General features: G+C 36.1%; 8 protein-coding genes and 1 long non-coding RNA gene across 12 annotated transcripts in view; 5 read left to right on the top strand and 4 right to left on the bottom strand.

The window, feature by feature from the left end:
* The window catches only part of LOC107774187 (uncharacterized), a 1526-nt gene extending 865 nt beyond the window's left edge, over positions 1 to 661 (top strand). Inside the window, exon 2 of the mRNA XM_016593663.1 lies at positions 1 to 661. This exon is cut by the window's left edge and continues 91 nt beyond it. Within this exon, the coding sequence (XP_016449149.1) occupies positions 1 to 661 (661 nt within the window).
* Positions 662 to 14956: 14295 nt separating this feature from the next.
* LOC142164767 (uncharacterized) lies at positions 14957 to 17566 on the bottom strand. Its single transcript, XR_012695736.1, has 2 exons — positions 16665 to 17566; positions 14957 to 15179 (listed from the first exon to the last, which is right to left on the bottom strand). It is a non-coding gene; the product is annotated as an uncharacterized LOC142164767 (long non-coding RNA).
* Positions 17567 to 20711: 3145 nt separating this feature from the next.
* Positions 20712 to 21380, top strand: LOC107785729 (uncharacterized). Its single transcript, XM_016607100.1, has one exon. It carries the CDS (start codon positions 20712 to 20714, stop codon positions 21378 to 21380), a length of 669 nt encoding a protein of 222 aa, XP_016462586.1.
* A 3019-nt stretch (positions 21381 to 24399) lies between these two features.
* On the bottom strand, positions 24400 to 30689 carry LOC107785752 (uncharacterized). The gene is made up of 9 exons (XM_016607128.2): positions 30336 to 30689; positions 29665 to 29793; positions 29462 to 29591; positions 28887 to 29007; positions 27872 to 27953; positions 26945 to 26998; positions 25486 to 25524; positions 24827 to 24926; positions 24400 to 24750 (listed from the first exon to the last, which is right to left on the bottom strand). The coding sequence occupies exons 1-9, from the start codon at positions 30567 to 30569 to the stop codon at positions 24623 to 24625; spliced, it is 1017 nt and encodes a 338-aa protein (XP_016462614.1). The 5' UTR covers positions 30570 to 30689; the 3' UTR covers positions 24400 to 24622.
* Positions 30690 to 34258: 3569 nt separating this feature from the next.
* Positions 34259 to 35574, top strand: LOC107785761 (uncharacterized). Its single transcript, XM_016607136.2, has 3 exons — positions 34259 to 34634; positions 34732 to 34833; positions 35230 to 35574. The coding sequence occupies exons 1-3, from the start codon at positions 34374 to 34376 to the stop codon at positions 35308 to 35310; spliced, it is 444 nt and encodes a 147-aa protein (XP_016462622.1). The 5' UTR covers positions 34259 to 34373; the 3' UTR covers positions 35311 to 35574.
* Positions 35575 to 40124: 4550 nt separating this feature from the next.
* LOC107785771 (large ribosomal subunit protein uL5z) lies at positions 40125 to 42191 on the bottom strand. The gene is made up of 5 exons (XM_016607147.2): positions 42054 to 42191; positions 41851 to 41958; positions 41711 to 41753; positions 40791 to 40986; positions 40125 to 40561 (listed from the first exon to the last, which is right to left on the bottom strand). Exons 1-5 carry the CDS (start codon positions 42054 to 42056, stop codon positions 40366 to 40368), a joined length of 546 nt encoding a protein of 181 aa, XP_016462633.1. The 5' UTR covers positions 42057 to 42191; the 3' UTR covers positions 40125 to 40365.
* A 1878-nt stretch (positions 42192 to 44069) lies between these two features.
* LOC107785781 (uncharacterized) lies at positions 44070 to 52746 on the top strand. 3 transcript variants are annotated; one of them, XM_016607175.2, is made up of 6 exons: positions 44071 to 44280; positions 44794 to 46525; positions 46644 to 46709; positions 48207 to 48274; positions 48366 to 48446; positions 52550 to 52746. In XM_016607175.2, the coding sequence occupies exon 2, from the start codon at positions 44820 to 44822 to the stop codon at positions 46200 to 46202; it is 1383 nt and encodes a 460-aa protein (XP_016462661.2). In that variant the 5' UTR covers positions 44071 to 44280; positions 44794 to 44819; the 3' UTR covers positions 46203 to 46525; positions 46644 to 46709; positions 48207 to 48274; positions 48366 to 48446; positions 52550 to 52746. The 3 variants fall into 3 exon arrangements, with proteins under 3 accessions (XP_016462648.2, XP_016462661.2, XP_016462653.2); XM_016607167.2 differs by lacking the exon at positions 52550 to 52746 and adding an exon at positions 48573 to 48791; XM_016607162.2 differs by lacking the exon at positions 52550 to 52746 and having other exon boundaries at positions 44070 to 44332; positions 48366 to 48791.
* Positions 49565 to 52446, bottom strand: LOC107785807 (uncharacterized). 2 transcript variants are annotated; one of them, XM_016607189.2, is made up of 2 exons: positions 51778 to 52446; positions 49565 to 51328 (listed from the first exon to the last, which is right to left on the bottom strand). In XM_016607189.2, the coding sequence occupies exons 1-2, from the start codon at positions 52106 to 52108 to the stop codon at positions 51264 to 51266; spliced, it is 396 nt and encodes a 131-aa protein (XP_016462675.1). In that variant the 5' UTR covers positions 52109 to 52446; the 3' UTR covers positions 49565 to 51263. The 2 variants fall into 2 exon arrangements, with proteins under 2 accessions (XP_016462675.1, XP_016462668.1); XM_016607182.2 differs by having other exon boundaries at positions 51771 to 52437.
* Positions 52747 to 58155: 5409 nt separating the features above from the next.
* LOC142165381 (uncharacterized) lies at positions 58156 to 59215 on the top strand. The gene is made up of 2 exons (XM_075223947.1): positions 58156 to 58842; positions 58958 to 59215. The coding sequence occupies exons 1-2, from the start codon at positions 58156 to 58158 to the stop codon at positions 59213 to 59215; spliced, it is 945 nt and encodes a 314-aa protein (XP_075080048.1).
* Positions 59216 to 70506: the final 11291 nt, after the last annotated feature.

Below are 70506 nucleotides of genomic sequence, written 5' to 3'. Positions count from 1 at the left end.
CTTTCAATTATGTAATGTGTGGACACAACATCCACAATTCATGAGTATAGTCAAAGAGGGTTGGAACTATAATGTGAAAGGATGCAAAATGTTTACAGCTGTTAAAAGACTGAAGATGTTAAAGAGGGGATTGAAAACTCTAAACACACAGGCTTTTCATAACATAGTGACTGAAGCAAATGAGGATAGGAACACATTGAAACCGATCCAAGTTCAGCTGCAGAGATGTCCTACTAATGTGGAATATCAACAAGCTGAAATTAGTGTTTACCAAAAGTTCAGGCAGTCATCTTATCTAGCTGAAGTGTACTTACAACAAAGAAGTAAAGCAACACGGATAAGATTGGGAGATGATAATAATAAATACTTCCATTCAATAATCAAGCACAGAAAACTGAAGCAGGCAATTACTCAGCTCAAGGACAACTCTGGTCTTTGGCAAACAGATCCTGATACAATAGATGGTATATTTGTTGATTATTATAAAAATTTACTAGGGAGGAAAGAAATAGAAAGGGTGAGGGATTTTAATAGTATAATCAGAAATGGGAACAGGCTATCAGAAGCTCAACAACTAGAAATAATGCAATTTTTTTTGGAAAGAGAAGTGAAGCCGACTATGTTTCAGATTGATAATAATAAGAGTCCTGGTCCTGATTGATTTGGGAGTGGATTTTACAAAGCAGCATGGTGTCACACCTCCTTTTTCCGTACCCGCGAGGGGACAAGGAGTTTTTTCCAATTAAAGGACAATCGAAACGGGATTTATTTATTTATTTATTTCAGAGTCGCCACTTGGGAGATTTAGGGTGTCCCAAGTCACCAATTTTAATCCCGAATCGAGGAAAAGAATGACTCCATATTACAGTCTGCGCGCCAGAAATCCGGATAAGGAATTCTGTTAACCTGGGAGAAGGTGTTAGGCATTCCCGAGTTCTGTGGTTCTAGCATGGTCGCTCAACTGTTATATTTGGCTTGATTATCTGATTTTATACAATATGAACTTATGTGCAAATTTTAACTCTTGACCGCTTTTATTATTATATTTTACGAGAATTGCAACGTCTTGAAAACATATCTCGAACCACGTTACATCAATGCACCCGTGGTTATTGACATATCTCGACTCGGTTGAGATTTGGATTTGGATCACATAAATGTGCACCCGAGTTAAGAAAAATAAATTATTAAAGACGCGCCTAAAGCAACTAGCGTATTGTTATTTTGGGGAAGGCCGTGGAATTTTGCTAAACGGTCTATCCCGAAGTCTAAGCAATTTTAAAGCAAATATTTACTGAGGGCCCCGCGATTTTTGTATTTTTCGGCGAGGCTCATCTCATTTTTATTTTTTTAGGATAAACCTACAGTGACTACATTTTTTCTATTAAGTTTGTCTCTAAAAACAAAAGAAAATACCTCAATTAATTACATGCTGAAAAGATGTAACTTATTAGTTATTAGTTTACGGTTGATACAAATGGAAAATTGCAACGGAGTTTGTACAAAGAGAGATTGCTTTAGTTCTATATTCTATTATTTAATAACACTGAAACATGAGATTGACGCACAATAATATCAAAACAGAATAACTATTCTTCGATTAATTTAAACTAACATTATTAGATGAAGAAGTTAACATATGCAACCTCATTACTCATTAATCAATCGACTACATTTTTATACAAAGAAAGGAAAATTGTATTCAAACACAAATCCAAACAGGAGGAATTCAACAGGAACAAAGCCTGATTAATATTTCATTTCGCTTCAAGCCGAAAGTATACAAATGTGTACCTGGAAATGGCAGTACAAGAACAAAAGAATGAGAGGTCAGCAGCAATAATAACACAGCAACAACAGGTTCAGCAACACCGCAAACCAGTAGAATAACCCAGCAACGGATTGAAAAATCAGCAATACCAAAGTGCAATCGCAGTTAAAGCAGAAGAGAGACAGATCCAAGATGCAGTAGTTTACTGATTTTGAATAACACTCGAGAAAAGACAAACGGAATTTATTCAAGTAGAAGTTCAAGTTGTCTTTCTCTTTTACTCTCTAACACTCTTGAAATTCTCCAGAATGTATTACTCTCAAAAATATTCTCCCAATAATTATCTCTAAGTCTTCTCTTAATGTTCAAAGTCAGTTTCTCAAGTATTAAAACTTTCTCCCGAAAATCTTCTTCTCATTTCCGTCCCTTTTCTATGTCAAGAATAACTCTTATTTATAGCAAGACCTTGTCTTGAATTCCCAACCCCAAATTATTCCCCCAAGGCATGCTTTGTACCCACTATTTAATGTCTTCTTTATTTTAAACCTTGTCCCTCATGCCTACATTAAATAAATACCACATCCCGAACCCATTATAATTTGTCCCCCATGCTTAACATAAACAAATGCAATATTCCCTCCCATTATATTTTGTCTTGTCCCCCATTATGTTAAACAATTATATCAAAAAACCCACCCCATTATATTTTGTCCCCCATGCTTAATAAATAATTATAATAATGTTCAATTACCAAACTACCCCTCCGACCTTATTGCAATTACCATTTTACCCCGAATGCAATGCAATTTACCAAACTACCCCCATCAGCTCTAAACAATCAATTAATCATAACTTAACCAAAATATAGCCAAGATGACCAATTTCTCAACAATCTACAACAACAAATCACATGAACACGATGAACAACACAACTCAAAATTAATGGAATGAATTAACCATATCGGGAACCAATCCTGGTTAATTTAGACCATCAATGGATGAGCAAAGAGACAACAATACAAACAACAAAATACATGATTCAAACTAAATCAACAAATCAAAAACCAAGATATAAACTCACATTAAATCACTGGTTTTAAAATGAACTTCAAACAAAGATGAACATGAATTAAATCTATTTTTAAGCAACAAACATGACAGATTCAAATGATTCAAACAACATTAATAATTTCTGGAAAATACATAACAACACATGAAACAAATTGAAGAGATAATTAATTAAATTTCAATTTGAATCTAACAAACATTAAACTAACAAATATTTATCTAAACAATAATACAAACATGAAATAAACATGAAAAACAACTAATTAAACTTCTATTTGAAATCTGAAAATTAATTTAACAAAGCACATGAACAAACTAAAAAATTAATTCAAACGATAGACATGAACAAAACAAACATTTGCCGATTTTAGATTCGAGAAATATCAAAACAAAATACGGACAAAATAAAACTCAAAAACTACTAACCGGATCGAAATGAAATATGTACGGACTGTTTTGACGAACCTCGAATGGGAATGAATCTGTCTGGACTCAACGACGAACTCAATACGACGCTCGACGACCTCGACTAAAACTCGACCAAACGAAATGGATGAATCTCGTTTTGGGACTGAAGGCAACGAGGATAAAGAAGAAGATGACGGAGATGGCATAAGCAGTTGGGTCCGTTTGGACGACGAGGCAGCAACTGAGCAACCAGTAGCCTTCTCCTTCATCGAAACGGAGCATCAGCTTCTGCGGAACTGAGGTCCATGGCGGAGCATCAGCATCAGCTCCTGCTGGGTCCATGGAGGAACTGAGGTTGCAGCAGCGAAACGGAGGAGCTGGAGAAGATGAAGCAACAGTTGGTTGACGCAGCATCAACGGAGGAAAAGGAGCAGTGGACTGGTCGACGAGGGCAGTGACAGCAGCCAAGGCGGACTGCTTGTGGTCATTCATGGTGAAGCAGCAACGACTGGCGTGGTTGCTCGTTAATGGCGGATGTCAAGATGGCGATGGCTGGAACTTGATGTGGTTGACGAAGCAGAAGCAGTCGCGGGGGTTAAGAAGAAAACGCAGCAACGATGGTTGCTCGTTAATGGCGGACGTGAGGAGGGGTCGTTTGAGATGGTGATGTGCGTGTGTGTGTGTGTGTTGTCGATGGGGAGCTTGGAGGTGGAGGGTTGAGGGCAGCCATGGCTGTGTAAAATGGAGATGGAGAAGAAGAAGAAGCAAAGGTTGGGGGGGCGGACCATTTTGTGTTTTTTAGGGTTTTGGTCTTTTTTTTATTTTTGTTTTGTTTTGTGCTGGACAAAAATGAAGAAGGGATGTTGGGTTTTTGGGTTAATGGGGCAGACCGGGTCGACCCGATTTGAAGTGGACCGGGTCATGGGAAGGTTGGGCAATTATTTGGGCCTGTGGTTTGAAAATTGAAGAAGTGGCCCAATCCGATTTTTCTTTGTATTTTGCTCTCTTTTCTTCTTTTATTTTTCTAAAACTAAATCATAAAAGTACTTAAATTATTATTAAGAACTAAATTAAGTTATAAAAGCGCAAATTAACTCTCAATAACAATTAACGCACAATTAAGTAATAATTAGGCATAAAATTGTATATTTGGACATTAAATGCTAAAAATGCAAAAGATGCCTATTTTTGTAATTTTTATTTTTTGTAAACAAACTTAATTACTAAAAAATTGTAGAATTAAATCCTACATGCAAAATGCGACATATTTTGTATTTTTTTATTAATTTAACAAATAAACATGCACAGACAAATACAAATAATTATCCAAAAATGTCACAAAATCTCACAAAATTGCACACCAAGGAATCAGGTTAATGTAGTTCGGGAAGTTTTGGTAAACCTGATTCACAAAATGAATTTCCTATATATCCCTGGCTAAAGGGGAATCAGGTTAATGTAGTTCGGGAAGTTTTGGTAGTTGGGACTACCGTGGGACTGCAATGTTACTGCTGTTGCATGCTGTTATCACTGCTTACCAATCTCCTTGTTACACCGTGCTTAAAAGAAAATAAGAAGCTAGGCTAGACTGAAATTTGTTCTTGTTGCCTTGCTTTCTTATCGGCTTGTGTTTCATCCGGTGCTTTTCTTCCTTGAATTTGGGAATGATACTGGCCCTTTGCTCTTCTGAATACCAGTTTTCATCATTTTGCTCGGTCCGCTGGGGACATGGCTTTCTTCATTAAGCTTTTTGGCGGTTCCTCTGGGGGGCACGACTCTCTTAATCAGATTTGTTATGCTGGGCATGATTTAATGTTCATAAGCCGCTTCTTTCAAGACGCGTCTTTTCTTCCTTTTGACTCATGCGCCTGAATTTGTGCTGGGACCTCCTGTTGCAACCTTCTGTTTCCCGGTGCTGGGGATTCCTGTTGTAACCCTCTGTTTTATTGTCTTCTGACTTGATCTTGAAATGTATGCCTCTGTTATATGGGCGGGCTCCCAACTTCAATACTTGAAATGAAAAGACTGAAATGTATGCCTCTGTTTTATGGGCGGGCTCCCAACTTCAACTCTTGAAATGTAAAGACTGAATGTATTCCTCTGTTATTATGGGCGGGCTCCCAACTTCAATGCTTGAAATGAAAAGACTGAAATGTATGCCTCTGTTATTATGGGCGGGCTCCCAACTTCAACGCTTGAAAGTAAAGACTAAAATGTATTCCTCTGTTATTATGGGCAGGCTCCCAACTTCAACGCTTGAAATGAAAAGACTGAATGTATTTCTCTGTTATTATGGGCGGGCTCCCAACTTCAACACTTGAAATGTAATACTGAAATGTATGCCTCTGTTCTATGGGCGGGCTCCCAACTTCAATACTTGAAATGAAAAGACTAAATGTATTCCTCTCGTTATGTAGGTGGGCGCCTGACAAGAAATTTAAAGACTGAAAAGTATTCCTCTCGTTATGTAGGTGGGCGCCTGACATGAAATTTAAAGACTGAAAAGTATTCCTCTCGTTATGTAGGTGGGCGCCTGACATGAAATTTAAAGACTGAAATGTATTCCTCTCGTTATGTAGGTGGGCGCCTGACATGAAATTTAAAGACTGAAAAGTATTCCTCTCGTTATGTAGGTGGGCGCCTGACATGAAATGTAAAGACTGAAAAGTATTCCTCTCGTTATGTAGGTGGGCGCCTGACATGAAATGTAAAGACTGAAATGTATTCCTCTCGTTATGTAGGTGGGCGCCTGACATGAAATGTAAAGACTGAAATGTATTCCTCTCGTTATGTAGGTGGGCGCCTGACATGAAATTTAAAGACTGAAAAGTATTCCTCTCGTTATGTAGGTGGGCGCCTAACATGAAATTTAAAGACTGAAATGTATTCCTCTCGTTATTACAGGTGGGCGCCTAACATGAAATTTAAAGACTGAAATGTATTCCTCTCGTTATTACAGGTGGGCGCCTAACATGAAATTTAAAGACTGAAATGTATTTCTCTCGTTATTACAGGTGGGCGCCTAACATGAAATTTAAAGACTGAAATGTATTCCTCTCGTTATTACAAGTGGGCGCCTAACATGAAATTTAAAGACTGAAATGTATTCCTCTCGTTATTACAGGTGGGCGCCTAACATGAAATTTAAAGACTGAAATGTATTCCTCTCATTATTACAGGTGGGCACCTAACATGAAATTTAAAGGCTGAAATGTATTCCTCTCATTATTACAGGTGGGAGCCTATTTCAACAACAACTTTTTAAAAATAAACGTCATTCCTCTCTTCAGGCGGGCTCCTGATTTTAACAACAACTTAGGAGGAAATGCCTCTCCTATAGGTAAAACTAAACTCAGGAGAAAATGCCTCTCCTATGGGTGAAACTAAACTTAGGAGGAAATGCCTCTCCTATGGGTAAAAACAAACTTAGGAGGAAATGCATCTCCTATGGGTGAAACTAAAACAAACTTAGGAGGAAATGCATCTCCTATGGGTAAAACTAAACTTAGGAGGAAATGCGTCTCTTATGGGTAAAAACAAACTTAGGAGGAAATGCATCTCCTATGGGTGAAACTAAAACAAACGTAGGAGGAAATGCATCTCCTATGGGTAAAGCCAAACTTAGGAGGAAATGCGTCTCATATGGGTAAAAACAAACTTAGGAGGAAATGCATCTCCTATGGGTAGAACTAACGTAGGAAGTGCGTCTCCTATTGGCAAAACTAGACTTTAGGAAGTGCGTCTCCTATTGGTAAAACTAGACTTAGGAAGTGTGTCTCCTATTGGTAAAACTAGACTTAGGAAGTGCGTCTCCTATTGGAAAAGACGTGGAATGTATTCCCTTGTTATACAGGTAGGCGCCTAATGGTAAAGACACAAAATGTATTCCCTTGTTATACAGGTGGACGCCTAAAAATATGAAATGAACAGACAACAAGTATTCCTCTCGTTATTCAGGTGGGTGCCTGTCTTTAACAACAACCCAACATATCCTATTTGAGGGCGGATGAACCCAACATATCCTGTTTGAGGGCGGATGAACCCGACATATCCTATTCGAGGGCGGATGAACCCGACATATCCTATTCGAGGGCGGATGAACCCGACATATCCTATTCGAGGGCGGATGAACCCGACATATCCTATTTGAGGGCGGATGAACCCGACATATCCTATTCGAGGGCGGATGAACCCGACATATCCTATTCGAGGGCGGATGAACCCGACATATCCTATTCGAGGGCGGATGAACCCGACATATCCTATTCGAGGGCGGATGAACCCGACATATCCTATTCGAGGGCGGATGAACCCGACATATCCTATTCGAGGGCGGATGAACCCGACATATCCCATTCGAGGGCGGATGAACCCGACATATCCTATTCGAGGGCGGATGAACCCAAAAAAAACTTGAAAATGTCTTACCTCGAAAATTTACTGGGGATTATTTTACTGGGGATGAATTTTCCCTATCTTCCTTCCCCATTATGACCCTCTTGAAACTTGGTCGAAAATCTGTCGAAGATGCTTCTACATCTTGATGATCCGCTGGGGATAACACTGATGAAGATAACTCTGCTGAGTAAATATATTATCTTACTCCTTCCAGAACTACTTTCTTTTGAGTAGGATGTTTCATTCCTCTGCAAACTACTTCCCTTTTTTTTAATTATTATTTTTATTTATTTATTTTATTTATTTTATTCTTTTTTTTTTTTGCATAGCTTCTTCCTTCGAAGACTAGGTCCCTTAAGACTCGTTTTGCCTTTCCCCGAAAGGAACCGCTGAAGATACCGATTTTCACCAAACTTGTGTTGGACTCCTCGAAACTGCTGGGGATAACACTGTTGGGGAATTATTTACTTACCTATTGGGGGGTAAAATGTTATCAGTTGGGGATAACGTTGTCGAGGATAACACTGCTGGGGGATTCTGATTCCTTCAGAACTAGTTCTTCACTCTTCGGAAGGCTGTTGGGAATGATGCTGGCCTCTTGCTTTTTCTGAGCTCAAGTTTCATCCCTTTGCTGAGGAACAACTTCCTCCATTGAAACTTATTATGTTGGGGGCAACACTGGTTCTAAGACCACTTCCCTTGAGACTGGCGTTATCTTTATTCTTCCCCGATGGGGTACCTGACTTCCAGAAAATTTTCTAAATGGAAGGAAAATTTTCTGACCCAGTTTGATAATATCCGTTGTGCATGCATTTCTGGCATCAATGCCATTTCCTTTACCTGTTTCAAATCAAACAAAATTTGTTAGTTTAAAACATGATGGTTGGTTGTGATACTCCTACTGGGATGGTTTTCCCTTTCTCCTTCCTTGCTCTGCGCTCCACTACTTGTTGGGGATGATATTATTTGCTGGGGATAATCCCTTTCTGCTGGGGATATCCCTCTTCTTTTGTGGCATAGCTCGGAAACTGGCATTTCCCCGACTTTTAGTCTTGTATGAATTTCCCACAAATCATGCTCACTGCTTTCCTTGCTTTGTTCACGGGCCTTGGCCTTGAGGTTTATAACCTTGGTTTTGGCAAGGATATCCCTCTTGACACTCGTCAATCCTTTTGTCAATTCCCTTTTGCTGGGGATATTTTTCTTGACACTGGCCTCGCGCTTGTTCCTTGCTGACTATACCATTTGGATGTACTAGTCAGATCTCATTTTGTATAATTGGAAAGCTGATGGCATATTTTGAAGTCAATTCTCACTTGTTCTGACCAAACAGACTCTATTGGGGAATTTTTCTATGAAAGGAAAAATATAAAAGGGAACAGAATAAAAAGACACGGGAAAAAGATGACTTTTTAACAAAAGAAACTATAAATAAAAACCTATCAAACGCAGATACCGACTCTAATGGTCATGACATGCATATGTGGCCTATCCTCTACCGTCAATCATCTTTCAAGATCTTCATTTTGCAATTCCCCATCTGATTCTCAATCTTATTCGACTGGTAGTGCCCAAAGGGTTTTCACTATCAAGCCTCTCTCATTTCGTTTTTTCTCTCAGCTTTCATCGCCTTATGGTGTCCGTAAAGATTTTCACCGATAAGACTCTCTCATTTGTATCACTTTCCAGCTGGGGATTTGGAGTGTTGCCGGTATGATTCTCTCTGCTGGAGATTAGAGTCTTTTCTACTGTGGAACAGAATGTTATGTTCGCCAGTAAGACTTTCATTTGTCTGACTTGGCATCTTTTGAAGACTGATCAGAAGGTCTTTCTTTGGACCGTAATGTGGGTTTTGGATAGGGCTAGAAATAAAGGGTATTAAAAGCTCAAAAATGCATCGATTTTGGGTTATTAATTACAACCTTCAGAACTAGATTTGTTTACAACAAACGCAACATTTGCCCCAGTTTCTTGCTTGGGGATATTTTATTTGATTTTTTTTTTCATTTTTCAAAGCTATGACCGAGCCGTGAAGTGCCTACGTATCCTCTTTGAGGAATCAGGTCAAACGTAGTTCCTAATTCCTCTATTTCATTTGACTCTTTTTTTTCTTTGTTATCATTTTTCTTTTCTTTTCTCTTTTTCTCTTTTTTTTTCTTTTTTCTTCGTTTTGTTTACCTGCCGCGCTTGCGTTTTCTATTCGCTGCTACTAATTCCGAACGAGGGGTATGAAAGAAAATAAATAAGGCTCAAAAGGGGTAACAAAGGGTAAAGTGTTTAGGTAGCAGAACAAAATGCCTTCGTCATTCCAGTCTTCAAGACATGCCAAGTGCAAACAACACAATTGAACATAGATTTATAGTCTCTTCCGATGGTGTTGGTCTTGACAATCATATTCCTATTCGCTTTTTCATTTGTCAATTCTAAAGCACCATTGGGCGACACTCTCATTATCATGAATGACCCTCATGCCAATTTGGCGAATCTTGCTTTTAACGGTTTTATTTGTGCTTTACTTGCCCTAGTTCCACATGACTCGGGCTCCAAATAATCTCAAACCGTTCTTATTTCCTTTAAATGCTTTGATCACCTTCCTAGGGTTTTATGATTAACTTTTAAGATTAGGCCCAAACTGTGTGCGCATGTCATGTCACTAGAAACGGCGTTGAATAAAAATGATAAAAGGACTAAACAAAAAGATGACTGGAAATAATAAAAGACCGGATTTTGCATTAGACTGCCGGTGAAATGGTTTGAATAACAAAACAAACAAAACAAACCGGAATAAAATCCTAAAACAAACTGGACAAAATTTAAACAAATGCTATGACAAAACGGAAAGTTAAGACAGTCTGACACAAGACAATGTCCGAATTATAACCCTAAAAGTCCGAACAACAGAATGACCACAAAATAAGCCACCACAAGCTTCTCTCTTGCTGACCAAGGAACGAAGCGTCCTCCCACTTTATCAAAAACTGGCATCTTAGCCACTGAGATTTGCATCAATACTGCCAAGACTATTGCCCGCTTCAACATCATCAACCTCCGTCAACAAGCTCTCGATAGGGTTCGAGTGCTCCATGTCACTGTTATTGATCACAATCCGCCCTTCTTGGATCATTTTCTCCACTTCCCTTTTCAAAGTACGACAGCTCTCAATGTTGTGCCCTACGACATTGGAGTGGTATGCGCATCGCGCTGCCGGATCAAAGTTCCTTGCAAGTGGATCTGGAGTACATGCGGGGAGTGGCTCAATCAAGCCAGCATGCCTTAGCCTTCCAAACAGACTGGCATAAGATACTCCGATAGGGGTGAGAGTCTTTCCTCGTTTCAATAACCTCTTCATTCTTGCATGTTGACAGGGCCGAAAACCTGATCCAGGTGACTTTTGGTAGGCTTGTGTGGGTGCGTAAGCATTTTGTGGAGCCGGGTACCTGGAAAGTAAAGTATGGCTTTTAAGGTCACAGGGAAAGAAGTGGTGTTGGGGAGCGGATAAGCATTGAGGAGTGATGGAGCTACTCGGGTAGCTGGGAAAGCTGCCATAAGTGGGTTGGGATGGAGAGTATGGGGGATCTTTCATTATGGCGTTGGGTGCTTGGGAAATGACAGAGCTCAAGAGGCTTGGCGGTGGAGGGGGTGGTGCTTTTCCAGTTATCCATGCCTGATACATGTCTGCCACATGCTGTCTCAGCATTTTCACTTCTTCTACCAACCCGTTGTTCCGTTCGACCAATTGTTGTCGGTCATCAGTACCGATCCACTCGGTTCTGCGGTTCAGAGCCATTGTCCTTTGACTTTGCTTTGCAGGGAGGAGTTACCACAACCAACCACATTTCTATATATGAACATAGCAAAGGAAAGCCATCACGTTAGTGTTAGGGCATTTGACAGATAATCGTATATCGGAGATGGAATGCATCTAAGCAGTTAGACCGTTCTATCAGAGATACGATGCACTCACGCTTTCCTTTATTTATTATTATTTTTTTTAGTGGTGGTCGAATCTTATGGAGATTGCCTACGTATCATGACCCCGCATGAATCAGACCTCGCGTAGTTCGAACCAAAAAATAAACAATAATAAATATTTTTTCAATTTTCATATTAGAACAAACTGGGTTTCAAAGGTTTGAAGATGACCTACAAACTCGAAAATCAAACAACCCACACATTCTAATCAAAAGCTTTACAAACTCAAAAATAAAAGGCCAACTCCCTTTCTCTGTTTGACAAATGCAACCAAACGGTTATTTTTGCAAATGTGGCCCCTTCCAAATCTCACATGAATTTTGAGGCCGGGGAGGATTATTTTGACACTTTACAAACTTGTCCGTTCTTTTACGAAAATAGCCTTTCGACAACTGAAAGATACTCTAAGGCTATTTCGGCAAGAACAGTTTAAGACGCGGCCGAAGCTGGCTCGGCTTATTTTGACCAAAAATCCAAACGGTATTCACCTGACCGCTGACTCTTTGTTTTTTTTTCCAAATTACAATAAAAAACCTGGTGTTGCAAACACAGCCCTTCAACGTCTCAGGGACGAAGATTTTCAAGGCTGTGGGGGTCAACTGGACCAAATCTTAAAAAATGACCCAAAGGTGGCTGTTTACGCAAAGTCAGCCTTCCGACGTTCCTTTCGGGAACATTCGGCTATTTATGACAAAACAACACCACCTGACTTATTCATGGCTCTTTTTATCGTTTTTCAAATTAGAAAAGTCAATATTGCAAACACGACCTTTCAACATCTCGGGGACGAAGATTTTTAAGGTTGTGCGGGTCAACTGGACCAAATCTCAAACATGACCCAAAGATGACTGTTTATGCAAGGTCAGCCTTCCGGCGTCCCTTTCGGGAACATTCGGCTATTTATGACAAGACAGCATCACCCGACTTATTTATGACAGAATTAAAATTTTGACATGTTTTTTTTTCTTTTATTATTATTTATTTGTTTTGGCTATTTTAGCAAAAAGGTGGGGTTGGACCCGATGAGGGTTGCCTACGTATCTCACATCCTGTGAGAATCAAACCCGCGTAGTTCGGGCAATCAAGAATAAGTAGATGAACTAACTTCTTCTTCTTTTTTTTATTATTTTTTTTGAATTTGTGAAAGAACTACTTTAAAAGAAGAAAGGAAGTATTTTTTTTTGGATTTTTGATTGATTTTCTTTTTAAAAGAAAGACTTCTAAGATATTTTTTTTTTTTGAATTTTCATTTGTTTTTTTTTTCTAAAGAAAAAGAAAATATTTTTCGGAATTTTACCTTTAATAAAAGAAATGCTTCCAAAAATGTTTTTTGAATTTTGAATTTTCTTTTCAATTTTGAAAGAAGAGTCAAAACATTTTCGGATTTTTATATTTTTTTAAAAGAAAAATATTTTTATTTTTATTTATATTTTATTTATTTATTTATTTTAACCAAAAACCATTAAAAAGACTTTCTAAAGAAATCAATAATGGAAAATAAAGATATATATTTTTTTTTGGAAATAAAGAAAAACTTTTTGGATTTATATATATATATATATATATATATATATATATATATAGATATATTTGCAACAAATAATAAAACCACTTTCAACGCCCGACTCTTTTTATTTTTATTTTTATTGGCATTTTCATAAAAAAAAACTCTTTTAAAAATAAGACTCTTTTTCATTTTCATTTTCATGGCAAGACAAACTATTTTTTCTATTTTTTTTCTAATAGGACAGTTTTTTTTTTCTCAAAATTTCGGTAGAGTTTAGACAGTATTTGGGTATTGGTTTTTTTTTTAAAAAAAAATAAATAATCAATTCCGTAACCGCTATTTCTTTTTTTTTCAATTTTAAAATATTATTCCCGATATTCACAAGTCAGTCAACACACAAGTCCGAATCAAATAAATGCGCAAGTAGTAGCAAGTAAGATGCATCAGGATGATCATTTTCATTTTTTGGTACATCTGTCCTAGACAGACCCAACCCCTGTGTTGAGCCTCCAAAGTCAAATGCACGTGATGCAAACAAACGTTCCTACTAGGGATCCGGCATAAAGCTGAGTTATTCTAGGTTCATAACCTGGGTATTTGTTCTAGACTGTGTACCCGAGCGGACAACTCGAGTCGAGGAGGGGGCTACGTACCGGGGACCCGCGGGGTCGTTCGGCTTTGTAACTTATCCGACCTCTTTCTTATTTCAGGTATTGACACTAACAGAATAGGGAGTCTCGACCAGCGAGCTTCTCCCCGGAGGTAAGAAGAGAAGGGTTTCGGCACAGTTTATATGTACAGTTCAAATAATATCAAAGCGGTAAAAGCAACATTTAGCACATTAGGCTCAAACATGTAAAAATCAGATAAAACTAAATATAACAATTTATCTAAGCTCGAATTTCTAACCCTGAACCAGTGGTTCTGGGTTAAGTCCCCAGCAGAGTCGCCAGAGCTGTCACACCTCCTTTTTCCGCACCCGCGAGGGGACAAGAAATTTTTTCCAATTAAAGGACAATCGAAACGGGATTTATTTATTTATTTCAGAGTCGCCACTTGGGAGATTTAGGGTGTCCCAAGTCACCAATTTTAATCCCGAATCGAGGAAAAGAATGACTCCATAACAGTCTGCGCACCAGAAATTCGGATAAGGAATTCTGTTAACCCGGGAGAAGGTGTTAAGCATTCCCGAGTTCCGTGGTTCTAGCACGGTTGCTCAACTGTTATATTTGGCTTGATTATCTGACTTTATACAATATGAACTTATGTGCAAATTTTAACTCTTGACCGCTTTTATTATTATATTTTACGAGAATTGCAACGTCGTGAAAACATATCTCGAACCACGTTACATCAATGCACCCGTGGTTATTGACATATCTCGACTCGGTTGAGATTTGGATTTGGGTCACATAAATGTGCACCCGAGTTAAGGAAAATAAATTATTAAAGACGCACCTAAAGCAACTAGCGTATTGTTATTTTGGGGAAGGCCGTTAAATTTTGCTAAACGGTCCATCCCGAAGTCTAAGCAATTTTAAAGCAAATATTTACTGAGGGCCCCGAGATTTTTGTATTTTTCGGCGAGGCTCATCTCATTTTTATTTTTTTAGGATAAACCTACAATGACTACATTTTTTCTATTAAGTTTGTCTCTAAAAACAAAAGAAAATACCTCAATTAATTACATGCTGAAAAGATGTAACTTATTAGTTATTAGTTTATGGTTGATACAAATGGAAAATTGCAACGGAGTTTGTACAAAGAGAGACTGCTTTAGTTCTATATTCTATTATTTAATAACACTGAAACATGAGATTGACGCACAATAATATCAAAACAGATTAACTATTCTTCGATTAATTTAAACTAACATTATTAGATGAAGAAGTTAACATATGCAACCTCATTATACTCATTAATCAATCGACTACATTTTTATACAAAGAAAGGAAAATTATATTCAAACACAAATCCAAACAGGAGGAATTCAACAGGAACAAAGCCTGATTAATATTTCATTTCGCTTCAAGCCGAAAGTGTACAAATGTGTACCTGGAAATGGCAGTACAAGAACAAAAGAAGGAGAAGTCAGCAGCAATAATAACACAGCAACAGCAGGTTCAGCAACACCGCAAACCAGTAACAACCAGTAGAATAACCCAGCAACGGATTGAAAAATCAGCAATACCAAAGTGCAATCGCAGTTAAAGTAGAAGAGAGAAAGATCCAAGATGCAGTAGTTTACTGATTTTGAATAACACTCGAGAAAAGACAAACGGAATTTATTCAAGTAGAAGTTCAAGTTGTCTTTCTCTTTTACTCTCTAACACTCTTGAAATTCTCCAGAATGTATTACTCTCAAAAATATTCTCTCAATAATAATCTCTAAGTCTTCTCTTAATGTTCAAAGTCTGTTTCTCAAGTATTAAAACTTTCTCCCGAAAATCTTCTTCTCATTTCCGTCCCCTTTCTATGTCAAGAATAACTCTTATTTATAGCAAGACCTTGTCTTGAATTCCCAACCCCAAATTATTCCCCCAAGGTATGCTTTGTACCCACTATTTAATGTCTTCTTTATTTTAAACCTTGTCCCCCATGCCTACATTAAATAAATACCACATCCCCAACCCATTATAATTTGTCCCCCATGCTTAACATAAACAAATGCAATATTCCCTCCCATTATATTTTGTCTTGTCCCCCATTATGTTAAACAATTATATCAAAAAACTCACCCCATTATATTTTGTCCCCCATGCTTACATAAATAATTATAATAATGTTCAATTATCAAACTACCCCTCCGACCTTATTGCAATTACCATTTTACCCCCCCGAATGCAATGCAATTTACCAAACTACCCCCATCAGCTCTAAACAATCAATTAATCATAACTTAACCAAAATATAGCCAAGGTGACCAATTTCTCAACAATCTTCAACAACAAATCACATGAACACGATGAACAACACAACTCAAAATTAATGGAATGAATTAACCATATCGGGAACCAATCCTGGTTAATTTAGACCATCAATGGATGAGCAAAGAGACAACAATACAAATAACAAAATACATGATTTAAACTAAATCAACAAATCAAAAACCAAGATATAAACTCACATTAAATCACTGGTTTTAAAATGAACTTCAAACAAAGATGAACATGAATTAAATCTATTTTTAAGCAACAAACATGACGGATTCAAACAATTCAAACAACATTAATAATTTCTGGAAAATACATAACAACACATGAAACAAATTGAAGAGATAATTAATTAAATTTCAATTTGAATCTAACAAACATTAAACTAACAAATATTTATCTAAACAATAATACAAACATGAAATAAACATGAAAAACAACTAATTAAACTTCTATCTGAAATCTGAAAATTAATTTAACAAAGCACATGAACAAACTAAAAAATTAATTCAAACGATAGACATGAACAAAACAAACATTTGCCGATTTTAGATTCGAGAAATATCAAAACAAAATACGGACAAAATAAAACTCAAAAACTACTAACCGGGTCGAAATGAAATATGTACGGACTGTTTTGACGAACCTCGAATGGGAATGAATCTGTCTGGACTCAACGACGAACTCAATACGACGCTCGACGACCTCGACTAAAACTCGACCAAACGAAATAGTTGAATCTCGTTTTGGGACTGAAGGCGACGAGAATAAAGAAGAAGATGACGGAGATGGCATAAGCAGCTGGGTCCGTTTGGACGATGAGGCTGCAGCTGAGCAACCAGTAGCCTTCTCCTTCATCGAAACGGAGCATCAGCTTCTGCGGAACTGAGGTCCATGGCGGAGCATCAGCATCAGCTCCTGCTGGGTCCATGGAGGAACTGAGGTTGCAGCAGCGAAACGGAAGAGCTGGAGAAGATGAAGCAACAGTTGGTTGACGCAGCATCAACGGAGGAAAAGGAGCAGTGGACTGGTCGACGAGGGCAGTGACAGCAGCCATGGCGGACTGCTTGTGGTCGTTCATGGTGAAGCAGCAACGACTGGCATGGTTGCTCGTTAATGGCGGACGTCAAGATGGCGATGGCTGGAACTTGATGTGGTTGACGAAGCAGAAGCAGTCGCGGGGGTTAAGAAGAAAACGCAGCAACGATGGTTGCTCGTTAATGGCGGACGTGATGAGGGGTCGTTTGAGAGGGTGATGTGCGTGTGTGTGTGTGTGTGTTGTCGACGGGGAGCTTGGAGGTGAAGGGTTGAGGGCAGCCATGGCTGTGTAAAATGGAGATGGAGAAGAAGAAGCAAAGGTTGGGGGGGCGGACCATTTGTGTTTTTTAGGGTTTTGGTCTTTTTTTTATTTTTGTTTTGTTTTGTGCTGGACAAAAATGAAGAAGGGATGTTGGGTTTTTGGGTTAATGGGGCGGACCGGGTCGACCCGGTTTGAAGTGGACCGGCTCATGGGAAGGTTGGGCAATTATTTGGGCCTGTGGTTTGAAAATTGAAGAAGTGGCCCAATCCGATTTTTCTTTGTATTTTGCTCTTTTTTCTTCTTTTATTTTTCTAAAACTAAATCATAAAAGTACTTAAATTATTATTAAAAACTAAATTAAGTTATAAAAGCGCAAATTAACTCTCAATAACAATTTACGCACAATTAAGTAATAATTAGGCATAAAATTGTATATTTGGACATTAAATGCTAAAAATGCAAAAGATGCCTATTTTTGTAATTTTTATTTTTTGTAAACAAACTTAATTACTAACAAATTGTAAAATTAAATCCTACATGCAAAATGCTACATATTTTGTATTTTTTTTATTAATTTAACAAATAAACATGCACAGACAAATACAAATAATTATCCAAAAATGTCACAAAATCTCACAAAATTGCACACCAAGGAAAATCATTTTATTTTGAATTTTTTGGGAGTAATTCTCATATAGGGTAAAAATCGCGTGCTTACACATGGCCAATAGTGGGAAGAGATATCAGTGCAGCAGTCCTGAAGTTTTTTCAGAATGGCAACATGCTCAGGCAAATAAATATCACTAACATTGCCTTGATACCTAAAGTAGAAATTTTAGAAAATGCAGGCCAATATAGGCCTATCTCCTGTTGCTATGTCCTATACAAGTGTATATAAAAAATGATCTGTTCCGGGCTAAAGCCAGCAATCAATCATATAGTAGCAGATAATCAGTCAGCTTTTGTACAAGAAAGGTCCATGATGCATAATTTGTTAATATGCCATGACTTACTAAGGCACTACAATAGGAAGACAACTCCTAAATGTTTAATGAAAATAGACCTTAGAAAGGCATATGATATGGTGAGTTGGGAGTTTTTGGAGGAAGTTCTAAGAGGGTATGGATTTTCAGATAAGTTCATACACTGTATCATAGTATGTGTTTCTACTGTAATGTTCACAGTTAAAATTAATGGTGAAAGACATAGTTACTTTGCTGGAAAGAGAGGGTTGAGGCAAGGAGATCCAATCCCTCCATTGCTATTTGTTCTTGTAATGGAATACCTGTCTAGAACTTTAAGGACAATCAGTAGTCTACTTGATTTCAGGTTCCATTCAATGTGTAAAGGGATCAAGCTGACACATCTCATATTTACTGATGATTTGATGATATTCTGCAAGGAAAATACTAGCTCAGTAAACAGAGTAATGGAAGCCCTTGATCACTTCAGTAAGGTATCTGGTTTGATAGAAAATATGCAAAAATCAAGCATTTTTGTAGCTAGGGTTGGAGATGATATCAAATACCAACTGTTGAAAAGAACAGGCTTCACTGCTGGGACATTTCCTATCAAGTACTTGGGGCTGCCTCTATCCCCTAGGAAATGGAACAAGATGGATTGTCAAATGTTGACTGGGAAGATCACTCACAGAATTAATGTTACATATTCTAAGAAATTGTCATATGGTGGAAGGCTTCAAATAGTTAATGTTGTACTCTTCTCTATATATAGCTTTTGGGGGAATGTTTTCATTTTACCACAAAGTGTGGTGGAAGGAGTTGATAAGATGTGTAGGGAGTATCTATGGGGGAAAAAGGAGGGACAGAAGAAAGTGGCTCTGTTTGCATGTGATAAGGTGTGTTGTCCAAAGAACTTGGGGGGTCTAAATATCAAAGGTTGCAAGGAATGGAATATAGCTTCAGTAGGTAAACTAATATGACAGCTGGTTGTGAATAAGGAATCCCTATGAGTAAGGTGGGTTCATGGGGGTATATATGAAAACTGATCATGACATATGGGCTCATACACCTCCAATAGATAGTAGTTGGTATTGGAGAAAGCTAAACTCAACTAAAGAACTGATGAAGGAATGGTACTCCCAGGGCAGATATACATTAACTTCAGAAGGGAGTTACTCAATTACTCAAAGCTATCTTGCAATACTTGGTCAACAACAAAAGATGAAGATTGCAGATTTAATATGGACAGCTGTAGCACAACCCAAACACAGGTTTATTGGTTGGCTTGCAACACTTGGGAGGCTGCTAACTAAGGACAGGATGATTGGAATGCAATTACAGGTTGAAGACATTAACTGTAATTTGTGTAATGAGGACACACTGGAATCACAGGACCATCTGTTTGTTAAATGTAGCTGGATCAATGCAGTAAGACAAGAGTTAAATTTGTGGCTTGGGCAGACAGTGCAAACTACAGGAATCAAGCAAATGCTAGAAGAGGTCAAAAGGAAGCATTGGAAGCAATTCAAAAAGGAAGTGATAGTTGCAGTGAACATAGCAGCAGTGATATACCATATATGGAGAGTTAGGAACGTTAAAATTTTTCAAGGAAGAACTGTAAATAAAGCAGAGGTAGTTACACAAATTAAGAGAGAAGTGATAGAAATGATAGATTTACTTAAGCAATCAAAGAAAGCTCAGAAATATAGAAATTTAGTTAGACAAATTACTTGTAATTAGTTATTTTTTCTGTTTATTGGAGGCCTAAAAGTTTGTGGACAGATAATTAGGTGCTCTATAAATGTAATTGTTTGATGATCAATGGTAATATTCACATTGTTACAAAAAAAAAAAGATAATTAATCGCTTTAAAAGGAAATTTGTGATAAATTCCGGAAAAAAAAACGTGTTAGTGGTGAAAAAAAATGTTTATTTTACTAAAAAGATATACTCGATTAGGAACATTGTTAAAAATAAATTTGGTTTCTTTTACCTTTTCTTTTTAGGTACAACTGTATAAGAAAAAGTATCTTTTACACCCAAATTTAGTGACGAAAAAATTGAGTTAATAGTGGAACTCCTCCGCTCCTCCGACGCCTCATCACTCATCAGTCCTCTTTCCCTCTAAAGAATTTGAAAATAATGAATAAAAATATAAAAGAAAAAGAGTTTTTTTTTTTCCTTTATTTTGGTGAGAGGAGCTTTTCAAAAGAACAGTTTGAAATATAAACGTGTAAGTATTACTTTAATAAAGTAAACATAATTGCTAATGTTTGAATAATGCCTATATATTGCTCTCCCACCCACTAATAATTACCATTTCAGTATCTCCCTACACTTTTAAAACCTATCCTTAAACCCCTCATCCCTTTTCTTGTTTTTGCCGACATTAATGGACGTTGAACAATTGCTTAACCTCTTCAATTCTTACTGGTTTGAATCTGAAATACTCAAACCCAAACAACCCTTTTCAGCAATTTCAAATCTTGAACAGCCAAAACTTTCAAAGACTCCAACTTTTATTGTCAGATCTCAAAGTGACCAATGTTTGAGCTCTAAAGATACTACTTTTCATTCAGAAAACTCACCAAAATCTGTTCTTGTTGAGCCTAAACTTGAGCCAATTCTTTCTGGTAAAGAATATAATGAGTTGCAATTTTCTTCTAAGCCAGCTGAAGGAGGTGATAAGAGTAAAGAGAGTTATAGAAGGAGAAAAAAGAAGAGTAATAATAGTAGTAAAAGTTTGTCAGAGTTAGAGTTTGAGGAGCTAAAAGGGTTTATGGATCTTGGTTTTGAGTTTTCAGATAAAGATAAAGATTCAAGTTTGGTGTCAATACTTCCTGGATTGAGGAGATTGGGAAGGGAAAATGAAGAGAATATGAGATTTGAGGAACTAGAAGAAGCTGCAGTTTCAAGGCCTCATCTTTCAGAAGCATGGGCTGTTTGGGAAGAAAAGAAAAAAATAAGTTGGAAGATTAATCCAGTTTTGAGAAATGAAATGGAAATTAAAGATCAACTTAGGTTTTGGGCTCATACTGTTGCTTCTACTGTCAGATACTAGTAGTTTTTTTTACCCCTCAACAACTTCAAAAAGATCAAAGTGGTTGGAGGGGTAGTTGCAAGTAGAGTTGCTTCTTCTTCTTTCTTTTTCTAACTGTATTATATTTGTATTCCTAAATTCTTCAACTGAATCATTTTCAATTTGATTACCATCTCAGAAATTTTTGTATCTAAAAGTAATATCTTTAGATTTCATTACCATCCAACCAGGGAATTTATCTCTAGGACCGGTGTAGTCATAGATTTTGCCAAAATATATATATATATTTTTTTTTGGCAAATACATGTTTGGCAATAAATTTTATCTACATTTTGGCAAATTCCTAAAACCCAAAATATCACTATTACGTTTTTTAATAATCGCCCAAACTTTTGTATTTTATAAAAGAGCCCAACATTTATTATTTTATAAAAATGTTGTTTCGTCTTCTCAGTCATCTGATAGTGTATTATGTAGTTCATTATAAAAATAATAATTTTGTACCAAATTTATTTATGTTCAGGACTATGGTTTGCGATAATATAATGAATGTTATTTAATAAGGTTTTGTTGGGTATTTGTGATAGTTTTTAAAAATTATGGATATAAGTCATGTTTTATGTTTTTTTTTAAAAAAAAGTGGAATATGTTTTGAAAACTTATGTCAAAACACATTTTCATCTTCAAACCAAGCTTCATCCAGATCAGATTTTTCAAAACAAATTTAGGAATTTATGGTCAAACGCTAGCTTTTAACTATTCCATAATGCCAATTAGACATCGAGTAATTTTGGAGAAAAGGCACAAACAGCCATTCTTAGGGCTGCTATTTAGGAATTAGCCGGTACTTTTTTGTTCTAAATATTAGAACTAAAAATATTAATTTAAGGACAATTCAGTGACTATCTAGTGTCATTTCCAAGAAATTGAATTGGTCCATCTTCAAAACATTGTGTAGACCAACCAATACTGACTTTTCTACGTGTACTTTGTATGTTCATCTAGTAATATTCATATCAAAGTTATACCCTTCATGCCAAGAACTTTCTAGATAGATCTAAATGATACTATTTCTTGGAATATCCTCCCTATATTCCTAGTCTATTTCCTCCATTTAGTTGAACACAAAACTTAAAAATACTGTAATTTAACGTGTTTATTAAGTATATTAGTAATTGTGGACGAATTAATAGTAAATGTAGTATTCTATTTGTTCTGTGATAGATATAGATAAATGCTTTGGTAAAAATAAAGAGTTGAATATATAAAAGGACTGCATTTGCTAGGAAAATTCATGTTCCCTAAACTCCGTAAAATTTACTATAGTTTATTTTTTTTTTATTTGGTAAAAAATAATAATACCATCTTTAACTAACCTGATACTAGTTTATTATATTAGGTTAGTTACCATCTTTTTCCAGTATCTATTAATGTTGATTATTATAGAAAATTACCTTATAGAAGACCTAAGTGTGTAAAATATTTTACTCATAATTTTTTTTATTCTTCTAGACCAACGTGTACTAAACAACCCCTAATTAATGAGATTCGAATAATATATGCTGAGTGATATACATGGATGTGCGTGTACAACGTATATACAACAAACTTTACAAGATTTCCTTTAGGAAAAAATGTCTCTTTTCCAAGGGCGCATATATGGCAGCTATTTAGAAGGCAAAACAAAAAAATCTGAAGCTATTTGATACTTTCTGGTTTTACAAGGATTGGCCATGATTTTGAAATGAAATTCAAGACTCAAAAGAAAAGGATAAAAATTAAAGAGCTAAAATGGTTAACCGACATACAGCTTCTCAGCTAGAATAATTGATTATGAAAATTTGTTGTAAGCTCTACAAAATCAGTATTTTCTCAAAGATGTCAAAAACACGAGCTTCTTTATTATTTTACAATTCCATCAGTTATTAGTTGGAGTCCTTACTTTTCCATTTAAGTTGTACCCATGTTATCATCATTATTTGACAATGTACCAAAAGCTTTTATTTCAGTTGACATGAAATTCCAAGTACTTAACCTAAAGCTCAAAACACTATGAGCTTCACCCTCCCTTCCTACCCACTTCCCAATAATGTGAAAGTGAAAGTGATATACCAAGTTACAAGTAATACCACCAAGAAAAAGATAAGAATTATGATGACAAATATTATATCAATATTAAAACATCAACCAGGGATAGTGAACTCTGACTAGTTTGACATAACACATTGCAACAAGAAGCCCGAGTAAGGTTTGGGAAGATTAATGTATACACTTCAAGATAGAGAGGTAACAAATTATAACATCAACATCACTCTCCAACAAGTCCAAGTACTGAAGATAATCTCACACTTTCATAAAGTTCCCAACATCTTATTTTGCAAATTTTTATTTTTATTTTTTCTTGTCCTTCTTTGATAGGCGGAACTGTGCATTTATTTGAAGCAGTATATCATGATAATACTTACAGTATCATCTACAGGCTACAGCTGAGAGATAATTAAGGTTTATGAAACTAAATGTGTATATCTTAAAACATGGTCAACTATAAAAGAAAGGCCCCATAAAGAGGGGGGGGGTAGGTAAACAATATGCTTTAACAACCTTTGATTAAAATAATAGTCATGTTAAAATTATGGAGGATTTTATTTGTTAAATATACTTACCAAAGTCAACATACAAAATAGTAGTGAAAAGAAATTAGATTTGAAAAACTGCTCTTTATAAAACAACTCCAATTTGAGTCATGCTTCACCCTTTCAACTGGGAGTATTAAAGGATATTCTGGCTCTTCCATCTGTATTTGCATGATGGATAAGATATAGCACAAAGAAGTATCATTTAAAAATACCAACCACATATTAATACTTGGCAATTGGACAAGGTCCACCTGGATTCCAACCTTATGAGTTCTGGATTTTGGGACCACGACTTCAAGTGTTAATGACTGAGTCCGGCTTGTGTCTCTGCCACTGCCTGGGTTTTGGCTTGTGTACCCTCCCTTCCTACCCACCATCCCAATAACATGCATAGAGAACACAGGTTGAATAATTGTTTTCTCCATTTACTCCTTATATAATTTTTATTGAATTATGACTAATCTTACATACAGATAAATGTAGGGAGCTTAATTTTGGGTATATAATTACATTGAGGTGGATGCACCGCGACTATCATGAATAGACTATATCTAAATGCATCAATCATATGCTACAAAGGTGAGATGCATGTACCATATGCTAGAGAATCGGTTAGGAAGTAGTATGTCAATTGTCATTGGAGATGGCCTCCGGAAGTTTAAAGGTAGGAGGTTTATCAGCGCCTCTCCTTGAGTACTCTCTCCATCTTCGAGCAGCTGCTGCAGCTCGTTTTGTTCTTTCTTCCACTTCTTCCTCTGCAGCAACCAAATCAAATTTGGTTATTTGGAGATAATGTACATTAGCAAATTCCTATAGGTTTGTTTTCCGTACCTGTATTTGCATAGTCTTTAGCATTGCCCCATAGATTGTCCCAGTATGATTCAGGTTTCTCAGAATCTTTCTTCTTCATCATTCTGATTTTAGCTTGTTCCTGCAATAACTTACATGTTATACCAGTTTTCCGTCTAATCACGATGCTACAGCTATCAATAGGAGCAGAAAATCAAGTATGAAATCCGCGTAGAAACAACTTCATATGCCCCCTGCTAAACATACTAACAAGCACACCTTTTGCAATCTTGCTAGCAATATTCACATGAAAGTAACTCTCCCATTAACTAATAGAATTCAAAGCAATATATATAACCACGGAAATTGCACTGCTCAAAAGGAGAGAAAGATGAACAAAATAATAGAGGAAATTGCAGCATCACGCCTACTTTACTAAAAATTAATACTACTTCCTAATGCATGAATAACCAAAAAAATTCTGGAATATGCATAAAAGTAAACCATTTACAACACAGACCATGTGCACAGCATGACTATAACATATCACTATCCGAAATATAGGTAAACGAACGATTCGAGAGTTTTGAATATAAGCAAAGCAAAAAAAAACTGAATTATGCATATTACAAGGTAGTTAGACATATACTTTTTAACAAGTAGTTAGACATGTACTTTAAACTTGGGCCAGGAGTTCTTACCAAGACTTTAGATTGTCGTTTTTCCCACCGGATGCTCGCCTGCATCATAAAGCATTTTGACATGATACAAATGTGTAAAGCGAGTTGGAGAAGAGCAAATAATTAGCTGAACTTTAACTGATAGATTCATAATCAGAACAGGTTCCTAATAAAACTAATTCAGCCGATGATACAACTGATTTCTAGAGTGTTTACAAATCATAGTTTCACTGGCTAAGACTCTTTCTCATTTCCAACAAGTCCAAACAATAAAACAGAACTAATGGTGGTTTTCCATAAATGGACGAACAGACCAGTTGTAGTCATCATGTGACAATAATATATAAATTTTCACAAAGAGGAAACTTAAAAGAAAAAACAACTTATACCATGCATGCAAACCAGAGCAAGCTATCCTTTTGTAGATGTACTGGAACAATATCCTATACATTGTAGAGTTAGACAGTGACTAATTCCCTCTAAACCCCAATTGAAACAGCAAGTTCTTGAAATTGATGCGTCATGATAGTTTCTGATAATAGAATTCTTCGAATTGAGTCTGGTATGAGAATATATATTCATGGATAACTATCTTGACGAATTAGCTTTCCTTCACAATATGAGGACTGAGGACGAATTAATGTTTGCTCAGATAAAATCTTCCAGACATATATTTAGCAATTGATTAAGCATCTAATCAGAAACTTCACATGTAGATATCTTATAGGTGTATCTTTCAAGCTTTCCATCTTGAGTAATTCTATTTGATTACAACCTAGTTGGTTCTTGCTAAACTCAGTGTTGGGGAAAGCGAGGGCTTCAGCATTAACATATTCTATTAACAAATAGAATAATATATCTGTAGCTTAGATTATCAAACACCAAAGAGCATTAATCTCCTTTCTTCAAGTATCATTACAACTGAAGCATTAAATATTTCTAGCATAGAGCTCCCGTTTGGCCATAGATTTTGGCTTCATTTTTCAAAAAAAATAAAATTGAAAACATTGTTTGTTTATGAAATATGATCATGTTTTGGGGAAAAAAATTCAAAGATTTTCAAGTTCCCAAAAACCGGTTTAGGGCAGTTTTTGGGTGAAATTTTTTATTCCACTCACAAAACAACCACTTTTCTTCAAATAAAATGCTGTCCAAACACAACTTCAACTTTCAAAAATTATTTTTCAACAAAACTTCAAAAATTCTTTTTTCAAGTTCAATCAAATCTATGAACAAATGCTAGCTAAGTTCCAACTGCAACTCTTCCCAAGATTCTTCAGATGTGAATTCCGAAAAAAATACTAAATTAGAAGATAGATTCATTCAAAGCCATTATACAAAAACTTGGAACGTTGTACAGGTGCAACTAGACCATGGACATTTCAAAGGCCAAAACTTTCATGATATTCTTAATTAGTGATTAAACTAATAATGACAACATGAACTGACAAAAGAGACATAAAACAGAATTATGGAATACCATTCTGAAAACATCCACTGATCCACCGCCCATTCCTGAAAGCATGAAGGCAACCTATTGACATACAAAATACGCATGTTACACTCAATACCAAGCTAAAAGGAAGATCAAACAAGATCAAGGAATTTGAGAAGTCTAGAATCGTATTTATTTAGCTGATAGAGTCATTAAAATCTTTAATGCAGAAACTTAAGCAAATATTTGGATAATCAGTAATATAGACAGATCAGCGAATGCTGTCTCCAAACATGACAGGAAGGAAGTTGCACATTATTTCTATCTATAAATGAGTGCAATACATCAAAAGCATTCCTCTGCGACTAGTCTGAATAACCTTCTGTTACTTCCATATAGTCCTTTATATCGACAATTACGTCCACATAATCCTTTTATACCTTATCAAAACCTACAGACCTGCTAAAACATTCACCTTCAACATCACCAAATCATATTCAGCTTCAAGCAATTCAAAAGGATCCCAAGCCAAGAGAGAGTGTTATCTCTGCAAGAGATGAAAATATAGTCCATTTATCAGGCCGCCAACTTAGCTAACTTGGCAAATTAGAGTAGACTGCCCGTGGTCATCTAGTTCTCCGTTTGCCTGATTAGTGAAAGCCACTATACTAGCTTTCAAGGTGAATCCAAGGTATTTTGATTACTACAACTTCCGTTGTTGCCTAGAGTTAAATGACATGATTAAAGCAGTATTTGATTATTTCACCTTTATGAATTTTGGTGACTAGGCAAGTTCAGTCAACAAAAATCATAATTTTAGGTTATTGCCATCTACGGTATTACCGAGTAGAATTCATCAGGGCAACAACTTATGAAGTTATCAAGCATTTTAGTGCAGCTGAATCATAAAGGAATATAAACTGATGTGCTTTGGAGATAAAATTGCCAAACTAAATGTGAAATGTAGCTCACATTTACTCTTTCTACTCTTCGCATTTCATCCTCAAGCAAAGATAGCTGTGCAGCGGAAGTCCAATGGATACAATCAACTGGGCTGCAAAGAGAAAGAACTAGTAATTTGACTAGAAATATCATTCACTCCTACAAATTCGTTAGATGGATATAGCAGAAGTACAAAACTTAAGGAACAAAACAGTAACTTCCAAGACAACAGAAAGAAGTACTCCTATGCTTTAGAGAAGGATTAGTTAGATCTACCATATTCAGGAAGCGTCAACATTGTTGATTTTACAGCCCTTGAACAAGTTCAATTTTGTATGTATCAATTTTTTTTTCCAACAGATAAACTCCAAAGTCATCTGACACAGATACATAAATCAAGTTTCCTTGCCTTTCCTTTTGAAAAAGTAGCCTAATGTAGCATAAGAATCTTTGTCAAATCTAACAACGCAGATATGCCCAGAATTTGAAGCAAACTTATTCACAATAGTCTATCTTCCGAGCAGACACTCTTCCTGTGTATTTATCAATAGCTTAAACTGCTAAAGTACAAGCTCATATGCTGAGCTTATAACTACTTAAGGGAGACGAAATAGATAGTATAATCATTGCAGTCTAAAGGAGATACATATTTTGAATTAATACTCTATTGACTCAAGTCTCAAGTTATGTATAACAACACTTAGTATGTGTCATAAGCCTTCTACAGAAAAAGAATATGACATTTGAAACATCTCATAGCGGCAAAACAAAATAAATGAACGAAACAAGATGGCATAGGAGATGCATCACATGCACATATATAAGCCAGATTTACACTTTAAATTTGCGAATCTGCAGTATCTTTTTTGCAACTTTACTAGCTTTGCATTAGGATCATACCACATTGAGAGACCATAAAGGAAATAATAACTGTATATGTCTATTTTTTACTTGAATCTTGACTGAACAAAATTACATTAGGCCTTTAGCAGAATGGATATAGAAGTTCAAAACAACCAGCTACATCCGCGAAGCAAGAACCTACCAGCTATCTATGGCTTGTTGAATTAAATCAGTGTTTCCAGATTGATCGTAAACTCTAGCTCTTCCATAGTCTTCCTCAATGCCAAACACTTTTGGGCAAACATTGGCACAATTTTTGCAGCCTGTGAAGGAGAGAGATGTGTTTTAAATCATACTTTTTCAAGAAGGTGCTGCATATTTTCTCTTTGTATTTCAATGAATTGACAAAACTTCCTTAACAGAGGTTAACAAATTTAGAAACAAATCAGAACTGATAGTATAAAGCTTTGCACTTAAAACTATACAGAATCTATGCAGTTTTTTCTAATTACTTTCAGCATTCCAGACTCATTGAGACGTCAAACATTCTCGCTTTTCTAGCCTTGTAAAAGAGCACGCTTTGCAAATCGTGGTTAACATATTAGATGAACGATAACCAGCTTTGTTCATTAGTACAGACATGACTTTTAGAATTCAGTAGGGACTAACAAAACTAAAAGCATGGAGATGAACTAACTACAAAAAAATTAGCTACCTGAAAGAGATATGAAGTGAAATTTAAAAAATAAATAAACAAATAAAGTTGAGGCATCATACCTATGCAGCTAAACTCATCAACAAATACATGATCTTTCGGCGATGAATCACTCAGGAAAGGATTGATTGCTGTGGCAGTGTACCCGTGGATCTCATCATAAACTCTCCTTTGCACAGGATCGCTAAGAATCTAAAGTGCTACTATGATTAGCAATTGAAGTGCAACACAAAGTACGTGCATTATCAAATATTCAAATACCCACCTCATAGACCTCATTGATAAACATGCAAAAATTCGTGGTCTCGGGATCATCACCACTCAAGTCTGGATGGCAAGCTTTCATGCAATTATAATATGCCTTCTTTATTTGCGACGGTGTAGCATCAGGAAGCTGGCAACACAATGACCAATAAAAGTTAACAAGGTAGCTAATAGTATGAATTCGGATTACAGTTTGCATAAAAAATATGGACTTGGCTCTCTAGTATTAAATTATTAGTGAAACTCATAGTATCAGATTTTCCAAAAAGGAAACAAGCAAGAGAATTATAAACATAACAGGCAAAATTATGCTAGAAATGTGAATATCCTTAATATTGAGCTTCTTGATCAAGTACTAACAACTGACATTTCTTTTGTTACTATAGACTGATGGTACGTTTCAGGATTAATGAAGCATCTCAAATTCTCAATTAGAGGTTAAATTTTGTCCATTTTTCAAGCTTGGCTACTAGGAAATTTGTTCAAAGTAATAACAGAAACAGAAAATATAAGTATATAACATGAAAAGCAAAAAAGAGTTTCAAATTACCTTGTCCCAAGCACACAGAAGATGTAAAATTTGGTTTTTGAGAAGTAATGAGTGGACAGAACTTACTGATTGGGAAGAAAAGCAAAAAGACAGTGAAAGTTGGAAAATAAGTTGTAAATTACCAAGCCCAATACAGCATAATAATCATCAGCAATTTCCTCAGATGCTGCAGAATCTTGATAAGCAACTTTAATTCTCCCTAATCCTCTCTTCTTTCCAGAATGACCATTTGAGCTCCAATTCGGATTATTAAAATTATTAGCCAAAATTGGCCATTTACTTCTTGAAGAAAAACACTGCACTGGATTCTGTAATTTGAGGGAATCTGTGCAAACAGGTGACAATAATTGAGCCATTTTTTACAGCTTCTGAAGAATCAAGAACTAAGCCAATAATGGATCAAAGATAAACAAATAATGAAGAAGAAAGCAGAAATAATGGAAAAGTTGGATATTTTTGCGTGTAATTGAAGAATATATTTAAGTTTATGAGGAGGGAAATTTTTTGAATAAAAATAAATTAAGGAAAATGATGAGATGGCAAGCTGAGAACCATTTGTTTTTTTAAGAATCTGTGAATGAATCTTGTTCAGTTTGCCATACGTCGGAACGTGATTTTGTAAGCGATGACACGTGTCGTAACGTGGAGGATTTTACTTGCACGCTTCATCTGAAGTTCTTTGTTCTAATTAGTAGAAGGTGAAGAGTTGAAAATAAAAAATAGAACAAGGTGAAAAAGTAAAGGTAAATGAAGATAAATACAACATTATTCTTTGTTCTTACGTGAAGAAGTAAAGGTAAATGAAGATAAAAACTAACATAAATTCTTTATTCTTACTACTGTCATTAGTTTCCTTCTCCTTCCCTTATATACCATGTAATGTGATGGAAAAATTGAAAAGGAATTACTGCTTCTTTGATGGCTTTGCTTTTGATTCTGGATAGCATCATTTGTGTAAGGGAAATGGGCCTTCATGGCCATTTACAGTTGGAATTAAGAACATGTCCTATTTTAGATCTCTTATGTGTAAAAAAATGAGCCGAGAGTCTCCTGGAAACAGCCTTTTTGTCCCTCGGAGTAGGGATAAGGTTTGCGTACATATTATCCTCCCCGGACTTCACTTGTGGGATTATATTGGGCCGCTATTGTTGTTATTGTATATGTAAAAGATAGATCTCTTATGTATAAAAATAAATTTTCCATGTATAAAAAAGTAAGAATCATAAAACTAAAAACAAGTTTGTAATTCATAGCTATTTACAATGTTAAAATTAAAAAACAATAATGCTGAATCATCTGTCCAACTCCATTTGGTGTCTTGGACCAATTGCTAAGGTATTGGCAATTAGGCAACAAAAGGCTGCATTATTGACTACCCCATTGGGGCATCACATCTTATAAACATCCGTATCACATCTTGTGAAAGGTATAGGCAGCCACCAACGCTTAAGTTGGTGCAAATGAAGAAATTTCGGCAAGCAAAGTTTCCCATTATAAATTATATAGAAAATCTTACTAAAATGTTCCAAATAAATCTTAACTTATCAATTGTAGGCAACTAAATTTTAAAGGATCAAGCTAAATCCTAAATTCAAAATACTATAAAAGAACTCTTGTAATTTTAGGAGTCTATTAAAGTTGCTTGGAGGCTACTCTACAAAAATCCTAATTTGAAAGCTACTCTATCCTAACCCTAAGTTAGTCCTATAAAAAAGGTTATATATTCCCTTTGAAAAGGGCTCTCAAATTAAGGTCATCCCAAAAGTATCTCATAAATTATCAAAATATTCACAAAGGAATCAAGGCATAAAATAATATCGTGTTCAATAGATGTTCTTCTTGGTAATCAAATACTTCAAGAAGAACATCCACGTAGTGATCGACTTTCATGGAGATCAAATAATCCAGAGAGGTCCGCATCATCCTATGTTAGAGAAATACGTAGCTAAGACCCTCTAATTATGTAGAACAATCTAGAGAAAGAATCAAGGGAATAAACAGAATTATACGCATGTTTCTTCATTTTTGTATTATGGTTGCAATTTATTTTTCAAAATCAAACAGATTTAATGGCCTTCAAAAAGATCAACAATATTTCATCCAATGACGATACCACAACCACTTGGGGATGACGAAGAAAATCAAATCTCTAACAATGGGGGCAATCTCTAGGGATAAGTTCTTTTGTTCTTTATCCCAGTGGTTCCACGCCAAAGCCGCAAGCTAAAGGAGGAGATACCCAAATAGTCTTGCTATTGACGTGAAATTGCAAAATGAAGGCACCAACTAATTCTTCACCAAAACTACTCTCTCTAAAGCTATAAAGCTGCAAGAAAGTTGGCGATGGTAATTTTAAGGAGGCCAAGTAACCTATCAAATGGGTTGCTACACTTTATTATTTAGAAATAGACTATGCTTGCGACAAGTGAAAAGCATTGCCTCACTTTCCCTATTATATTTTGGCCAATTAAATAAAGGATTCCATGATGACGTCATAGACGAGGCTCAGTTTAAGACTTGATAATCTTTCTGAAATTGGGCCAATAAGCATGTTTATTAGGCATAGTTATAGGATGAAATTTTCGCAAAAGCTTCTTTAAAGACTGGATCCATCTCAAGATACAATTCGACACAACTTTGCATGATCAAACACTCTTTTGAGAAGATACAGAAAATGAGTTTCTCACATGAGTAGTCTCGTCTTTATGTTTCATCAAGTCCACACGCCTATAAGTAGGGGACATTTGTAGACAATAAAATTTTAACGGATCAAGCTAAATCCTAAATTCAAAGATATTACAAGAGGACTCTTGCAATTCTAGAAGTCTATTAGGGTTGTTTGGAGGTTACTCTACAAAAATCCTAATTTGGAGGTTACTCTATCCTAACCCTTAGATTAATCCTATAAAAAGGGTTACATATTCCCTTTGAAAAGAGTTCTCAAATTGAGGTCATCCCAAAAGTATCCCATAAATTCTCGGAATATTTACAAAGGGGTCAAGGCATAAAATAATGCCGCGTTCAATAGATGTTCTTCTTGATAATCAAATACTTCAAGAAGAATATCAACGCAATGATCGACTTTCATGGTGATCAAATAATCCAAAGAGGTCCGCATCATCCTATATTCGAGAAATACGTCGCGAAGGCCCTCGAATTATGGAGAACAATCTGGAGGAAGAATCAAGGGAATAAACAGAATTATACTCGCATCGTTTATCAATAAAATTATGTTTCTTCATATTTATATTGTGGTTGTAATTTATTTTTGTATCACAAGTAATTTGTTGCAAACACCAATATCTAGCCATTACTTATAGATTTACTAAAATTAATCAAGCACATATAGAAATTGAAAACTCAAATAAATAAAAGTGTTTTCTCTCCAAGAATCACATGCAAAGATCTCCATCCTTATTTTAAAATGTGATTAGCAAAATTAGATGCAAGACTGAAAGAAAATTTCATGAATGAGGTAGCAAACAAGTGATGAAGCACAAAAAGAAAATATAAGATTTCAAAAATTTGAGCCAAAAGGGATATTTTCAATGGGTATAGTTGAAATTCATTGAAAACATATAAATGCATCAATATACAAAATTTGAGAAAGATTGGAGGTGATTTTAACGGATTTTGTATCAAAATTCTTATTTAAAATCGAGTTCAAAAATTTTTCTACGACACATATATCAAATTTGTATCAGTCAAAATAACAAAGTAGTGGGATAGTAAAATTGTAAAACTTGATTGGTGGTTACAAAATTTAATTTTTAGTGGTAATTAGCGGCAATTAGCGGCATGTCATGATATTAGTGGTTTCATGAGTTACACCAAACTAATGATCACTTTCTTATATATATGTAAGAGGTTCGAACCCGTGACCTCCTGGTCACGTGACAACAATTTTTTAAGAGGATAAGAAATTTTCAGAACTTGAAGGGGATAAGGAGAAACATTTAGAACTTTGAGGGGAAAATGTTTCAGAGTTGCAAAAATGGTTAGGTGACTTAACTCGTGAAAACAGTAACGAGGGAGAGAGCGCGTAATTCGAGCGCGTGCTGATTTCCCTCGAAATTCAAACCTCAGTCACATTGGCTACTCTGTCTGAATTCCGAAATCCCTAAAGCCCCTTTTCCTCCGTCTGCGAACCAAATCGATCGATGTGGAACTTCCCATCGATGTGGGAAAATGGATCCGGCAACGGCAAAGATAATGACGACAACAATAAGGAGAAGACCATAGCAAAAGCAGCAGGGTTGGTGGTCTTCTCAGGAATCGCAATGAGTATTCTCAAAGCCGCCAATCCTTTCAATAATCCAAACCTCAATTGTAAAAGCAGTGAGGTAAAGGCAACAGTTTTTGAGTCAGTTCAATCTCAAGTGCTTCAACAATCCCAGCCAGAGCCTGAGCCCATTGTCAAGGTTGTTGCCTCGTTTGTAATTGCATTCGTTTGCTAAGTTTTATGTTCAATCATTTTACGTTTATTTTTCTAAATGTGTTTGTTTGTGGCTTTTTTAGAAACCGAATTGTTGTGCGGAGAAAAGAGCAAAGGAAGCTTCACAAAATGTAATAGAGATTGAGCGGGGAGACACTCTTTGGGGGCTCTCTAGACAATATGGGGTATGCGTTCGTTTTATTTTCTCTATCTCTATTTATATGACATTCTTTTCATTTTGAGATGTTTCCATATATTCACCATTCCATTTTTTATGCTTTTTATAATTGTTAACAATTCAAATTCGTTAAGCTATTCAAAATTTAAACTGTGCTGCAACTTTTGCTTTGTCAAAATCAATTATTGAACTATTTCTTTAATATTTTTTCCGATATCACTAAAATATTATATGAATCAAATTACTAACATTTTAATCTTGCCATCATATAAAATGTGAAAGATTGAGTATTTTATTAGAATTTTGGTTTCTCCTTTATTCCAAAGAAAAAAACGAGGACAAAAATCTTCATTTACCAGTTGATGGCATGGTAGCATATTGAATGTATATTTTGGCTTCATAGGTATCAATTGAGGCAATTAAGGAGGCTAACGGGCTTGAAGGGGACACCATCTATGCTGGCAAGAAACTTGTAATACCCTAATGTGCTCCTTCTCTTTGCTTCTTCTTGTTGTATCATTACTTATCATGTGAGGTTGTTTTTCCTTCCTTTTTGTCTATTGGGTAAGCTGTATTAGGGCAAAAAATTTTGTAGTTTGAGATCAACATTATGGCTGCCAGTGGAGATAGGGACGTAAGATTGGTTTTGAGCTATGTAAAATGAGGAAAATCTTAGCTGCTATGATGAACTTGTATCTTGACTCACAATATTTTATCATGTAGAAGAAATGCTTAACTTTCCGAATCCTCTTTTGGCTTGTTGCCCTTTATCATGTGTATTATTGTATTTCTCTTTGTTTAGTTGCATCCTCCATGGTATTATATTTGGTAGCAAATCAAACTTCCAATTTTAATTCTGTTGCAAAAGCAAGAGAAATGCAGTTAGCAATAACATCAAACTTTTCTTTTTTATATAACAAAAGCAACAAGAAGAAACTGAACAAATAAAATGTTAACAGAAATGAAAAGTAAATGGGTTTTGAACCTATCAAAAGAAAATGTAAGGGGTTGTGATCATCAATCACAAGTATTTTGCCAGTGAGGGTGGATGGGATGGAAGAAATTTGGGCGTAAATCTTTCCTAATATATGTAGGATTTAAAGCTTCAAATCTACTGATGTCTTCCGTCTAGGAAAGCCTTCATTGCGTCTGTTCTGCTTTACCATTTGATGCATGAACTTATTGAATCTTCACTAATTATAGATTGTAAAAGTTAGCTTGTATGATTTCGTTATATTGGCTCCAAGTAACTATCCAATTGCATTGCTAGAGAAGCTTACAAAGGTGTCAATAGAATGTTTCACCAGCAAGAGAAGTAATGGTTGCATCTCCCTAATCTTTACCCTACTGTTATTTTCCTCAAGTTCAAAGTCTGCGTAATAATGCATTTTCACCATATTATCATTTTTCCACTTGACAACATCTATTACAATGTTCTGAGCTTGTAATGACAAGTTCTACCAGACTACTGCTATGTTGCAGCATAGGAACCTGTCAACATGTGAATATTAGCATTGAAACTAGAGAAACAATGAAAGCCTACAATGGACTATGAAGCAAGGGATACGTATCCACTTCACCTCCTACTCTGTAAAGGTGGAAGCTCATAAATCTCTCATCATGGAGTGTGAGATCAATCTTGTCCATCAGGTCTTCGGTCTTCCCACGTGCATGTGCTCTTCTTCCACCGTACTGTAGGCTTCTTTCTATTTTTGGTGCAAGTATGGCGCATTTCTTATGCTTGGTATGGTTCTTCCATTTATTAATGTCTTAGCTCCTGTACTTAATTGTTTTTGCTAGGAATCAATTGAATTTGGCCTCTAAATGTCTTTGACTTAATTAAGCATCGCTTATTATGTGGGTATACATGATGGTCTTATATAGTCTGAAGATGAGGATTTAATGTGCCGAGCATCATGATCATATGTAAATTATGAGCAAGGCGAAAGGGCATTTTCATATCAAATGCATATACTTGTTAGAACAGCTCTCCCCTTCATCCCCCCCTCCCAAAAAAAAAAGAAGAAAAAAACCCATACTTTCCATAGTATTGTCTTACTCATTTAAATTGACAGAAACAGCTCTTCCTACTCTTTAATTTTCCCATCAGGTAAATTGACAGAAACAGCAAAATGCTGGACGAATACACTGATCTTCCTCTGGTTTGTCAGTGGTAGTTTGAAAATGGAACTTGCAATTTTGTAGTTTGCCCATATTTAAAATTAACTATATCTTTTTTTGTCCCTTTTATTTTAATTATATCCTCAAATCGTTATGCAGTTCAAGAATGTAATGAAGTTTAGTTCCATTGAACAAAAAACGTGATAACGGATAAATATTGGAACTTGCCATAGTGATTTGCAAGCTTAGAACCAAAAAATGTGGATAGTGGAGTGGTTCTATGTGATCATACACAAGACTTGAATGTTTCCCTCTTCTTTTTTTCCTTTTGGAGCTCTTAATTGGGGACCAGATTTGGACCAGATTTGAAATTTGTAAACTTGAAAATGAGTGCAACAGGGTGGAACATGACCCTCCTCCTTGCAAAATAAGAAGCAAATTATTATTTTCAACATTCACAAAAGATAAGTGAATTGGGATTGAGTTTCAAGCTTTCCTTGTGAGCTACTCTTGAATTCCTCCATAAGAGAAGGAATATGTCTATCATTGATGGAATTCTTATTTAAAAGAAGTCTATAATTTATGGACTGCTTCAGAGAACCCAAGATAGTTTATGATTTTGCATTCACCTACTCACTTTTGAGAGGATAAAGAAGCTTAATGCCTAGCATCTTGCATACTATATTTCCTAAGCTACCGATTAGCCTTACTTACTGGGTTGAGTTTATATATTTTAACATGATTTCATAGGCCCTACTGTTTTTTCGTGCTCCCTTGCAATCATTTTGTATCCCAGGTCCTACTTGCAATGGATATTGTCCTCAAGAAGAATTAGGCCTTTTTAGTTATTATTTTGTTTTCATTTTTACAAATAGCATTTATGAAGGGGAACCTTGGAACAACGGTAAGTTGTCTTCATGTGACCTATAGGTCACGGGTTCGAGCAGTGGAATCAGCCAGGGAATCCGCCACTTATGCTTGCATTAGGGTAAGATGCCTACATCACACTCCCTTGGGGTGTGAGGATGTGGCCCATCCCCGGACCCGTGAATGCAAGATGCTTCGTGCATTGAGTTACCCTTTTATAATTGGTGTTTATGTTGTGTAGACCAAATTTCTGGATTTTGATGGGAGTTTTGCATTTTTTTGTTGATTTAATTCTGTATTTACTATATTAAATTCACCCTGCAAAGTCAGAGATCAAATCTGATGTAGCCAACTAAGATGAGCTATCTAAAGTAACTGTGAGTTCTGGCAAGAAAAGTTAAATCTGGCTCACATTAAAACTATATGTTTAAACCAAATCCATTTTCTTATAAGTTGTTCCAAATGGACACTAATCTTACTTTTATTCCAATTGGTTGTTTAGTAAAGTCCATTGTGCAGGAGCTTTTGCATCTTCAATGATGAGGCCAAATGGTTTCTACAATAGAATGTCCTCCTTCTGTTTCATCAACTTGAATTATTATCCCTCTGCAGCCATTTCATTCACACACCACCAGTCCACCACAAAGCTTTTCCAGATTCTTGAAATCAACTAGTACATAGGGCCTGGTACTAGCATGTGAAAACGATAAAAGTTCTCACTTTTTTGCACCTTTTCTGTTTCTTTATCTCATTAATTATTTTTCTTTCTTATTGTGATTAATCGTATAGAAACGTGGTGATTCTGTTTCAACCACAGCTTCTAAAGCATGCCACCTAATACAATCTTTAAAGGAAATCAAGAATATCTTATTAACATCATCATCATAGGCTTTATGAGCTAAAAGAATGTTTCCTGTATCCCAGTGATCTTCACAGGTTCATTAATCTTGGGACATAATCATGATTAGTAAGACCCACTTTCTAATTACATAAATGATTTTCTCTTAACATCTCTCCTTCAAATCAGAGCTCTGTGTCACTGCTCAAAGAATGCAGAACTCTAAGGCAGCAGCCAAGAAGCAGAAGCTTCAACTTAGGGGATGCAGTGCCTTGTGCTGCAGTTGTAGGCTGAGTGTTTCGTCGTCTTCAGAAGAAGCTGAAAGTTCCAATTCTGATAGATATCCAACCATTTCAAGCCTAACACATGCCATGGTGCAAGAAAGATTAGACAAGATGATTAGAGAAAGAGAAGAGGCTAAAAATGAAGAGAGGAGGAAGGAGCGAGATGAAAAGACCAAGTTTATAGTGATGATAGCAATGGAGAAGTCTTCTTACGATCCAAGAGAAGATTTTAGAGAGTCCATTGAGCAGATGATAATAGCAAATAGGATTCATGATACGAAGGATTTAAGGCGACTTTTGAATTATTATGTTTCTATGAATGCAGATGAATACCGTGGTATTATATTCGAGGTGTTCCATCAAGTTTGCACCAATTTCTTTTTATCATGTAAACACCATTCATATCGTCAAGTATAAAACTTCGGTTTTCCTTCAATTCCAAGTTTGCAGCGTTGTCTTACGTTTTCTTTATTTCGATAGTAGCATAATATAATAAGTACAAATTTCAGAAGTGATCTTGTGAAGTTACTGTGAATACACACTGTATTATTCAACCCCAGCCAACCAAAGAGGCAGAGGAAAAAAGATAAATATGCAAGCAGTAACTGAATATGTTCCAAGGAATATGTCAAACATTGTAATCTTTTACGATTGTCTTAGGTTTTCTGTATTTCGATAGTAGCATAATATAATAAATACTATTTTCAGAAGTGATCTTGTCAGGAACTGTGCATACAGACACTGTAATATTCTATTCTTCTGAAATTGCATCAGCGCCAAGCAACCAAGCTTTTTATGTTGCGACGAAGACGTTGATCAAGGCCAATACTCACGAGGTAGAGAGAAGCCATTGGGTGATGCAGTAACCTCTCGGGTAGTCACTCTTATTTTAAGTTCTTAAGGATATTCATGCTGCTTACGGCTACACAGGCAACAAAAAATATTGCAGTGAATTGTGTGGAGTATACAGTGCAGACACAGATTTAGAAACAAAACCATCTCCAACCATTTCTCCAAAATACAGCTGTCAAGTAACTGCTTCATCAGCACACGACCAGAATCTCTAGATCCAGCATAGTTAAAGACCACTTACAGTAAAACTTTAATAACATACTGGTAGCTTCACATGCCAAACATCAAGCTCTTCAAAGCAGATTTAATAAAAACAATCAAACAGTGATCAACACATTACCACAATAGGCAACCAATTAGGTATTCATAATTTCTGTTGTAAGACTACATTGTCGATTCTACTTTGATTGCAGAAAAAGAAAATGACCACAAAAAAAGGATTGAATTCATCTGATAGCCAAAATGAGAACTTACACATCCTCATACACCAACTAATAGAAACTTTCAAAAACTTTCCTCTAGGTCTAAAAAATACATAGATATAAACTTGCTAGTCCAGAAGCCGGCTCTCAGCTTATCACTGAAGGTTTGAGGACTTGTTAAGAATAACACCTTCATATTTGACCTGGAACCACTTCATTGCGTCCTCCTTTGTGACCCTGTGCTGGATCCCAACTCGAGACTTGCACCTACGACGACGAGCAACACGGTATCCAGGGCGCTCCAATACAACATAGAAATCCATACCATAAATACCAGTTGAAGGGTCATATCTGTGAAACAGATAAGAAAAAGTAGAATGACACAGCTTAGAAACGGAATTTTTTCATATATATCAAATTAAAAATGTTATGTAGAAGGAATTTCCAGCAAATTTTTTAACACAGTTCGTGTTATAAACAAGGAAGGCCAACGACAGACAAATAATGTTAGAAGTAGCTAATTTTGTTGATTAGGAAAGCTAAAAACAGGAAAGATATAATTAGATGACAATTTGCTTACTTGATTCCAAGATCAATGTGCTCCTGAATACCAAACCCAAAACAGCCGGTTTCACTGAAGTTCCTTCTCAACAACTCATATTCCTTGACTTTCAATCCACTCTCAAGTAGCTGCATGGCTTTCTCCCCTCTGACAGTCACATAGCAAGCTATCTTTTCATTACGCCTGATTCCGAAGGACCTCACAGTGTACCTTGCTGTTAATGAGAACCAACGCAAGCACGTGTGAGATTATTAATATCATCTTCAAATAGGTTGATCCGAGATAAATACAAAAATCAGTTAAAAGTCCACAAACAAAGTGCTCAAACAAAACATTGGAATGCATGACTAAAAGCAGGAAGCAAGTTTAGCTAACTATAACTCGTGAATAACATGGTTATCAAATTTCAACAATCTCAAATTGTGAGTAAAGCAGGCTTGGATCAACATCTAACAAAAATACTTGTACATCTATGTTGCCTAAAAGAACTAAAAGAATCAAAATCCAGTACAATTACAAAAATGTGCAACATACAAAAAAGTTGCTTGTGATTTTAGTTCATAGCAAAAGAAGGGCCTCCTTAAATAGGTAGACTAACAGACAAGTTACTCCCCATAACCTGGCATTTAAACTTCAATTAATCAACCAGGCCTCAATCCCAAAACTAACTGGGTCTTCTATACAAGTCCTTTGTATCTATCCAGCTCTATTCACGCCAACATATAAACTGCAACTAATTACATATTAAGGCTAAATTTTAACAAATGCAATTGTTAACCAATTACCACAACCAACCACCTTGAATGTATCCATAGGCCTCGATTCATTCATTAGACAAATGTTCATTGTGCAGAGCTAATATTTCCAAGAACTGACTATGTCCTAAATACAAAGGTGCCTATTATTTATTTAAAAGCACATAATATTCAGAGACTTACCCTTGGAGAAAACAGGTGATTGACCACTAAGTTGCTCCAACACCTTAAGTATCAAAATAAAAATAGACCCAATTTTAGGTTTAATATCAAAACAATGGAAAATAATAAATTCAGGGTGATGTTGCGAAAAGGGACTGAACCTTTGCAGCTCTAGTAAGTCGATCTCCACTCTCACCAACGGAGATGTTGAGGACAAGCTTCTGAACCTTGATTTCCCTCATGGGATTGCTCAGTTTCTTCTCTGAAGCCTGCTCTCATTTTACACAAGAAGAAATGCTTAAGTTATTGGCGTATACATAGGACAAACATGAATACTCATGGAATGGAAATCGGAGAGAAATACCATGGCGATGCGGCTGGAAGATGTTGCAGCTGCAGGGAGAGTTGTAGGGTACTGATGGCGCGAAGAAGATCCAAAAAGAAAACCCTAAACCTATCTAATGTTGTAAACGTACGACGTGGGCCGCAACTTGTAGAAGAGTGAAATGCCGTCCCCTATTTAAAACATAGCCGAAATTTACAAAGTTTTTAATGTTTAGCCGCTTTACAATCAACTTCAAACATGTGATTCTGAAATTGAAAATCGAGGTTTGAAGATTTTAAATTCAAATATATGGGTTGGAAATTAGTCTCTGTCAAAATCTAAGGTCTGAAGTTTGAATAAGTTTAAATCAAATATGAAGTCTGAAGTTAGGTTTCGCCAGAGTCCAACTTCAGGCTCGAAGATTTGGACTTTAATTTATTAAACTTTAAATGTTCACGTCTAACGTTAGGCTTTGAATTAGTCTAATGTGGTGCCATTTTTACTTCTCATGAGTACATACTGTTAATTTTTGGTAAATGAAGCTGATGGCTAGTTTTTTGATCGCGTGTTAATATGTAATTGTCGTTTGAAATTTGATTAAATATAAGCATTTTTAATGCGAAAATAAAATTTGAATAAAAATATTTCTAACTAAAATATAGAAAACTTTCAGCATTGTGCATTGGAGTTCAAAACTCCCTACAAGTGAAATTTCAGCACAATCTGATATAATTTAAAAATTTTACAAGTGAAACTTCAACAAATTGTATGGATTATAATAGTTTCCTACATAGGAAATCCAATATAATATTATAAAGTTTTATACTTTCACATGTTAAACTCCCAACATACTGAGCTAGGAGTGTCAATGGTTCGGTTCGGGCGGTTATTTTATAAAATTTGTACCATACCAATTTTTCGGTTATTCTATTATGTATAACCAAAATTAGACTTTTCGAAACCGTCCCAATCATGTCGGTTTCTCTTCGATATCGGTACGGTTCGGTTAATTTTCGGTATTTTTTTAATATCATGTAAAATTCACTAGTAGAAGTAGAATGCAATAACATACGTTCTTTTATAAGACTTAGCAAAACTCTCTAGACATTTTTATTGTTTAAAGGGTGATGAATTAAAAAAAAATGGTCAGAGTATAGATCCATCAACTATTCTACAACAGCGTAAAAGAAATCAAACAAAGGCAAAGAAAATATAAATCACACGAGTTGAAAGATATACCAAGCTGGGACTCAAGAATAAAGTCTATAGAAGATTAAATATTCAAAAAGATAAATCTAAATTATATGAAAGGAAACATATTCAATACATTGTAGTTGGCTACTCATAATCGCTAGAATACTTTGTGTCTTGCTAATAAAGATACTTGAAATAACTTAGTTTAAGTAGAAGTAGCATAATAGATTTTAGGAATTAGTATTTTGAGTTTAATTACTTGTTGGCTTGTAATAGTTTTCATAATTCCAAGTCCCAAAGAAAATTTAATGTATTATTATTTTTAAACTTACTAAATAAATATATTTTCTACATGTAAAATTTATTTGGTACGGTTCGGTATTTTTTCGGTTTATTATTATAAAATAAAACCTACCCTAATTATCGGTGCAGTTTTAGATTTATATAAAAACCTACAGTTTCTTAAAATGAAACCTAAAAATCGGTTCGGTGCGGTCCAATTCGGTCGATTTAGTCGGTTTTCGAATATCCATTGATACCCCTAGCTGGAGCGGACCATAATCTATCTTGAAACTCCAAAATAGTGTCTTAAAATTTCACTTTATATAAGTACCATTCATAAAATCATCTTATTATGGTTTTGTTTGTATATTTCAAACTAAAGTTATCCCATAATGAAATTTATAAACATGAATGTTGAGAGTGTTTTGAAATTCAAACTTCTAGAAGTGAAATTCCACAAATATTATTGTGAAGTTTGAGATGTTTTTGCACAAATTTTTCAAACGCAGACAAAAATTAAACAAGGCACCGGAATAGCCTATTTGTGTAAAGTTCCCAATATATCACAAGAGAGAGCCCAATGGACAACAATGCGGCCCAGCCCAATTGCAAAAACGCAAAGCCATGATTACCCAAATCCAGAACCCAAACGACGTTTGCCGTGTTAGCCGTCGAAGTGTCGTTTGAAGTTTCCCGGTAGTCTTCGGTACCGGCAACAACTTGAGATTGGGTCATTAATTATCCGAACCCATTGTTCCTACTCCGTCCAAACGAGCTCCTTTAATCCAAGGTGTTTACTCTTTCCAGTTATGGATTCTTCTGGATAATTGATTTTAATGAAGGTCAAGTTTTGTTATTCAGAAACTGGTTTCGCTTAAACAAGAAGAATTTGCCTTTACTTGAAATGTGATAAATGAAAATTCGTGTGTGTTTATATATGCTTCCCTAAGGGATTTATTCCTATTAATTTTGCAAGATGAGAAGTAAAATTAAGTACTTGTTTTAATTTGACACTTCTTTTATGGACTATTCAAAGCATTTCTATTATTTATGCTATTCCATTCTATTTCTAGATTTCATTTGCTTTTCAATCTTTGATCAATACTAAATAAAACAAGTTGGTAATGCTTGACTAGCAGCTTTTGCAATTTCATTTTTGGGTAAAATAAGTTACTATTTCATGATTGTTTCTGCTAATTGAGTATCCTTCAATCTATGTTGCTGTACTTTCCAAAAATGTTGTGTGGTACGTGTCAGATCCTCCAAAGGATTTGTCTGATAATTTCGTTCAAAAATGATTCAGGCTGCTGGTCTTAACTCCCAGATTAGATGTGGAGTATCAAAGATAAATTATCAACAAGGTTAATGAATATTTGCATAGCATCTCTTTGCAAAGCCAAACAATTGGAGAAAGCTGAATCGGTAATAGTTGATGGCATAAGAATCGGAGTACAACCAGATGTCGTCACTTACAATACAGTGATTGCTGCGTATTGTCGCGTTGTTGGCATTGATGCAGGTTATTCCATCCTTCATAGGATGAAGGAAGCTGGAATTAATCCTGATGTTATTACGTATAACTCTTTAATAGCTGGAGCTACCAGATATTGCATGTTATCCCGATGTCTCGATCTGTTTGATGAAATGCTTGAGATGAGTATTCTTCCTGATATTTGGAGTTACAACACCTTAATGCATTGCTTCTTTAAATTGAGAAAGCCAGATGAGGCTTACAGAGTTTTTCAGGATATTATTTTGAAAGATATTTCTCTTCATCCAGCAACATTCAATATATTAATGAATGGTCTTTGTAAGAATGGATATACAGAGAATGCCCTAATGTTATTTAGGAGTTTAAAACGTCATGGATTTACTCCCCAATTAGTAACTTACAACATTCTTATTCATGGGCTGTGCAAGTCAGGTCGAGGTAAAACTGCAAAAGAGTTTCTCAATGAATTGGTAGAAGCAGGTCATATCCCAAATGCCATCACCTATACGACAGTAATGAAATGCTGCTTCAGATGTAGACAATTTGAAGAAGGCCTTAAAATCTTTGCAGAGATGAGGAGGAAAGGATATACATATGATGCCTTTGCTTACTGTACAGTTGCTAGTATGTTACTTAAAACCGGGAGGATGAATGAGGCCAATGAGTACCTGGGCTATATCATTACAAATGGCTTTGACCTTGATACGGTGTCTTTTAACAACATTATTAATCTATATTATAAGGAAGGTCAGCTGGATAATGCTTATAAGTTGCTGTACGAGGCAGAAAAAAAAGGCTTGAAATCTGACAAGTACACACATACTATCTTAATTGATGGCTTGTGCAGGACTGGTAATTTCAAAGAGGCCCAGCAACATTTGGACTGTATGAGTATGATGGGTTTTGATTCTAACTTAGTTGCTTTGAATTCTTTTATTAATGGGCTGTGTAAAGCTGGTCACCTTGATCATGCTTTGCAGATGTTTGAATCAATGGATGCCAAAGATTCCTTTACTTACTCCACTATAGTGCATGGTCTTTGCAAAGCTGGGAGGTTTCGTGCAGCATCTAAGCTATTACTATCATGTGTTAGAGATGGCATGAGAATTCTTAAATCAAATAAACGTGTTGTTATTAGTGGCCTTCGTTCTTCTGGGTTTTCACATGAAGCAAGGAAGGTCCAGTCTAAAATTCGATTGGCTAAGATACTGCATTATTAATTAGGAATGGTGCTCAACGCTGCCACTCAAATGTTAACCTTATTAATTGCCTACGGTTTTGCACTATAACGCTTTATGGAGGCTGAAAAACCTCGAGCGTTAATGCAACTGAGAATACAACCTACAGTAACCAGTTTCAAGTCAAGTATTCGATCCTCTTGTAAGAGGCAAACACAATGACACTTCTGTCAGGAGGTGGTTAATTGTATACTTTTCCTCACACTAAGGATACTGATGACATGCTGTTGAAATTGTGAAGAGTTATTCTGTGGAAGTAAAGGCATGTTTTATCACAGATGCTAAACAACTAGGCGGGTCGGACTGTAAGTCATTTGTACTTCTAAATAATCTCTTTCCGCTTATTTTGGTGTAATGTTTAGTATCGTATTCCAAAGTTAGATAGTAGAGTACAATCAGTTCAAGGAGTGCTCTTTTCTGCAGCATGACATTCTGGGCTCTGAATCCAAAATCATTAAGCAGTTGTGATTGGCTGAAGATAAATCAAAGGTAAGGATTGTATTCCTCTTTTCCTTTATCTAGAAATGAAGTGGTCTTATATATTTGAGCCAGAATGCTTTTTCCTCCTGTTTGAAGTTGCTTAAGATCTGTTGACTGTAGCCAATTGACTCGGGGAACGAAGGTCAGTTAAGCTAGATAGTTAGTAGGGATCACTGTTATACAGTTAATGCATGCATCATGCTTTTATGATCTGTCACCCCAGTTCCTCTTTTGAGACCTTTTGTAAAAAAGTTCAGTGTTTCAAATTCATTGGTTCAGAGTTCAAGATATTCATTTGACTTATATTTTAAATGAGCGATTATAAAAGAAAACATTGAAGTAATGTTGAAAAGTTTGTTTGATGGAGAAAAAATCACGGCTAATTTTAAAGTTTGAATAGTTGAATGAATTTGAATAACTGAAAGTTTGTATAGAAATGGAAATGGTGTCAAAACATTTGGGAACGTCCAAAATGGGAAGTGTCTAGATCTGAACCTGAAAAAGTAGTTCATACACAGAGCCTTGAAAGTAGCGATAAGCTTAGCTAATGGAGGTTCTCTCTCTGAACTGATGCTGGATTAACTAAATGTAATTTAAAATTCAACAAATTATTCAAGTTAGATTTATAGTTCTGTTAATTAATTCGACAAGTGACTTAGATTTATAGTTCTGGATTTTATGCTATAGGAATGGATCAAAGAATCCTATATATGAATGTTATAGCATTGAATAAAGGTTTAGTGATATTCTTTTCCTAGATCTGATTTTGCAGCTATTCTATAGTAAGGAGCTTCTGCAACTATCATCTATTAACTTCTAAAGGATGTGATTCAATGTCTGAATCTGACATGGTTCAATACCTGGATCTCATCAAGCGCTTTTAATGTATTTGTTTTTCCTTCCTCTTGTACTCGGGGGATTTTGCACTAATCAATAGAATTTTCACTTTCTCCAACGTATAACGTTTTTTTCCCAAATTAGGACCTGTACATCTTTCTGCCTTGAACTTATCAAGTCTTCTTGTAGTTTATAAACATCTTTGGAAAACATTGTAGTTTTATGTTATATAATTTGTATAAAAGCACTACACTGCTCTCGTTTTCTCTTGGCAAGTTATTTGTAGCTTAGCCCTTTGGAAGTAAAAACTTATACTTTGAGTTTCACCATTTTTCTGACTGGAAGTGTTTGGTTTATATTCTTTGCTTGAAATCCTTTTCTTTCTTAAGTTTCAAGCTTAACATATTTGCAGTTATGCATGCTGGAAACAAGAATATAATTTCACATACTATAGCAATTAGATCCTCACGTAGAGTAATTATTCATCATTTAACTGAATAGATTAATGCCTGCGTCTAGTCAGTTTGTCTCAGCATTTGATGAGAGGTACAATGTAAATGAATATGACAAACTCTCAACAACCTGGAGATGACCAGACTGACCACAACTATTGGTTGTTATCAAATTCATTGATAATTGATATTGTGGTATAACTTTGATCATTTGCAGACTTTTTAATGCGGTTGCACAATAGGTTACCACTTGAGGGCAAGCTTTGTCTATTTAAGTTTGAAGTTGTAAGTTTCCTTCATCTTCATTTTCCGAATGGATTTGTCATAGCAGCTTCAGTTGTGAACTTTTCCCTTGCTCTCTCTTTCACTATGATAGGAGATTGAGCAACTTCAAAGAATTGGGACAAGGAAGCCAGCTTCTAAAGCTTCTTCTTTCAAAGACCATGTACTTAATCTGGTGAGTTTAAATTTCTAATTTTCTCCATCACTTAGAGCTTTCCTTGGTAGGAATTGAAAGGAAATTTATTTCTCTCAAAATTTGTTACGTTATAGTATTTCTCCCTAACGCCTGAGGTTTTTGTAGATTTTCTTGGTAAGATAGCACTTTCCTATCTCGATTTAAGAAGCGTTTACCCCTTATTGGTGCAAGGCAGTGCACAAGTTTAAATTACAAATGATTTTCTTCTGAGGAGAAGGATGTGGCAGCAAAATACTGTAAAAGGAACAGCGTGGTTTTTGGTTCCTTTTATTGTTGCATGTCCTTTCCAAGGCAACAGCTTACTCTAGTAGTTCCACATCGAAGCATTTATGTCCACCTACTGTCGAAGCTGATTCTTACAAGGTAATTTTGTCCTTAAATCTGCAAGAATGACAATATCTGAGATTGAAAAGAGTCAAAGGTGCACCCAAGGGTGTGGCCTGGTGGTCACTGAAGTGGAGGGGAGAATCAAGAGGTCTTAGGTTCATATTCCAGTGGAGGCAAAAAACAATAGGTGATTTCTTCTCATATGCCTAAGCCTTGATGGAGAGAGTTACCTGGTACATGTGCTAGTGCGAGGTACCAACTACCCGGTGGAATAGTCAAGGTGCACACAAAATGGCTTGGACACTACCGTCATTTTATAAAAAAAGTCAAAAGACATTAGGAAGCCCAAGGCAGAAGAAAAGGAGTTAGTGGGTAGGATCAGGGTTACTTGGAGCTTATTTTTTGGTTTTCCTGTTCTAATTGAAGGTGAGTGGAAGTTTTATGCTGATATTTCTTCTAAAAGCGTAGTATTACTTGTTGGAACATTAAGGAATAGGAGATGCATCCCTCTTGGGGCTAAACAGAAGCACATCGGTATATATTAAGGGGTAATTGATAGATGTAGAAAGAAGCTAACATCATGGAAGAAGCAGTTTCTTTTGGAAGCAGACACTTCAGTAAACACTGTTCTTGATGGTATTCCTACTTAGATATCACTGTTCTATATCTCACAAGAGTTGGAAAAAGACTTTTCTCATTAAGAAGCAAAAATTCAGATAAGAAAAGTTTCATTCAGTTAGAATACAAAGGGGGGGGGGGGGTGTTAAAAACCTAAAGAGCCATAACAAGTGCTTCTGAGTAAATGGTTGTGGAGACTAAATGATGGAGGAAATGACTTGTGGAAAGAGGTGATCGACACTAAATATGGTAAAGCTGGTAATTGAGCTTCTAAATCTGTCTCACAGCCAAATAAAATGGTTGTATGGAAACAAATCTGCAGCTTATGGGATGAACTCCCGAAGAATATTATGTTAAAAGCTGGCAGAGGGGATAGGATCAGATTTTGGCTAGGCAGATTGTTAGAGGAAGGATGTCTAAAAGATATCTTTGCCTAATTTATACAACATAGATGTAAATAAGGAGTCTGTAGTTGTTGACATTTTATCTGAATCTGGCTGGCGATTACAATTCAGAAATTGTAATGCTTGGGAAATGGAGGAGCTGTGTAGATTATTACTTTTTTGGAACCTATAGTCCTGGATGCAAAATAGAATGGACTCACATATCTGGTTGGCTAGTAAAGATGGTACTTTCTCAGTCAAGACTTACTACATTTTGTTGCTGAAGCAGGCAGGGCCATGGGAACTACTATATAAAACTAAGGCTCCTCCTATAGTTCCTTGCTTTGGGCGGACTTAGACACTCAATTCTTGTTTGACCCAAGATGTTCTACAGAAGAAGATATTGAACATTAGCAGTGGATGCTATTTCTAAGGAAGTGCAGTAGAGTCTTGCAATCATCTAATGCTACTTTGCTCTCAAACTTGGTGAAGTATCTATTGCAAAGCTGGAAGGGGCTTTGCGCTCTTTTTTCCTCTTCTAAATTGTGTTTCATTCCTTCCGAGTTAAATTTGCTGCTTATCATGCTTTTGCCATCTTCTAACAACACTACTCTGAAGCCAAGGGAAAACGAAGAGCTGTCAATGAAGCAGATTACACGAATAAAGAAAGGTGCTAGTCTGATATCAAGAAATCAGTCTCCTGTAGTTCTTGTTTTTGGATATATTTATTTTAAGTAAGTTAGTTGTAGTTGTAAAAACTTTTAAGAGTGAGTAATGGCTCACTAGGTATCAAGTCAAATAGATAACCTGTAAAATTGCTGGAAAACCAAGCATTCCCAAATTGTTCTCATTTAGTTTGTGTGTTCCAACTTCAACAACAACCACCCAGTATAATCCCACAAGTGGGGTCTGGGGAGGGTAGGGCGTACGCAGCCTTACCCCTACCCTGGAAGGGCAGAGAGACTGTTTCCGATAGACCCTCGGCTAAGTCTATTCCAACTTTGCTTCACATATTTGAGAAAGCAATAACATTCGAATTGTACAGATCTTTTTGACAAATGAAACAATATTGCTTTAACATTCGTAAACATAACTTAGAATATCAGGATAAAACAAGCTGAAAAAATGAAATGTTGCTTTTTAGTATACGGAAAGGAGTATAATTAGCTAAATGGAGGACAATACAATGAGGTGAACAAATACTCCATATATGAAGAACTTGCATAGTTCCGTTGTCTATAGAGACAAGGTATGAGATTTTGGTAGCAGAAAAAAAGGAACAGAGAGTCTATTTCTTATGGAATTTCAACTCGGAAGAACCATGGGAGGGTAAATGCCATTACAAAACAGGCAAGCAGGAAATTACAGCAAGATTGCTGACATCTCCATCTACAACCATTCTGCTGTATAGTAGATGTGATATATGAACTTCTGGCTTCTACTGCCCGTTGGTTCCATTCAACCACCATTATTCTGCTCTCCTGTAATCTTGTTTCCACATTTTTTGCCGTCTTCCCACATATTTCGCATAATCTGTAAATTAGATATTAGAATTTAAAGTTTTATAATCTGTGGATGTAAAGAATTTTCACCACTACAAGTAACTTGTCTATAATAAGTGAGATTAGTTATCTCAACAATAAGACATATTATGTGACAGAGAATTTATGTGACGTACTAAGTGAGAAATTAAAAAAACACTATTCAAATTTGTGTTATGTAATAAGTGAGAAATTAAAATACACTATCCAAAACGTAAAAATTCTTTGCATTGTCAATAAGCTATCCTAGAATTGTTATTCCTGGATTATTATCCCACCCTTCCATAGGGATAAACATAATACTATAATCCCGTGAATTAGTTATAACGTGATTTTATCCCAACCAAATGTGGGCTAAACTCATCTCAAATTTAATCCCGAAATTAGTTTATCCCGGTTTGTGCATGAAAAATAGGAGGATGATATAATTCTACCTGTTACCTCTCTGATTAAACCAGGCTTCAGCACAATGGCGATGACAAATACCAAGCTCAGCTTTACAGTCACAACCAAGCTCAATTATTTCCTTGGATTCTTCATTCAAATGACATATACGACATACTTTTTCCATTCCTTGATTTTCATCAATCATATCAATTAAAACTTGAGTACCTTTCTCTAATATTTTTTCTCCTGATTCTTGTCCTTCTCCAACACTCTCTGAATTACCTCCCCATTTAATACTCGTATTTAAAATATTGCCATCATCTTCTCCTTGTTTTATCTCCTTAACTTCTCCTTGTGTTATCTCAACTTCATTATTTTCTGCCATTCTTGGAACAGTTAGAAAGCTCTTCTTTTTTCGAATTTCCACTGCTTGCTGCAGAATCCTGCATGATTTGCGGGTTTGTTTAGTGCAGAATCCGAACTTTGAGGGAAATAAAGGAAGAAGGAACAAATTAAAGAAAAAAGCATATCTTCTTTACACGATTTTCACTTGAATATGCTTTGCTTCAAGTCGTTATTTATTATGCAGGAAGCTTTAATTCAGTGGGAATAAAGTTGAACGATACTGAGTAGTATTATATCGGTGAATTCGGACGAAAGGTGATACTGTAGAACTTAACCTTGATTTTAGATGGCAGAGAGAATGTGAATTATACTTTGAATTTTAAAGAATACCTTTTTAATTTCTAAGTAAAAAACGTAATATATATATAAATCAAAATTATTTTTGGCTGCTCATCATGCTTTGGCCATCATCTTCTAACAGGCAACAGCACTGCTAGCTCTAAAGCAAAGGGAAAATGAAGAGACATCAATGAAGCAGATTACACAAACAAAGAAATTGACTAGTCCCATATCAAGAAATTACATTGTATAACAGTGCCAGAGCTGGGGCTACAAGGCCGGGATTCATCCGTGTTGGGGATATAATATATATGTCCTAGATCCAATCTCATATTTGATGATTTGAAGATATTTTTGTGAACGTTATTTGATATAAAAATATATGGCATTTGATATTCTTTTATCATAGTTATTATTAATTGTTTGATTAATTTGATAAGGTCCTTGATTAAATTTTGAGATTTATCATCGTGATGGAGATCATAATAATGAGAGCAAAGTCTCTTATAATTTAATCTAAATTTGTTCTTGATCGTAGGATTATTAATTTGGACATTAGTAATCCGGTTAGATCAATATTTATACGATTGTCTTTATTGGATAAAGATTAGTTGATCCCATTAACTAAATCACATAGATAGATGATGTATATAGAGATATGATCATTGAACCGACTCATTGGATAATTCCTAATGGTTAGAATTACCATAACTGTCAATAGGATATTCTCTTGAAGAATGTGATGTAAAAATTTCCTTTGACCTGAGATCGTCATAGTAATTGACAAGTTATTTATTGTGCTTTGATACACGACACCTATGGCCCTAAGGCGATAGTTGAAAGGATATTGGGTATGATTAAATGCTTGTAGAATTAGTGATTGATCAAGATGGAATCTGTCAACTCTTGGTAATGAGTTTAAACTCCATGTTGTCATGAATTATAAACGACCAAACTAAGACCTTGGCTAGGGCAATTGATTGAAAGAAGAAAGGAGTTTCTTAGGTCATTCAATAGTCGATTATATTTGACATTAACACATAGTTGGTTGCCTATTAGGATTTGACAGTTGAACCATATCCTAGGGTGATCCAGAGCTATAAGGACAGAAGGAATTACTACATTATTCTTCTACTGATTCTTGAGAGTAAATTATATACTTCATTCTATCCGGTCGTTAAGGAGTATTGCTAGACGCTACCCTTGATTAGTATATTGATGTGATCAATTTACTACCGGTTTAGTATTGAACCTATGGGGTCACACACTAACGAGTGTTCTGATATTTGCTAAAGGATTGATTAACTTATTATTTGATAATTGAATTAATGAATTTAATTAGTCAAATAAATTTAGTTATTAGTCCAAATAAAATATTATTATATTCTTTGCTAGCAAAGAGGATGTAATTAACATTGTGAACGAATTGAAATTTTCTATTTGGAATAGAAAACTAAATTATATCTCTTGGTTGAAATATATATGTGATATATATATAATTAATATTTATTTGCACAAAGTGTGCATATAATATATTAATAAAAAGTTATTTGGAAATCCAATTTAGAATTGGAATGGATAACAAAGTCCAAAAATGGACGTGAGATTAGCTCAAACCCATTAAGAATGGGATTGATATTTTTTAATATAAAATATTAGTTAATTTTCACAACCCAATCCAACTTGGAATTGAATTGGAACGTCCTTAAAGGACAATCTGACGGAGGCGTGAAAGTCCAATTGGATTTAGCATAAAATACCTTCAGTCACGTTACCCTTGGGAACGTAATTGGATTTAGCATAAAATACCTTCAGTCACGTTACCCTTGGGAACGTGATTCGATTTCTTCCTTAAAGTTTATTTTTGAATTAAATTTTCATCCTAAGTAAATTATTACCTCAACCAAATAGGAAAAGAGTTTATAGATGATGCTATACAAAGGGTGTTGGAAGAAAATTTGCTATTTTTTTTTTGAAGAAAACACTTTGTGAAAGTGAGAGAACAACACAAGCCAAGAGAGAAAATACAATTACAAGAAAAGTGTTTGTTGTTCTTCTAACATTGAGTTGAGATTTTTGAGAAAAATTTCAACACAATATTTTTCGTTCAATATGTTCGCGGGTTTCATTAATCAAAGAGTTGATAGCAAGGATCGGTCTCGGTGTGGATACGCATAGAGTCTTCGCACTATCGAAGAAATTTTGAAACGAGACTCTCTTCACCAGGTACGTCTTAGATCCGATCTTTGACATGTAAATAAATTTTAAACACGAAAAGATCTGCCTAGAATTGTTATTGTCTTCCGCTGCGTGTTACGAACACCTATACACAATCCTTTAGTGGTATCAGAGCCATGGTTTCTCGTGTTAGGTAGAAATACAAATGTCAAATTAAAAGAAAAAGATAATAGACATTAAAAACAATAAAGCATGATTCTAGAAGCTGAATTACTTGATATTAAAATATAATTTCATTGCTCTGATGCTTAAAAACTTGAGAAAGAATAAAAAAGTATGTGCCATTTTTTAATCTATTTAATGTTCTTTGCGTTATTATTGAGAGAATAGACAGTTTAATATGAAAAAGAAAAGAATGTACAAAGTATAAACTTTAATATGAGACCGGAGTAAAAGAAAAAGTATATTGATGACAAAATATAAATTATTAAATAATCACTATTTAACCACCTTTTACATAAAGATTCTATATTTTTTATTTTAAAACATTCATTACTTTTCAAAAAATTAAATATAAAATTCACTATCAGAAAAATGACGCCTCACTAATTTGGGGCCTAAGGCCATTGCCTCAGTGGCTTTGACCTTGGAGCCGGCCCTGGGTTGATGGGTCGAAAATATTTCTTGAAATAAATAAATATTAGAAGTTAATGGTATTATTAGCAAATTGGAGTGCTTTGATGAGAATTTTGAGTACTAAAAATCTATCTATCTATATATATATAAGTGAGAAAGATAATGTTGCCTTGGCATCTCTCTTTGCCCAAGAAATCTATTTATCTTTTTTCTCAATTCTTTGGATTTCTCTTCCTTTTTCTTCCATTTACGTGCTACATTAAAAAACACAAAAGACATTTAAATGCTCTTAATCTTAATCATGTTTATTATATTGATTGAATCACTAATTAATGGGATCATTATAATTTTAGATGAGTTACAACTTTTCACCTCCTCATTCACCATAACATCTCCTTTTTCAATAAATTCATTCATATAGATTTCATATATATGTTGTCAATCCCCATTTTTGAGGCATGTTATACGGTCCAATTGGTTTCACATTTCTGGTGCTAACGGGGGCTTCCAAGAGTATATTAGTAGATTATTGTTTTAGTTGTATGGCTTCCTGTTATCATTTAGGTATATCAAGTGTGGTTTAAAATACATTTTGTGTTAAAGTAAAGATTTTTGTTCTTGATGTGCTTTACTTTGTCCATAGTTTTTCTCTTTCACAGGCAATGTGATTCTATATTTGTTATGCTCTTTAATTGTTGCTATGCTCTTTGTATAATATATATGACGGAGGAATTAAATTGGCTTTTGCTTCATGCTTTCACGACATGCATTTTATCTTTTTACTTTTTTTTTCAATTTCTCATAGGCATAGTTCGGAAAAAATATGTTAATCTTATGCCTCTTCTGTTTTCATTAAATCAATCCTCTAAACGTTGAAAATTAGCATTCAATGGGTAACAAAGAAATATAGAGATGGAGAGAAACAAATGATAAAAATTAAGAAGAATTATTGTAGTTATTTTAGATGAATAAAAATTAAAGTGTGAGAACGTGTCATTCATTTTCATGGAACAGATCTATTATTTGAAAATGTGTGGTAGTTAATATGCCACTCCGTGTAAATACTACTCCTATTCTATATAATTTCAGCACCTATAAAGAATTCTTGCACTAGAAAATTTTAGTTCTTGAAAATTTTCTCAACTTGAAATCTTCATTTTTTTGGCTATTCATCTTCACTATTTCATTCGCTCGAACTTCTAATTCGGTTGTTCTTCTTCACTTTAACTTTTAAAAACAAATGGGAGATTTAACAGTTTCTCAGTACTTTTATTTGAGTGCATATTAGAGTGAATATCTGCTTTTTAAAGTTTACATTTTAAAAAGAATATTTTTAAAATAGTGTAGAAGGCAAGCTCTCTCTCTCTAAGTGCTCTCAGCTCACGTTAGTTAACATGCGCTGAATCTGGTCATCCATGGCGAGAGGGAGGGGAAAAGGACGAGGAAGGCCAAAAAAAATTGTCATTACCAGCATAGAAAGATCTACTAACTCACAAAGCAAAACAACGGGAAACGAGAATGCTCAGCAAACACTAGATCTGGAACAAAATTCGGATACTAGAGCTCAATGGAAGAACACTGGGGGTGCATCTAGCTCAGGGGTTTCAAAGAAGCTAGATCTCACAACACCCCCAACAACTGCATCAAAAGTGCAATTGGAGGAAAAAACAAAGGATCAAGCTCTGCATGCTACAATAACTAATGCAACAGTAACAATTGAGGAGGCAGATCAAGGAGCGACAATTCCTTCTTTGACGACAAAAGCTGTAGACCATAAACCATAGGCTAACCTATTCCAGAAGAACAGATCTGCAGCAAATGGTATGTCTCTATCATATATCCCTCCGGAAATTGTCGATGGCCAAGTATTTGTCCAATTGGACAAAGAAGAGGTTGAATCTGAGACTAAGAAGTAGAAATGTGCATTAATTGCTTACATCTTAGGTGATACGCCAGGATATAATACTATGAAGAGATATATAAATGTTAATTGGGCAGGTGTGAGGGAACCAGATGTATTTCTCCATGAGGAAGGATACTACATCATTAGATTCCATTCGGAGGCTGATATGAAAGAGATCTACTATTCTGGACCTTATACTATTAATAATATGCCTATAATTTTGAAGCCTTGGACCTCAAACTTTGATTTTAAAGAAAAATTTCCCATTGAAATTCCACTGTGGGTTAATTTTCCAAAATTACCTTTGAATTGTTGGGGAGTGAACTCATTGAGTAGAATAGCAAGTGCAATTGGAACTCCTATGTGACTAAACCATTACGTGATGAAGTCTGGGTTAGAGATCCAAAGGGTAAACAATTCATGCAAGATGTTTACTATGAGTGGAAACCTAAATTTTGTGAGAACTGTCAAGAGGTTGGCCACTCATGTACTCCTCATGGTGATGGTTAGAGATTAAGCAACAGATTAACCAGAAGGGGAAAGCAAGGGAACCTAAGAAAGTGACTATGGAATGGAGAACTAAAGGCAAGGTACAACAAAATGATACTGTACCAGTACAAGCTATACCAGCTGACCAACAGAAACAGCAATAGACATCAGAGGTCCAGCAAATTCCAAACATTTCAACAAGCTCCAGGCCGGAAAGTAACCATGGACAACTTGAGACTATGCCTTCAAGTAGTCCAACTAAGGTTATACTGAGTAACGACAATCGAGGGAAGCAAGTGGAAAGCAGCCCTGAGTTTAATTTGACAAATTTTCCTTTGTTGTCTGCTATAAAATAGAGAAATCCTTTTGAGGTATTACCATGTGAGACAGGGGATGTGCAACAATTACCCCTTGACAGGGGAAGAGGACATTTAACATGTTGATTAATTGGCTATTCTGGAATGTGAGGAGTCAATAAAAGGTATAAACAGAAGGAATTGGCTAACTATATCAAAAATAGAAATGTTAAGTTAGCTGGCCTAATGGAAACTAGAGTGAAAGGGAAAATTTTCAAGAGAATTATCAAAGCTATTACTCTTGATTGGGAAGGGATAAACAACTATCAATATGCTCAGAATGGTAGGGTGTGGGTGCTATGGGATCCAAGATGGTATAGTGTGAAGTTAATAAAAGCTGGGGCTCAATATGTTCATTATCAACTTACAGACAACTTAGGGAAGATAGACTGCTTAATAACAGTAGTTTATGGACACAATACAATTGAGCAAAGGAGAGCACTATGGTCAGACATACATAACCTGGCTGCAAACATAACCACTCCTTGGCTAATTGGAGGAGACTTCAATGCAGTGCTATATTCTCAAGATAGACTAATGGGAAATCCTATAACATATGCTGAAACTCAAGACTTTGCCAGCTGCATCCAAACTCTGCAGTTGAATGAATTGATATGGAAGGGTGATTACTACACTTGGTCAAACAAGCAAGATGGACTAGACAGAATCAGTAGCAGCATTGATAGGATGTTTGGAAACTTTGAATGGATGATGCAATGGGGACAGGTACAAAATGAATATGTTTTGCCTCAAATATCAGATCACTCACCTATGCTTCTTTCAATTTCCATGAATACAAGGCATGACAAAATTCCATTCAGATTTCTAAACGTATGGGCAGATCATGGTAGTTTCTTACAAGTGGTGCAGGAAGTATGAGAACAGAATGTGACAAGTTGGAGAATGAAGAATATATGGTTGAAGTTGAAAGCCTTGACCTAGACTTAAGGCTTTGAACAATGAGGAGTTTAGATCTATTATTGACAAGATTGACAGGGCTCGTGGAGAACTTCAAGATATACAAGAGAAGATTATCACAAATTATAATGATGGCCTATTAGAGCAGGAGAGAACTGTCCTCCACCAGCTGGAGAAATGGTCTCTTATAGAGGAAAGTATCCTAAAACAACAATCAAGAGCAAGGTGGATTAAGCTTGGGGACTCTAACTCCAAGTACTTTCCTGCTATGCTAAAAGAAAGGAATCAAAGGAAGCAGATTAAGGAACTCACATCCCTACATGAGTAGAAGTTGAATGATGCTGACATGATCAAGCATGAAATTATGGAGTTCTACAAGTCACTGATGGGGACTGCAGCACTAAATCTACTTGCCATAAATAGGGAAATCATAAAGCAAGGGCTTATGCTATCCCAACAACAAAGAAGTCAGTTAATCGCAGAAATCTCAGATCAAGAGATCTTTGAAGGACTACAGAGTATTGGGGATGACAAATCACCAGGAGTAGATAGTTTCAATACATACTTTTTCAAGAAAACATGGCCTATTACCAAGGATGAGATTTGTGCAGCTGTCAATGAATTCTTTACTACTGGTAAATTGTATAAGGCTCTTAATTGCACTACCCTTACACTAATACCAAAAGTAGACAAACCAGTCACTGTGAAAGATTTTAGACCCATTGCTTGTTGTACCCTGCTCTATAAGACGATTTCTGAGGTATTAGCAGCAAGACTACAGAAGGTTATTGCGAACAACATTAGTGAAAATCAGGCAGGATTTATACCTGGGAGGAGAATTGCAGACAATATCATACTAGCATATGAATTGGTTAAAGCTTATATAAGGAAGCACATCTCAGATAGGTGTATGATTAAGATAGACTTACATAAAGCCTATGATTAAATGGAGTGGATCTACTTGGAGCAGGTAATAGAGAATTTGGGTTTTCCTACTCAATTCACTAGCTGGATTATGGAGTGTGTCAAAACAGTCAATTACACCATCTTGATTAATGGAGAGACTACTGCCCCTTTTGATGCAAAAAAAGGACTTAGGCAAGGGGATCCTATGTCCCCCTTCCTATTTGCTATTGTAATGGAATATCTAAGTAGGAGTCTACATGGCCTAAAAGGGGAAAAAGATTTTAGATACCATCCAAAATGTGCAAGACTTGGTATTACACACTTAAGCTTTGCTGATGACTTATTGTTGTTTGCAAGAGGAGATTTATCATCAGTGAAGGCCATGCATAGATGCTTCAAACAATTTGCTCAAGCATCAAAATTACAAGAAAATATGGGGAAGAGTTCAGTGTACTTTGGAGGAGTACCAAGAGATGAAAGAGCTGAAATTCTGCAGCTTCTGGGATATGGACAAGGGGAGATGCCTTTTAAATATTTAGGCATTCTCATGTCAACAAAAAAGATAACAATGATTCAATGGCATCCACTCATTCAGAAAATAGTAGCAAGGATATCTTCATGGACAGCTAAGAAACTATCTTATGCAGGAAGAGTACAATTAGTATAAAGTGTAATTTTTGGAATACAAGCATACTGGGCCCAACTGCTACCTCTACCTGTTAAGGTGTTGAAAACTATTAATGCATATTGTCGAAGCTATATCTGGTCTGCAACCAATACCATAACTAAGAAGGCATTGATATCCTGGGAAAAGATGTGTTCCCCTAAATCTTGTGGAGGCTTAAACCTGGTGAACATCCATCTATGGAATAGAGCTGCTATCTCTAAAGTGTGCTGGGATGTGGAAGCTAAACAAGATAGACTGTGGATCAAGTGGATCCACTCCTACTATATCAAAGGGCAGCAATTCATGCAAATGCCAGCTCCCAAGCAAGCCTGCTGGATGATCAGACAGATCTTCAATGCTAGAACTGATTGTAGTCTGGTACAGAGGAACAAATAGGGCACTAGTGTAACTAGACACATATATCTTCAGATGCTGGGACAACAAACTCGAGTGCCATGGAAATGTCTAATGTTTTAGAATTGTGCGAGGCCAAAAGCACAATATAGTATGTGGATGTTATTATATGGAAGACTTCCAACCACAGATAGATTGGCAAAGTGGTGTTTGACAGTGGATACACAATGCACTCTATGCCACAACCATGAGGAAGATAGAGACCATCTGTTTGTCAAATGTGAGTATACTAGGAAGCTATGGATGAAGCTTATGCAGTGGATGCAACATGATTATACCAGGACACAGAACTGGGAGCAGCATCTTGACTGGAGTGTGAAGTATGCTAAAGGCAAGACCACAAGAGCAAACATATTTCGACAGGTATATGCAGAATAGCACATGCTATTTGGATTGAGAGAAATCTGAGAATTTTTTAGAAAAGGACACGTGATTGGAATACTATAGCTCGTGAGATAACATACACATGTAACTTCTAAGATTAAATGGTAGAAAGGATTATTTAGAAAAAGTAATTATTTTTTAGGTTCATAATTGAAAAAATATGGCTCTGGTTGAATTCATTTTCCAAAGAATTTAGCATAACGAAAGGAAGAGAATGTTTCCTCTTTATAGTCTTTAACCGAAAATTAGTCTTATATGATTTTTTTTTTATTTGTGTTATATGGATAACTAATTTTTTCAGTTTGATTTAATATAACTTTCATTTTAAGCGCCTTATAAATATCTAATTACATTTAAAAAATAGTCTATGACAATGACATGTTCTAACCCCTAAAAAAGTAACTTAAATGGATTCAAATTCGAGACTAAATTACAAAAGTTCTTTTTCATATTCTTGAAACTTTTCTGTAATTTTTTTATATCTATTATAATATCATATGCACTCTAATTTGATTGAGAGAAACATACAAGCTATTTATGTTGTGTGATTAAAGCATTGATTATATGCTTTTCAATTATGATTAGGAGCCAATAAGTTCCTTTCTGTTATGATAAATATCATATTATGGTGGATGTCTACTCTTCATCCATGATCTTCATGTCAAATGCTTAATGACATATTCTATGACATATTTTCTATGTTCAATGATATATTCCATGACATATTTTCTTCACTTTTCATGCCTATATAAAGACCTTGTAATAGATAAGAAAATACACGCAATTGAAGAAGAAAATCTCTTCCTTCTCTCTATCTCTATTTCTTGTTCATGTTTTACTAAATCGCTTTTATTTCCTTGTTTCATATTGTTATTTTGAGTTATATTTCATAATACGTTATCAGCACGAATAGCTCATTTCATAATCTTCTATCAAGATTATGTGGCATGTGCTCTTTAATTTTCATGGCGTTGGCCAATACCAATTTTGGTGGCAAGGTAACTTTATTCTAATTTTTCTTCATAATGGTAAGAGTTTATATATTCATACCACTACACAAATATTTATTTTAGTGTTCTTTAATCCCAAAAAATTATATCTAATATGAAGTTTCTTCTCGTAGAGTTTTAGTCCTAAGTATCAGTAAAGAACATAATTGTTGCTTAAACTAAACCCAAAGTGAAAATTTAAGAAGGTGAGATGTACAAGATCTCTATTGTCCAAGGAGTGAATTCCACTATGAATTCTAATATTAAATTATTTTGTGATTAAATGCTAATGTAGTTTATATTATACGATAAAATAATTATAGTTTTGCAGACAAACATTCGTAAGATTTCTTTGATTTCATTCATTATAGTGGTGTTTTTATGAGTTTGTGTATGTTATGCAGAAATATATGGCATCTTAGAGATCATAATATTTATTAATAATACATAAATCTAATGATTTAAAAAAAAGGGGGGATGACTTAGCACCAAACTATAGCAGTATCTTTGGTCTTTCCCTTCCTACGTATTTTGATTCTTTATGCATGAGATTTGGTTTTATTTGTTTGATGTGGATTTAGACTTACATTTATAAGGATGATCATGGCATTAAAATAGTTACCAAGTTGCAGTGGCACTGTGACTATCAAAATTATTATTATAATTAAAGGTGTATTACGACTCTATGTTTACATGATTTTAAAATTATAAGTACAATTTACCCACAATCTATTTTTAATTGAAATTGTATGTATAGAACATCACCCCGATACATACATTTGGAAATATTCTTTATGTTGTTTGTCTTAAATTAGCCCTTACAGTAGCAATATCCTAAAATTGATTCAAGAAATATTATGTCACGAACCTAACCCCAAACCCGGTCATGATGGCGCCTCTCACGAAGACAAGGCCAACCAATTAAACCCAATTCACTTTTTAAAACAGTTAAAAAAATATAAAAGCAGTCTAATCATGAATTTATGATAATGAGTAGCGGATATACAACCCAACACACCCCGATCGCCAGTTATCGGGCATGACTTGCCCCGTGTGGTGTATTATGACTTATGTAAATCGTTGGTGTTGGGTTTTAGGTTAATCGGAATGAATTTGGAAGAACAGTTCTAAGCTTGAAGCCTTAAATTTGAAAGGTTTAACCATGAGTTGACTTGTTTGTATATGATCTCGGATAGGAATTTTTATGATTTAGTTAGCTCCGTTAGGTGATTTGGGACTTAGGGGCGTGATCGGAATGCATTTTGGAGGTCCGTGGAAGGTTTAGGCTTAAATTGGCGAAATTGAGATTTCGGCGTTTTCCGGTTGATAGGTGAGATTTTGATATAGAGGTTGGAATGAAATTCCGGAAGTTGTAGTAGCTTCGTTGTGTTATTTGGGATGTGTGCGCAAAATTTTAGGTCATTTAGACGAGATTTGATAGACCTTTTGATCGAAAGCATAATTTAAGAGTTCTTGGGGGTTCTTAGGCTTGAATCCTATGTTAAATTGGTGATTGATGTTGTTGTGAGCGTTCCGAAGTTTTGAACAAGTTCGAACAATGTCATGGGATGTGTTAGTACGATTGGTTTGAAGTTCCGGGAGTTTCGGGTAGGTTCCGGGATGTTTTAGGCCGAAAATCATAGCTGTAGCAAGTCCAAAAGGGTTGCAGGCCTCGAAACCCACCCACGCAGTCCGCACAAAAGAAGTGTGGCCGCGGTATGTGCTGCGCAGACCACACAAAATGAAGTGCGGCCGCGGTAGGTGCTGTGCGGACCGCACAAAATGCTGTGCAGCCACGGTGGAGAACGTTTCACTGGTCCTACTTCAGAAGCTCATATCTTTTGATCTACAAGGAATTTTGAGATGATTCAAAAACAAAAGCTGTATCTCTTCATGTCTAGTTTCCAAAAAAGTAAAGATATTGCAATTTGGATATCAGTAGTGAAAGATATAGCCAAAATACTAAAGCCTGTCACTGCAAAGGAAAGCCTGTGCGGCCGCAGTCGTTTTTGTGCGAACCGCACTGGTTTTGTGCGGACCGCGGTCGATTTTGTGCTGTTCGCGGAGGTGAAAATCTGTGGGGTATTCTATAAATACGAGGTTTTGGGTTTATTTGATATTTTAACCTAGAGAGCTCGGATTTTGGCAATTTTTCGAAGGTTTTTCAAGAACTTCATCGGGGTAAGTGATTCTAACTCAGATTTGTCTAGAGTACATGAATCTATAATTGAATTCATCATTTAATTCATGATTTGGGATGTAATTTGGGAAGAAAATTTGTGGAATCTTCCAAAAATATAAAATGATGATTTGAAGGACCGAATGGTACCGGAATTGGATAATTTTCGTATGGTTAGACTCGTGAGAGTATAAGGATTCCAGTTTTGTGAATTTTGTCAAATTCTGAGATGTGGGTCTGGGGGTCGGGTTTGACCAATTTCTGGAATTTTGTGGTAATTCGATTGTTTTCGCTTGGGCTTTGTTCCCTTAGCACTTTGGATAGATTCGATGCGCGTGGAGGCCGATTTGAGGGGCAAAGGCGTCGCGAGCTAGAGATTTAGCCGGTTCGAGGTGAGTAATGATTGTAAATGATATTCTGAGGGTTTGAAACCCCGGATTGCACATCTGAGTGCTATATTGAGGTGAGGCACACGCTTGATGACGAGCGTGGGGTCGTGTACTATTGGGGATTGTGACTTGGTCCGTCCCGATTGATGATTTTACCGCACATTTGACTGAAACTTATATGTTATCATCATGATTTGGGCTGATTGCCATATTTGGGCTTCGCACTAACTATTTGAACCCTTCGGGAATTTTTATTACTATTTCCTCACTATTTTGACTTACCAATTGAACTCAGTCATGTTATTTTCCATTGTTTTACTACTCAGCCATTTTTACTCCGTTTTGAGACTTAAATGATATTCTAAATGATGTTTTGGGCTGAGAAATACTGTTTTACTCATGCCCGAGGGGCTTGTAAGTATTTTTGACTGAGTAAGGCCGAGGGCCTAGTTGTGAGGAAATACTGATACTGATTTGAGGCCGAGGGCCTGAGATATGTACGCCACAAGGTGGCTTGTTGATAATTTTTATGAGGCCGAGGGCCTGAGATATATACGCCACAAGGTGGCCTGACTGATATGAGGCCGAGGGCTTAGATTTGATGCCACAAGATGACTTGATATTGCGCTTGGGCCGTAAGGGGACCCTCCCGGAGTCTGTACACCCCTAGTGAGCGTGGGTGCCCGTTATGACGTAAGATATAGCCTGAGGGGCTGATATTGTTCTATGTGATAGCCCGAGGGGCTGGTATTGTTCTATGTGATTACCCGAGGGGCTGGTACCATTCTATGTGATTGCCCGAGGGGCAGAGTTGTTGACATTGAGCCCGAGGGGCGAACCTCTATATGTTTATCTTTCATATTTACCTGTCATTTACCTATTAAACTATGTTATTTGTGCCCGAGGGGCGGATTTCTGTGCTTATCTGCACTAACTATTTTTGGCATTCATTTACGTAACTGTTGGAAAAGTCATTTTCAAAGAAGTTTAAACTGAGCCAAAAAAATATTCTAAAGAGATTTTATAGCTTCACTGCTTTCTTACTGGTTTGAACTGCTTCAATACAACATCTTGGTATGCTTTACGTGATTTCTTGCCTTCAGTCTTTATTTACATTTGTTACTCACTGAGTTGGAGTGCTCACTTTACTCCCTGCACTTTGTGTGCAGATTCAGATATTTATACACCCGGTAGCGGGTGTTAGCTGATCAGAGGTAGAGTCATCGGAGTTTAGCAAGGTAGCTGTCGGCGTTCGCAGCACTGCTTCTCTCTCTCTCTCTCTCTCCATTTCATTAGTCTGTATTTGTATACTTCAGACTTTCAATTGTATTTATACCCTAGTAGATGCTAGTGACTTGTGACACCCCGGTTAGGGCTGTGTTGGGTTGTATATCTTCTACTCATTATCATAAATTCATGATTAGATTGCTTTTATATTTGTTTAACTATTTTAAAAAGTGAATTGGGTTTAATTGTCTGGCTTTATCTTCATGAGAGGTGCCATCACGACCGGGTTTGGGGTTAGGGTCGTGACAAGTTGGTATTAGAGCCTAGAATACATAGGTCTCACGAGTTGTGAGCAGGTTTAGTAGAGTCTCGCGGATCGGTATGGAGACGTCTGTATTTATCCTCGAGAGGCTGCAGAACCTTCAGAAAAACTTTACATTCTTGAATTCTTATCGTGCGTCCTTGATTCAGCTTGAAATGTAACTCTTTGAATTCCTTTCACGCATTCGTATGCGCGCATGAGCGCTCAGTATCAGATGTGCATTGATGGCTTGTGATTTCCCGATCGAGGGCGAGATGTGATCTCTGTGAGTTGATGTTAGGCCGGTCTGGATGACTTGAGGCTGGATCTTTGCCTATGGCTTGAGCACCGAGGTGCTGATTGTGTGAGCAAGTATTTTTAAATGTATATATTCGGCATTGTCCCTATTAGTGGAAGTGACGGCTGGATAACTATGTGATGAGTATGTTGGTACTGCGAGATGTATCCACATGATTTGGAAGCGACGAGAAGGTCTGCTAGAGGATAGAAGAACTATTAGGTGCTTGAATTCCATCTTGATTCGAGGTATAGCCCCGAGTTATGGGCGTGTGAATGATCTTTTCATGCTTCCCAGTTGTGAGTGAAGTAAATTTCATATTGCCGTATGAGTTTAGACTCAGGAAGACTAAGTGTCTGCGTACAATTTATGACGGTGGAAGGTATACAGAAATGTTAGTTAGAGCAAAGCAGGTGGGTTGTCTCCTGCGAAATGTTCTAAGGTTGTGCGATCCTTATGTGTCTGTTAGAAGATCTCATTTTCAAGTGAAGGATATGTGTTGCAATTTAAATTGGGTCGCTTAGAGAGTGAGTGTAACTGTTGTAAGAGTGGAATGCGAGATTTGCAGAAGAGTTAAAATTCTAGATGATCTGTGTTTTCACAAGCTTATAAAAGATTTGAGTTTAATCTCACTATGGTATCATGGCATCACTAGAGTATAATCGTTATGAGTTGTTGAGTGTGTGTTGATCTATGGCTTCGAGCCAAGTGGGGGAGTCTGCTATTGATTAGGCGATTGCACGGTTAGGTGCTATGTTGGTTCCAGTTTGAGGCATTCTGGTGAATCAGTTATGGATTGCGGAAATTGAATCCGAGGATGGCTCGAGTAAAGGAAAATTTTGACAAAGGTTATATTATGCTTCATAAGGTATGAGAATCACGGAATGTCTTAAGTTGTTGTTGGTAAAGGATGCTCGGTGCATAGAGTAGGAAGTTGCTTGGTTGTACTAGAATGAGGTTACATTCTACGGTGTTAGAGTGCTAGTGAGTCACGGGTTGACGGTTCGTTTGATCAGGCTAATTGCGGTTTGAGTAGAGTGGATGACTCTCGGGAATGGTTTTAATGGGTTCAAGACTTTCAGGTAATAGTTGGAGATTTTCAAGTGTATAATTAGGCTAGAAACTGAGGTTTGCATTAAAGGGTGCCAAGACTTGTGTCACTTCTATATCAATTATGGGATCCTATGTATCAGTATCAGGAAGGTAAAAGTAACGGATTTAGATTCGCAGGAAGCTTCCTCAGAGTAAAGTATTTTGAATGTGGTGCCTTTGGGAATAGATAAGAGAGTATTCGGTGGCTTATGGGTCTCAGACGGTGTGGCTTTATGCTTGGGTCCCGTGTGGTAAGTTTGGGTTGAGGAATTGTGATGTTATAGTAAGAAGGAGTATCAAGTTGAAGGTAAATCAGAAGGAAACTCGGAAGATGGTATAACTTGGTAGTGGGTCAGATCGATATGGTAAGGATATGATTAACTCTTTGGATGCTTATGGGGTAATGAGTCTCTGCAGGTGTTTCGCAGCAATTCTTTTGGGTTTTAGAGTCATGCGTAGCTCGGTTGAGTTAGAAGGATTCAGTCCTGATGAGTTAGGGTTGTACAAATGGAATTCGAGGAGTTCTTGATGGTTCCTACCTTGGTTGGAGATATATATTTTCCTATTGGCATGAGGAGCATGGGATGTATAATGGTTCTTTGCTAGATGGGATCAATGGAAAGTTCTTGGCTAGTGGAATGCATAATGGCTTGCGGTTTGGAAGGGATATGAAGTTCTCATGGTTATCCTAGAATGGTATGGGTTATGCGGTATGTTGTAAATGATTGAGAATTACGTGTGTGAGGTTGCGGTTCGGTTCTGAAAGGAAGGTCATAAAATTTTTAGGCAGCACGTGCAGTTTCAAATGATTAGAGGAATGACCTTCAGATGATTAAGGAAATGGTATTTCTAATTGGAGTGATTTGACGAGGGTATATGTTTCAGAAAAGGCAATGAGATTAAGTTGATGGTACTTCGGTATCATTGCGGCACTTTCTTGTTAGATCGACTGCTGATATTCGAGTTGCTTGATGGTACAAGGGAATTTTAGAGTATCTTTCATGGAATGATTGGGTATTTGAGGTGCGGTATGCATTCGGACGACGGAATTGGGATCAGTGTGTTGAGTCATGTACCATATGGACTTAGAGTCAGGGAAGTTCTCACATTTAGGCTATATTATAATTGTGAGTCGTGTGTATCGGCACTGTTTAGTGATTATTGGGGGTTTGGATACCCGAGCGGATCTTTCGTTGCTTGGTATGTTAGATTTTGGATGTGATATTGGGTTCAGACTGGTTGTCTCTGTGTTGTGTCATTTTGGACTATTGTGCTAAGGAGACATTGTTGGCTATGCTGGAAATGCCACGAATTGAGTGGCGAGGTCTGTAGGATTATGCCCTAGTGGAGTAGTTTTATATTTCGAAGACCCAGCGGACGGCTGGGAAGGATTGTCTTTCTTATTTGGGCTTTCATGATGGATGTCAGTGTAGAGGCTTCTACCATTGATTCAGTTCCGGTGGTGAGGGACTTTTCGGATATGTTTCTTATGGCCGGGCAAGGTTATTGATTTCGGTATTAATTTGATGTCGGACACCATATCCTATGGCACCGGCAGAGTTAGAGGAATTGAAGGAACAACCTCAGGATTTCCTTGATAAGGAGTTCGTTGGCAGGCCAATGTGGACGCGTGTCCTAACTTGAGTCGGCTTTGTTGGCACCAAATTGTATTGTATTGTTGAGGGATGTGTCGATTCGATTGTTATTGAGCTTATTAGTAATCTGGGGAGATCTATGAGTTACCTTTCTGTGTTGCGAGATGTTAGGATTTGTTGGTTATGGGCACGTATGGTGCGGTTCAATTGGGATTTCATAGTAGAAGTCGAGCGGGAAGAGTAGTTGGGTGTTGCTCGATGAATGGCATATCGGTTATGTCCTTTCAGGTTTGTGTAGTGTATGTTATTTGCTTCACCATGGGTATGATGATTTGCTTTGGTTCCAGATATCAAATTGCGCGTAGTTGTCGATTTCGAGCATAGTGACTTGAGGTGTTTCATGTGGAGCAGTGTTTGGATATGTGGAGGTATGATCTTGCAGGTTAGATTCGTGTGTTCTGTTCCTATGATGTGAGACGGGTTCTCAGCCTTGTGTTGTGGTGGTACTGGTGAGCTTGAGGTACAACTCTTTCACCTGAATCATTTTCTTGATTTGAGTATGTTCGGACTGTTGCGTATTGGTGCATGTATTGTGCAAGTTGTGGCTTAAGCCTGTATTGATGTGTCATGTCACCCGAGTAATGTGTTGGATTAAGGGAGATCGTTGGTATCATTAATAAATATGAACGGATTCGGTTTCAGTATGTTGGAAGGATAATATCGAGGTTCGGCTCGAAAATTTGCTATGGTATTTGCCAAAGGAGAAGTGGCTTCATGAATGGTTGATCTGAGAAATGGTTATAGTTTATTGCGTGTTTCATTTATTGTTGGCAGTAAATGAAAGCGTTGGAATGAGAATTTAGTTGATAAGAGGTTTTCTACCGGTATTCGGTTGTTGTGGGCAGCTGCTGAGTATAGAAGTTATCGCTACTAGTGTTTGAGTTATGTAGTTTATCATGTAATTGCACCTGAGGTTGCAGGTATGGGTTATTACAGTTGGTTCGGGCTTATTCTGAATATAGATGTGAGATTCTGATCTTGTGGATGATTTCGGAAGTGGAAATGGGGTTCTAAGGTTTATGGGCTAGGTTGGATTGTGAAATTTTAGTTGCATTGTGTTATCGGACCGATATGAGATAGGGTGACGCAAGATCACCCTCGGGTATATGCATGGTAAG

Source organism: Nicotiana tabacum, chromosome 10 (genome assembly GCF_000715075.1).
Source record: "Nicotiana tabacum cultivar K326 chromosome 10, ASM71507v2, whole genome shotgun sequence".
NCBI classification, from domain to species: Eukaryota; Viridiplantae; Streptophyta; class Magnoliopsida; order Solanales; family Solanaceae; genus Nicotiana; species Nicotiana tabacum.
Note: the sequence above shows the minus strand (reverse complement) of the source record. Positions and strands in the feature narration are given on the sequence as shown.

Bases quoted from the DNA above. Each gene is read 5' to 3' on its own strand.
- LOC107785761 (XM_016607136.2), top strand. From the start codon at position 34,374: ATGTGGAACTTCCCATCGATGTGGGAAAATGGATCCGGCAACGGCAAA. The intron at 34,635-34,731 runs GTTGTTGCCTCG...TGGCTTTTTTAG, and splicing joins AGCCTGAGCCCATTGTCAAG to AAACCGAATTGTTGTGCGGA. The intron at 34,834-35,229 runs GTATGCGTTCGT...TTGGCTTCATAG, and splicing joins GGCTCTCTAGACAATATGGG to GTATCAATTGAGGCAATTAA.
- LOC107785781 (XM_016607175.2), top strand. From the start codon at position 44,820: ATGTGGAGTATCAAAGATAAATTATCAACAAGGTTAATGAATATTTGC.
- LOC107785729 (XM_016607100.1), top strand. From the start codon at position 20,712: ATGGACGTTGAACAATTGCTTAACCTCTTCAATTCTTACTGGTTTGAA.
- LOC142165381 (XM_075223947.1), top strand. From the start codon at position 58,156: ATGGAAACTAGAGTGAAAGGGAAAATTTTCAAGAGAATTATCAAAGCT. The intron at 58,843-58,957 runs GTATGAGAACAG...ATTATTGACAAG, and splicing joins TCTTACAAGTGGTGCAGGAA to ATTGACAGGGCTCGTGGAGA.
- LOC107785807 (XM_016607182.2), bottom strand. From the start codon at position 52,108: ATGGCAGAAAATAATGAAGTTGAGATAACACAAGGAGAAGTTAAGGAG. The intron at 51,329-51,770 runs GTAGAATTATAT...TCTAATTTACAG, and splicing joins TTTAATCAGAGAGGTAACAG to ATTATGCGAAATATGTGGGA.
- LOC107785771 (XM_016607147.2), bottom strand. The intron at 40,987-41,710 runs GTAAGTCTCTGA...TCTCATTAACAG, and splicing joins ATCACCTGTTTTCTCCAAGG to CAAGGTACACTGTGAGGTCC. The intron at 40,562-40,790 runs GTAAGCAAATTG...TCTGTTTCACAG, and splicing joins CACATTGATCTTGGAATCAA to ATATGACCCTTCAACTGGTA.
- LOC107785752 (XM_016607128.2), bottom strand. From the start codon at position 30,569: ATGGCTCAATTATTGTCACCTGTTTGCACAGATTCCCTCAAATTACAG. The intron at 29,794-30,335 runs GTAATTTACAAC...TTGTGTTGCCAG, and splicing joins ATTATGCTGTATTGGGCTTG to CTTCCTGATGCTACACCGTC. The intron at 25,525-26,944 runs GTATTCCATAAT...TTTATGATGCAG, and splicing joins CAGTGGATGTTTTCAGAATG to GCGAGCATCCGGTGGGAAAA.